The following is a 72,089-nucleotide window of genomic DNA, read 5'->3' as shown; positions in this document are numbered from 1 at the left end:
TTCCTTTTTTGTTTTTCATGGTATGCATCATCTCATGGGCAATTAGAGTATATATTATCATTCATATATATCTGTTAGGAACAAAAGCACTTTGAAATAGGAAAATAATATCATCTAGAAAATGCTTTATTTTATTAACCAAGATTTTGGAGATGATTTTATAAATAACATTACATAGACTTATAGGTCTGTAACTATTCACATTCTCTAGGTTCTTTGAGTTAGGAATCGAAGTTATGAATGTTTCATTGAAGATCCTATTCAATTTCCCCGAGTTAAAGAAAGTTCTAATTGCATTGCATACTATGTCCCCAATAATGCTAGCTCCATTATTTCTTAAAAAAGTAGGACATTTTGGCCTTGAGATCCCTCATTGAATTGAGAGACTCCTGGATTTCCTTGTTTGTTACCTCCTTATAAATCTCACTATTTTGATTGTCTGAGATGGATGAACTGATATATCTAATGAAATCATCCACCCCAGAAATATCCCCATATTTGAATCTTTTTTTCATAATATCTTACAAAAAAATTCTGGAATTGAATCCATTCACCATCCTCTTTCCTAACTTTAAAAGTTCTATTATTAATCCTTCTAATGGAGACCACTGTTGGAAAATTGTATTGTTCTTATCACTGAATTTGATCCAGTCAATCCTAGATTTTTGTGCCCAAAACAACTCTTTATGCTTAAAAATATCATCCAATTAATTTTGAAGGGGCCTTTCTAGGTTAATTTGGGCTTTATCATTTGGGTTCTCTAGGATCCTTCTTTGGATTTCACCGGTTTGGATCATGAGATTATTTTTCTTTAGAAATATATTACCAATGTTTTCTCTATTCCATCTTCTTATATTTTGAATAAAGAAATTTCTTTAAATTGGAAAGCTCTCAATCCATTTACATTCTGATTCCAAGATTAAGCCACTACATCTGCACAACTGGGACCCTCACACCAAATTGCTTCAAATCTAAAGGGTCTAGGACCCCAAGGAATTCACCAGTTGGTGTCTAAGAGAATTGGGGAATGATCAGAAGATAGGAAGGGAAGGTTCTCAAGGACTGCATCAACAAACTCCCTACTCCAAGTGTCATTTATGATGACCTAGTCTAATCTTTTCCCATGTTGATCTATTCTTCCACATGAATTGATTACCAACCATATTCAATTCTATTAGATTGCAGTCATTTTGGAGGTTATTAAAGTCCTTGGTGTGGGATGGAAGAACATGTTATCCTCCCTAGCTTCTAATTAATTGCATTTGAGCTAAAAGCATTAAAATATGTTGGATTTTAATCTCATTAGAGACTAAATCCAATGGGGTTTGATTGATAAATTATATGGAAAACACACACACACATGTCTTGAAAAATAGCTTTTTCTTTTATTAAAACCAGTTTTTAACTTGTTCCACATTGGAAAATTACAAGACTTAATTGTTTTGTGTTTTTAAATAGGAGCTTATTTACACTCTTTAGATATAAAGGGGAGAGTATGGAGGCTTGCTACCGCACAACGCGTGACACGCATGTGCGTGCGTGTGTGCGGCACAATGAGGTGCTTTAACTCACACTATGCACGGCTCGCGAAGGGCGGTTTTGACTTTTAGTGCGAGGCTGACCGTTGATGTTTTCAATGGTCACAATTCGATCAGGTGTGACCAAGAGGCACAATTCAAAGTTAACAGTCATTAACTATTAACTACCTTCTTAAAGCTATAATGTTTGAAATTGTGACTATTCAATGAGCCTTTTCTGAACAAGAACCTTTCTCTACTCCACAACTCTTTAGAAATTATTTAAGGAGCGTGAATCAAGCATTTACACACCCAAGTCTTCAACTTTGCTGGTTGCAGAATCTCGCCCAAGGCTCTGTTGTATCATGATAAAGGATTTGCCTATAACCAACAACAAACTCAATAGGATTGAGTGGGGGCAAATAACACTCTAAAGATAGTGTCTTCAAATGTGTCTTAGAGCTTCTCTTCCAAGTTTTCAGTGCCCCATTTTCCAACAAAATCACCTATTAGACACCACACTCCACTAGTGTTATCATCTATATTTTCAATCCAACCCCATACTATTTTTTGCTCATTTTTATTTGAAGGAGCATAAACAAATGAGCAGAAACAAAGATTTTCCATTAGAAAACTCGATTACAAGAGTGTGAATAATGTGATCATTTGACATGATAACATCAATATTAATCTTGTTTCTATCCCATAAGATCCATAAACCACCAAAAAAACTAATTGAGTCAACAATGAAAAACTCATTAAAAGAAGAAAATAAATTGACGATTTTTCTTGATCTGACAGGATTGACTCTAGTTTCAATAAAACAACAAATATTGGGCTTGTGAGATTGAATTAACTCACTATCCTAGAATCAGTGTTCTTTAGAAACTTGGGGTTTTTATTGTTCAATCCACCCCATAAATTTGAGTTCTGAGGTGGACTGCAGTCTACTTATCCTTAGAAACTTTATTAGTTAATTAATTACTACTAATTAGGAATGAAAATTGAGTGGATTTAAGGTGGGGGCGATACTCACCATTCCCATCTCTGATTTCTAAATCCCCATTCGCTTTTTGGTAAGTTATTTACCCAGGCAAATGCAATGGGTATGTACATTTACCCATGTTCTTTTATTTCTCAAGTAAATAAGGCAATAACCATTTTAGCCATAGAAATCCATTATTTAAAGGGACATTTTTGTCCCATTCAAGTGTTGGCAACTTCCCCCTATATGGGAAAATTATTTACCCACCTTGGGGATGGGTATGACTTTCTTGGGTAAGTGATACCTAGGAAAATAAACTTTCCCTAGTCTCCATATAAAGCTGAAAAAAGAACATGTGATTTTTGGTCAATGAAAACCAAAATCCCATTGACCAACTTTCCCCCCTCTCAAAATCCAAAAAAAGAACGCCCCCTTAATAGCTTGCCATCTTCATCCCCAACCCCAATCCAGGAGAAAATTGAACTTCCACCTACAATCTTTGATGGAGATGGCTTCTCCATCGAGGACTCAGATTCTCGAATTCCCTTTTTAATTAAAAGCTTATTTTTAGAAAAATAATTACTTAAAAGAAAGAAAAATCAGTTAGCTAATAAAAATTGGTTTAGCACTTAATTAGCGTAACTAAGAACCAACATGACATAGAAAATTGATATTTATCCAATATTTATAGTGGCATTGTTGTAATTATGAAGGACTATTTTCAAAAGTTAGAACTTTTTTCTCCAAGGGGCTACAAAATTAGGGATAAAGTAGACCATTTCCTAAACACATAAACCCGGTGTAAGTGAGATTTGATTCTAAGTCTCCACTACAACCAACAATAAACCTTACCAACCAGCTAGTTGGCCACCTTCTACCACTAAAAGAGGAGAAGACTACTTGGGTTCCTAAGAAAACTTTGTTTCAGCCCAACACATTAAAGTTCAATGCTACATATTCAGAAAATGTTGGTAAGAGGAAATTCATTAAAACATGACACTATCTTCTTTTCTTTATTTTAATATTTAACAATTTTCTATTCTTTTCTATCCCTTTATTATATTTAGCACTTTTCTAAGTTAATCTATTCAGAAATTAATTAATAATTTCCTATTTTAATTAATGAATTAAGTTAGCTAAATAAAAGTAATTAATTAAAAAACCATGCACAGGTTACGTAGGAATGGCAATGGGGTGGGGCACGACTAGGTTTTACATATTCCCATCTCCGACCTTGAACACATATACCCCGCCCTGTACCCACCCTGTATCCCACTAGAGCTGGAAATCCCCGAATTTGCCCCACCTGCCCCGACTATTGCTGGTCAAAATGGTTTCATTCACACTTTAGGTTGGACTTGAACTTGAACTTGCCTCTATCCAATTTGATTTTTTGATAAATTCTTATAAAATTCAAATATCTGTGCTTTAATTTTTAAAGGGAATGCCAATCAGCCAATGCTTTGATTTATCACATATCAAGTATGATAATTATCTTTTGATATATTTATTGTCAAAAAATATTATATATGTATGTGTATGTATATGTATATATGTACGTCAGAACGGGCTTGGGTGGAGATTAGGGTAGGTGGATAAATACCTTAATTTGTTTACCCCTGATCAAAATAGTTTTGGGTTTCCCTGAAACCCACCCTCGACTCTAGTCAATGGTCAAAAAACTTGTCCTCACCGGCGTAGGGCCCAATGGTCAGATTACCATCCCTAAGGTTAGGAACACAAAAGTTAACTAATAAATAACTGATTAAGCTTAACTAATTAAATTAAGTTAATGAAGTTAATAGTAAAAGAAGATTACTTATAAAGTGAATCTGCATGTATATGGGTTGACCGTAGTTTTTTTCTTTTTTCTTTTTTTTTTAGCTTCATGGGGCTACACAATAGGGGGTAGCCCATCCCGTTTCCCTTAACCCCACAACCCTTGGTGGTAGCGGGATTTGATCCTAGGTTTCTACTCCGACGAGTCAGAGAACCTACCAACTGAGCCGTTGTAGTTATTGAAATGGGTAAAAGTTAAACCAAAATGGGGTAATGCATGGATAGTGATAAGTTGGATTGACGTCATGTTAGTTATTAGGCGGGTCAACATGGACCCGAAATATTCTTCTTTTTTCCATATCTATACTATCTATAAAAGTACGAATAGGTGTCATTGGCTTCTTAGTTTTAATTGGACAACAAATGTTCCCTCTCTAAAGTTTGAATTTGAAAACAAGTAAAGGAATATTTGTTATTTTATATCTTCATTTAGTACTACTTATTTGATAAAAAGACACAAAAGTATTTCTTTTGTTCAATAATTGGAAAACAAGCTATAGCAAAAGTGTCATTTAAAATTTTTCATTTAATGATTTTTATACCATTATTAAAAGTGTAGAACTTTTGTTTGACTAAATTATCCAAAATTTTGAATTTGATCCTTGTCTAATTTTAAGGAGGGAAACGTAATTTGGAAAACCACTTTTCTCATCGTTCAAATTCCTTTCATTAAGTCTCATATTTAAAGCATTAACCCCCATTAACATTCATTGAATCATTTTCTTGACTAGAATACAGCCTATTTTTGAATTTAGTCCCTCTCAAATTATGAGGGCACAACATTTAATTTGAACTACTACATTTCTCCTCCTTTACTTCCCTCTCATTAAGTCTTGTCTTAGGGCTCTAACTCCCATTCTTTTATTGAATCCTATATTTAGAATATTATTTTCATAAAATAAAAAACAAATAAATTCTATCAATTAGATCTAAATCCAATACTTTTAATGATATAAATACATGTTTTTTAAAATTTACCAAAGGAAAAATCTATGATGAGGAAAAGACATGGTACTGAAAGAGTTTTGACCAATCAAAGCCCATCCATGAATTTTGATAAGTAAGACCTTATTGGCTATCACGTTTATGATTCCAATTGATTGGTCATACATTTTTCAGATATCATATCTTTTCCATATCATAGTCGAACCCTTTACCAAAAAATGAAACCATTTTTCCATCATGGTGGCGAGTAAGCAATTCAACCATCTATGTCAAGTGGAAAAATCCATGATGTCATAATTAAATAAAAACTTTTAAATATAAATACATAACAAATATAGAAAATTAGGCACATCTCTAATGTTATATATATATATATACCAATCCAAAAAAAAAAATACTTTTTATGGTGGTGGGTCAACAATTCAACCTTGTGAGCAAATGTGTCAACCCTTGATATCATAATTAAATAAAAATGGAAAAATATAAAAACACAAAAAGATTATGTAATAATATGAAATTTTGTAAATAACATTTAGGAACCCATCTAATATTTTATATTAATCATTCTGAAGAAAAATGTGATAAATAATATAATTGCTTTATTGATATTGGAAGTAAAATATAAAATTTAAAACCAACCCAAAATGAAATTGTTTTCCTGGTGGCGGGTCAACAATTCAACCTTTCATGTCATATGTGTCAACCATCGATTTCATAATTATATAAAATAATAAAAATTAAAAATGATAAAAATACAAAAAATATAAAAACCATAGAAATAACATTTGGACACATCTCTAATATTTTATATTAACCATATTAAAAATTAGACACGATAAACAAAAATTGTTTTTAACTCTTTATTGATGATATAAACAAAACACAAAATTCAAAATTAACCTAAAAGTGAAATTGTTTTCTTGTTTGTTGTTGGTAAACCAATTCAACATTTTAGGTCAAATGTGTCAGCTCATGAAATTATAATTAAATAATAAAAGTTTAAAAAGATAAAAATGCAAAAATATATAAATTATGTAGAGAACATTTGGGCAATCTCTATATTAATGAACCATAATAAGTGTGACAAATAAGAATAATTATTATTGACATAGAAATATAAAAAATTATAGAAAATGTTGGGAATATATTATATAATATTATCATCATCACAAAATTTGTCACTTGCAGAAGGTACACACATACTAGTATTTAAAAGGGGGCTTAATTAATAAGTTAACTAACTATATTGGGGTTGCATTGCACTAACCTTTTAAGACTTTTATCATCACCAACAGCCTTCATGCTGCCTATCCCACCAAACCCGTTTTCCCTTTTTATTCTACTTAATATTTGGGCTGCTATCAAGATTGATCTCTATTGACTCCTTCATTGTAGGAATGCCAAGATAGTATACTGATTCATAACTTGATATTGTCATTCCAACTTGTCTTCTCCCTACCACCAGTGGCCGTGGCAATTGGGCGGATTGGGTTGGGTTTGGATTGGGTTGAGCTTCAACCCAACCCATCTAATCCGCCAACCCATTAATGACCCAGTTATATAAAATTAAATGGGTTGGGTTCAACCCAAACCCGCTTTAATCCAATCCAACCCGCCCAAACTCATTAATCTTATATTTATGGACTTAAAAGACAAACTAACTTTCTCTTAACAAATAAATTGGTCATAGTTTGATGGTAATAATATTTACTATGTATACAAGTGGTGAAGGTTCAAATCACATTACATGCATGTTATTTTTACACAAGCGACAAAGTCATTTGACTATATTTGGATTTTGGGTTTGACCGAATCACTTAGATTCAAACCGGTCAGACCAACTTGAACTATCTAATTGGATTATCTTCAAGATAATCACATAAAGGGTGGTTGAACCGTTTAGATCTGGATCAGTTTGGTTGGATCAGACCGGACCAGTTCAAACAATGGCCGATTGACTTGGATTGGCCATATCAGGTTTGTGCATGGGTTCGGGACTGAACCGACTGACCCGAAGCAAGTCAATGTAAGTAAATCGGGTTGTTCCAGATTCGGGTTGAGCTATGTGGATATTGGTCGGGCTAGACGGTACAGACCGGGCAAAGCATGCAGACATCGAACCATCCCGCCCGGGGTCTATTTCAGATTCTTGTCGACCCGAATCGGCTTGTATCGGATCAGGCCGGGCTGTGTGAATACTGGTTGGACCGGATGACCCAAACCGGGCAAAAACTAAATTATTTAATTTAAATAAAGAAAATTAAAAAAAAAATGCTAAGGAATTTATACTTATGTCTTATGTCCATAATGGTTAACCCAATGATTATCCACAATCCAACCCAACCCAACCATTTAAATGGATGGGTTGATCATACAACCCACCAAGTAAATGGGCGGGTTAGATACTGGGTGGGTTGGGTGAAAAATTCCCACCCCTAACCACCAGATGCTACCAGAATCCGGTGACTCAATAGTGGCACCATGTCACACAGGGAGATGCTTGTTCATTTCTGAACTGCTTGATTCTTCTCCATGGGATTCTTGGTGTTCCCACCGCTTCTATGACTAGAGCCCATGTCTAACATTTGTATTTCCAATGGGCTGAAACATGATTTCTAAAGTAAAGCGAGGCTTGATCAAGTCCAAAAGTTGCTATCTCTGGAGCACCCTTCCAAATCGTGTCCAAGGTGACCACAAAGAAAACACAACATCCCAATCTTCTCATATTTCACTGAAATTACTATCTCTGCTTTATCAAGCAGTGTGACTGTGAGATCCAAGAATGACAAAGAGGTTTAGATGTGTCTATTCTTACTTGAATGTGAGTAAAATTGAACCATCGCTTTGCACCCAGTACCTTCAGGGATTGTAGGTTCATCAATCATCTTGGCCAAATGAACTACCATGATAGTTAAGTATCCCATTAATTGGGAGTTTGTATAAATGTATCTACCATCCAGACATTTGTTAATTGGAGAGGATAGGCACCTGGGGTAGTCATTGAATCACAGGACAACAAAGATTCAAATGACAATATTCAAACACAATATTTTTTACATGCATATTGTCTTGATGCCATTAATCCCCTTTGAAAGGGAATACAAATTAATACTTTAAATATTGGATTTAATGAGAGAGAATTGAAGGCAGTAAATATCTTAAAATTACATATTTTCAACTTATTTAATATTAATAATCAATTACCCTATTTGCCCTCATTTTTTTATCAATAAATCTAAATATAGAGGGGTAAATTTTGTCCTAAAAAAATTTCAGAAATATTCTTGGCATTCCATTTTCATCATTAATAAAAGTACTTACACTTCATACTTAGTTTTGTTTAGTACAATGAATATACAATATTAGATATATACCCAACTCATTTTTTTTGTATTATATATTTTATATATTTAAATTTTTATTATTTAATTATGACATTATTTATTAACCGATTTGACCACAAATGGCTGAATTTCTTACCCAACACCAGGAGGAAAGAAAATGATTTTGTTTTCAAAATATTTATTTTTATACTATTAAAATTAATGTTTTAATTTAATTAATAAAATTTAATGATGAGAAAAATATATTTTAGACATGAGATTTAATGAGAGAGAATAGGAAATTTGTTTTATTTCAATATTTCCAATTGGTCTTAAATTTTACATTCAATTTCCATCATTAATGAAAACAATTATTATTTATATCATACTTATTATTGTTTAATATGTCAAATATATGATGTTAAAAATGTTCCCAAAATTTTTAAATTTCTATATTTTTTGCATTTTATTTATTTTTGAATTTTATTATTTAATTCATTAATTATGGCAACATAGATTGACCCATTTGACCCAAAATGGTTTAATTTCTTACCACCACCTAGATGAAAACACTATTTTCTCGAGGTATATTTTAAAAGTATAAATTTTTATGTTATTAGAATTATTAATTTATTTTGTATGGATTTAATTAATAGAATTTAATGATAAGAATAAACAAAAATGTTCAATGAAGACGAATACAATTTAATACCTTAAATGTTAGATTTAATAAGAGGGAATTGTATGCATTGAATATCTTAAAATTATATCTTTTCAACTCATTTAATAAATCTAAATATAGAGGGATAAATTTTATCCTCAAAAATTTCAAAAACATTCTTAAAACAAATCAATTCGTGCTTTTTAAAGTAGTATAGATAAATATAGATATATTTAAATTTGCATGGCAAATAATTTGAGAGAGGAATTTTATGTTAACCACATGAACACAACAATAACGCATGGCTCTCTCTAACGTCAACCCATTAAGTTTTCCCATCAACATGAGATGGGCAGATTTATTGGGGTCTCAAATTGCTATGTTATGGGGACCTCAGGGCTCTGTTTGTCTTAATCCAAGCACAAGATAAGGCCAGATATATGTAACAGATCTGAGATATGATGATAGTTGGAAATATTTAAAGGGTGGGACGATGTTTTTTTTTTTTTTTCTTTTCTTTTTATCTGAGAGTGTGTGGATCTGAGGTACTCACGTTATCCCTAAATGAGTGAAGGCGAGTGATGTAAAAAGACTTAGATTGCTTTGTTTGACTTCTTTTGCTCCCAAATATGTTTCCTTTGATGTTTCAAAAATTCCCCTCCCCTCATCACTCAATAGCTGTCAATGGGTCGGTTCATGGTTTTCAAAACCAGACCGGATCGGACGGTCTGACCAGAAAAATCGGTAACTGTTCAGCCCCTGGGTCCGGTTATACTATAAATCAGTAAAGCCTTAAAATTCATTGAAAAATTCAGAAAACCATTGACCCGGGTGGTCGAACTGCTAAACCGTTCAACCCAGGCAGCAGTTCGCGGGCTACAAATTTTATTTTCGCTGATATAAATAAAATAATAAAAACAAAAATAAAATGATCCCATATCCCTGATCTCACCTCTTACGAATGTTTAGGGTTAGAACGACCCCCATTTTCGTTCTAATCCTTCCCTCATCTCAGTCCTCAAACCCAACCGGTCACCTGCGGCGGCCATCACCTACAGCATCCAACGGTGATACACAACAAATGACGGTGACCGACGACGGCAGTGAGCTTCATCTACGGCGGCCAACGTGGATTTTGCAACAGGTCCAGTGGTAACCTAAAGTGTTAACGACTTGCAGCGGCGACTGACGATTTTGCAGCAGTCGGCTACGGGATACCCAGGCTCCGGAGGCGGCAGCAGTTGGTGGCTGAGTAGGCAGTGGATTTTGGACGGTTATATTGCCATTGACACGTTGATCCAGTGGAGATTGGTGAGTCGACATTCCTATAGACATGTGCATCTTTAGATACACGCTGTGCTGGTGAGTGTTGACTACTATCCGTCGGCACTCCAGATGCCAAACATATGATAGAGTTACGGGATATGGGATACCTCGGCTCCGGAGGCGGAAGCAATTGGTGGCTGAGCAGGCGGTGGATGTTGGATGATTATGTTGCCATCGACACGTTAATCTGGTGGAGATTGGTGAGTCGACATTCCTGCAGACACTTGCATCTTCATCTTCAAATACACACTGTGCTGGTGAGTGTTGATTGCTATCCATCGTTACTCCAGAGTCCAGATGCTAGGCATATGGTAGAGTTACGGGATACGGGTCCAGTAGTAACCTCTGTGTATTTTTCTATTTTTTTTTTACAAAGTTCTGTGTTTTTATGTAGTTTTTTGGATTTTGTTTTTGTATTTTTTGCACATATATGAGTTTTATTAAATACATCCTAATTTATCTTTATTTTTTAATATTTTTTTGGTGTTTTTTCTGTACTTTTTAGAATGTTTTTATACTTTTTTGTATTTTCTATTTGCTATGTATTTTATTATTTTTGTATTTAGATAGTTTTGTTTTTCTATTTTTTCTGTTTTTTTGTGTTTTTTTCTGTATTTTTTTAGAATTTTATCTGTATTTTATTTTTATATTTTTTTTGGTAAGAGTATTATTTTTATATTTTCTATGTGTTTTGTACTGTATTATTTTTGTATTTAGATAGTTTTATTTTTTGTAATTTTCTTTATTTTTTCTGTTTTATTTAATTTTATGCTATTTTTATTATTTATCAATATACTTTTATTTTTAATTTATTTATGACATCACAGGTCGAACCATTCGACCCGGACGGTTGAACCGCTTAACCGGAAACTGGTCCCCTGACCGGTTTTGTTTCCAGTTCGTTTTTAAAAACCTTGGGTTGGTTCCATGGTTCAAAGTATCAGCAAAGGCGTATCAGTATTTAGATACACACAAAAAACAAATTTTTTTAGTTTTTTTTTTCAAAATTTAGTTTTTGAGAGTTAAAAAAGGGTATCTTTTATTTACATGTGTTTCGGGACCCAAAAGATACGATACAATATGCTCAATACAGGCCGTATAATATCGATTTTTTGAACCTTGGTCGGTTCTACTTGACCAAACCAAACCAATTGAATCGATTATGTCACTTCTGGTTCTATGATTTTTTGTCTCAATTAATAATTGAGTGGGGACTGGTTCTTGCAAGTCCGAATTGATCGATTATATACTTATTAATAATATATAAAGATCTTCCTGATTTTTCTTATATTTTATGTTAATTTAAAGGATAAAATTTAATAGATAATATATATGATAACTTTGTTTAAAAATACTTAATTTATCAACATACAAACAGTTTACTATATATATATATTATAAAAAGTGACGTTTTAGTTCTTATTACCATAGGTAATTATAGATGTGAAGTATAATTGAGTCAGACTTGATTATCGGAATGCACCTTGTCCCATTCAACCCATTGACAGTAAGGGTGTCAATGGACCGATTTTGGATTGGACCCCGTTCAGTCCAAAATCAATTTGGATGGATTGGACGGACCCACAAGACATATTTGATTGGACCTGATCCATCCGTAATAAATTTGTATTAGATTGGGTTGGATTAAGCTAATATCTAGTTCATTGATATAAGATAAGAATATAGGTGTCAATGGACCAGATTTGGGTTGAAACCAATCTAAATCAAAACGAATTTGAACAGATTGGATGGTCCAGACATTGAATCAGACCGGTTCAAAATCTTCATTGGATTGGATTGGACCTGGTCCATTTATAATGGACTCACATTGGACTGGGTCGGATTGGACCAAATCCAGTCCAATTGACACCCCTAATTGACAACACCACAATGCCTGTTACTACTTAAAACCCTGCCACAAAAGCATCGCCTAGGCATCTTGAGTTTAAAGTTGTGTTTGGTTGCAGTGCAATTTATTTGCACTAGTACAAATGCCTGAGAATGTAAATTCTTGTTTAATTTTGTTTTGAATTTTACTTTATTCTGCTTCATGTATTAATTTACTTCATTTGTAGTGCAATGAAACAAAAAATAGGTCAGAATTTACACTCAAATCATTTGCATTGTCATGATTTTCCATCAGTGCAAATTTATTTGCATTGCAACCAAACACAGCCTAAATGTTAATTTGTTTTCTTTGGTTGACATTGTTATGAATTAAAACAGTGATAAAACATTTCTACTAGAAACATAAACCAAGGGTATTGGGGGAATGCGTGTTGAATTATGTTTCCTCCATAAGCTGCTCATTTGAAAATGCAATCCAATGACCTCGCTCCGGCATCCTATGTGGTGGTGTAGACATATATTATGGTGCATCGCATACTAGCAAAGATGGATATCAAATACCCATAAATTATTCTTCTGGTTCCTTTTCTTGGTTCCATGCTTGTTGAACCATTATATCTACATTTAGATGTTAATCTATGTGCGATAATGAGCCAATCGCAGAAAAAAAAAACTATTTATTTTTAAATTTGATCCTTAGATGAGAATTGTAGTACGATGGTGCCACCAAACAGGCTTCACATCAAAACGCCTGTATTAACATTATGATATGAAATACTATAAACATTTGAGTTTAAAATGGCAATGATACCAAACACAACCCAAATATCATAGTGAAAGGACACCTTAAACATAGTCAAATATCGGGTTGGGTCAGTTTACTGGCATTTTTCCAACTGACTCAACCTGGTCAGTTTACCTAGAAATGAAATCGAAACCGACCCAGTACTAAGTAAAACTGGCCTGGTCGGTTTGAATCGGTTTGGATCAGTTTTGTGAATGATTCTCTCGGTGTGAATGGTAAGGGATTCAAGTCTAAGAAAACAAAGGCTGCATGCCTAGAAATTAAAAATGATTTGATGGATTAAAACTGATATTTTATATATAAGAAATTTTATATATAATATGTATATTTCTGAAATAAAGATAATATATATATATATATATATATATATATATATATTTCAATTTTAATATATATATCTAAGTCGGTTTGAGTCGATTCAATTTTGGTTTTCACACATGAAAACTGAAACTGAACCATCGGTTTATATTTTTTTGTAACCCGAAACCGACCAATGATAAAGAAAACCGACCAACTTGAATTGGATCGAACCAGATTGGTCAATTTAGTCAGTTTGGGTCTTATTATGAACAGCCCTAGACTAGATATCTTTACCATCTGCCAGCTAATAAGAAAGCAACCATTGGCCGGGGGAATATAATCAATTACAAATAATTGAACCACTTGGTCCTGATTCCACTTAATTGGATCAATGCAACCAATGAACATAGTTCCATCCAAGTCAACTCAATTATATTTTAGGGACATCCCTTAATCATTGCTCTCCCCCAAACAAGACTTACCGCATCACCATTGTCTGTACACTGAAAATATGTCTATCCTGTCTTTTCTTTAACTTGAAAAGACTCGGATTATTCAAATAAATATTTTTTGTCCTATTTTCGGCCATATATCAAGGTCTTGAAAATGACCCCAACTTCTCCATTATTAGGGACCTTACTCTCGCGATTTTCATGACTTCAGTTGCAGCTGCATATGCATATTATTGAATATTTACACGAATTCGAGTTTAATTCACCAAAAGATATTAAGATTCTTATAGAGAATAAAAATCCATTCAGCGACCTCATCTAACAACTTAAGCTTTTAGGTTGAACAGTTTATTTACATAGTATTAGATCTTGAATAATTCGTTAAAGTGATATTAAAGCTTATTTGATCAAATGGTCTGGTGTTAAATCCCTGTCACCCTACCATTTAGTTAGTTAAATTTCAGCACAAGGTATGAATGAGTATGTACACGATAGTCCTTTGTGTGAAGGGGCTTGTTGGAGAACAAAGTGCCTATTTGAAAGGGCTTTCAGCAAAAATTTCAGTGTTAAGAGGTGGACCCCACAGAAGAAGCCTGGATCACCTGCCAACGAAACACCTTCCAAACCTTTACCAAACATCTTATACATGGCGGGTCCCAATCTCATGGTCAGATGTGTGGTGTGAGATCATATTAATATAGGGTTGGAATGTGTTTTGTTGGCAGATCTTAACCTAAAGCTATGTTTGATAAAATTCCAAAAAGCTGACATTGACTTTTGAGCATCTTATCTGAAAGTCATGTCAGAAAATTAACGTGTAAGACAAAAACACCCTCCAATCTTTTCCAAAATTACATTATCTTGCAGTTTTAACACAAAAAATGGCATTTAAGAAACAACACTGCCAAGGTATCTATTCCTTCACTTTCTTCTTCTTTAGATCTGTTTTTTCCCTTCTTTATATTAGGTTTTTTTCTCAACTCATTACTGTGAAAATGAGATCTTTAATCAACAAACAAACAAGGTAATTTTGATAGAATGCCATGTCTGTTCTTCTCTCTCTATCTCTCTCTCTCTCTTTCCTTTCTTAGTGTTTTCACTCATGAAGCCATGAAGCTTTATAGATCACTCCACTAGAACCATTGACATGCTGGCCCAGATTCATTCTTCATAATGGATTGAAAAATATGATTGGTTTAGGCTTTTAAGCTCCTGGAAGTTGCTCTCTATCAGGATCACCCCGCTGGGACCATTGACATGGATTATCATTACCACTGCAAGTGAAAGGATGATATGAGAGAATTTATTGTTAGCACTTCTTAGGCGATGTTTGAGAGTGTTTAAGTTAAAAATAAGTGCTTATTCGAATAAACACTTATTTGCATTTGACACCTAACTTTTTCAAGTGCACTTATTTTATATTGGGCGTTTGGTAGTCTTTTTCTCTAATAAGACTTAAATAAGCATTTGTGATTATTTTGTCCTTCATTTTCTTTCAAATTTTCAAAATATACCCTTTGAAAGCACTTTTAATAAATTATTTTTATAAAAACACTTATGAAAGTACTTTTATAAAAACACTTTTATGAAATCACTTTTATGAAAACACTTTTATAAAAATCATTTTTACAAAATCACTTTTATAAAAGTAATTTTATGAAAGTACTTTACGAAAGTATTTTTACGAAAGCACTTTTATGAAAACACTTTTATGAAAACACTTACAAAATTTTAAGGTACTTTCTTAAAAGTGTTTTCGTAAAAATACTTTTACAAAAGTGGTTTTGTAAAAATGCTTTCATAAAAGTACTTTTATAAAAGTGCTTTCATAAAAATGCTTGCATAAAAGTACTTTTATAAAATTCAACTAGGGATAATTTTGGAAGAAAAAATTGAATAAGTGCTTATACAATAAACACTTCAAACAAGCTGGAAATTTGGGCTTAAAAAATACCCGTATTTTTAAAATAAGCACTTATTTCAGACTTATTTCCCAAATACCAATAAGTGCTTAATGACACAAATAAGCACTTATTTTTAAGCACTCCCAAGCATGGCCTAAGTAAAATCTTGGAAAATATGCAAATTGTAGGATCCTCAACTCGTTTATTGGAGTTGCTAGAAAGAGCTAGAAAAAGAAAAAGCTTGGGAGAAACTCACACGAATGATGTAAGATGTTTTTCTCTAAGCTTAGGTCTTAAAAAATGGATGATAAGATCAACTGCTCATAGAATTCAACCCTTTGGATTCTCTTTGTAATCTTGTTCCATGACTTCATTTGATATGCATGGTTCCATTCTTTTCTCATACAAGGGCAAGCACATAATTTTTACAATTTGCATTAGGCCTGTCAATGATACCTAAAAATCTAAGACCTGATTCGACATTCGATCCAATTATCTGGGATTTGGATGATGTAATTATATAACCAGATCAGACTCGGATGATGCAATCTTCATTCGATTAATAATCAGATTGGATTCAGATCCCATCTGATTTGATTAAAACCCAAATCTGATTATATTATAATATTTGTTACTTTAATATATAAATTTTATATAATTACATTTAAAATTATAAAAAAAACATTCGTATATTATATTATATATAATAAATTTAGTATGTTATCTTTATATTCATTTATTATATGTAAACGTTGAAAAATAAATTTTTAAAATTTTTATGGTATTTTAGAAAATTTAAAGCAGAATTGGATTAAATCCAAATCTGATCTGAGCCTATTAGGATTTGAATTTGAATCTGAGTCTTTAAATCCGATCAGATTCGGATGTAGGTTCTCAATAATCGGATCGGATGCGGATTTTGCTGCATCTAATTCGAGTCCGATCCGATTACAACCCTAATTTGCATGCATCCTGGCAACCTTTGGTGTTTGGAAGTGTGCGGAGAAATGGTGAAACTGTGAAAGTAGTGGGTTAGGGTATTTTGGCCAATTAATTTCTCTAATCAGCTTCTAAACATAGTTTTACCATGCATGACTTAGAAAGCTTTTAAGTTTTAGCAACTTATACAAATTGCTCAACCAAAGTAGCAGTTCAATCAAAATAACCTATTCAAAGACCTTACCTAACAGCTTAAGCTTTTAGGTTGAATGGTTCCTTGATAAATTCCTTTATATTTTTGGGAAATTTTTATAATTCACATAATGACATCATCACCTAAGATGCCAAATTAAAATCAAAATCAACGGTTCCAAGTGGATCAATTGGTAAAGCCTCTGGTTGGTTGTAGTACAGACTTGGGGTGGAATTCCACCTTCATCAAGGTTGGGAGGGGGGTTATGGGTTCAGGGATAAACTACCTCCCATATTTGTAGCGCCATGTTTGTATGAACTAAAATCTCTAATACCCTTCATAAAGGTATTGCCATCTCTTGAATATTGTAAGGATATTTGTAAGGTCATGTTCATCCTTTATATCTTATAACATTATTTTATCAACTTCAACTCTTCTCTAAACTTTATTAAGCTATGAGTTTAAGTTCACTTGCCTTTTAGCTTTTGCATAGAGTAAAATTCTTTGAAACCTACATTATTTGTTGCTATTGAAGTTGAAATCAGTGTTTTAAAAACTGACTTGGAAGCCAAACCATTTTTGTCTCTGTGTTGTGAGTCATTGCTTCAATCGTCTGGGTCAAGTGGGTTAGACCATACCATGTTAGCATCTATATATTTTAAATATATGTGTGCGTGTGTGTATGTGTGTGTGTGTGTGTGTGCGTGTGCGTGTGTGTTTGTGTATGTGCATTGTTGCTGCCAAGGATAGACCGGGGGCAATAGGATTGCATCTAGCCGATGCCACATGGCACCATCTTAGGCCCTGCCACATGCACCTACATCATTTACCCCACACTCTCAAGGCCGTGCGGGAGGGTCGAATGGAGACCTCGGCTTTGGCCAAAGAGAGTGCAACATCATTACAGGGAGGTGCTGGATGGCGTGTCTGGCGAGGACCTCAGCTTCGGAAGGGAGCATAATCTCAGAAGCGCGGAGGCATCGGCCTTCGACTGCTAAGGGCTTCCCTTAATCATCCTACGACAACTGCTTTGGAGTTGTCTATGCCTCTTGGGAGTGTGATGGAGGGCCAAGGGCTCAGTACAGTGTTTTATGTGGATACAAGGTGATTGTGCCCCCTAGCCATGTGCTTTTCAGGCGTCATGGTGGACCCGTGTAAAAGATAGGCGTCAGTTGATCATTGTCATAAATAGGAAAAGTGTCAGATCAATTTGCCATAGCCATGTACGAGATGGGTGTAGGCGTCAGCTGTTGATGACCGTACGTGGGACAAGTCTCGGTGTCAATTGGTGGTGACCATGCGTGAGACGGGCGCCATGTCGTGATCATATGCGCGATGGGTCTCGGCGTTGACTGGTCGTGATTGTATGTGAGATGGGCGTTGGGTGTGACCGTACGTGAGACGGGCGTCGGGTCGGCCGAGTTGAGTTGCTTCTAGTCCAGAGCCAGTGGGTGAACCGAGTGAATTGGTTAACATCATTTCACATTCCCAAGGTCGACGCCACTTGTCGAGTGTCAGTTCAGATTGTTAGGTGGTTGAGGCAGTCGTCATCATTTGCCTTCTTCATCTTGAACCTTCAGAGCCCTTAGCTGCCATCTTAGTCAATCCTTTAGACTTCAGAGACCTCATCCATTAGGTAAAATACTGCATTTTTAGCCATGTCTTACTCCGATTCTGGTCCTAAGTGCTACGATCTCCCTGACTTGTTTGGTGCCTTGTTGCCTCATCCTACTACTTCCATTGAGACTTCTAGTAGTGAGTCCGAGGGGTCACCTCAGAGGCCTGAGATCCAAGTACTAAAGGAGAGAACTACTCCTAGAGGTGTCAAGTGCGACCGACGGGGCGATGAATCTTTCCATAAAAATGTTGGCTCTATGAGGCCGGTGGGTTGCATAGCCTCCGATGCCTTGGGGTCCCCCGAGGTGTGGAGGGCGATGAGGCTCAAGAGCTTGATAGCCGATGCCACGGTCTGAGGGGTGACTATAATGCACTATCCACGCTCTGACATGGATAGCGAACTTAGCATAGAGCATGTAAAGGCTCTTGCTAAGTTGTACCATATTCTGAAGGGTTATCAGCTTAGAGTCCCCGATACCGGTAATCGGCCTTGGCGGCCAGAGGAGGGGAAGGTGTGCGTCCACGAGTGTTAGTGCCCAATTTTTGCTTGGTCCCTTCTTTAATCCATCTCCTACATTCTAGATGCCCGATCAGACCACACCAATCACTTTAAAACATGCCTAAACCCTAAGAAACCAAATTTTATCCCAAATGCCCATAAATCCACCGTTAAATCTACTTGATTCACTTTTGATGGTATTGATTATGCCACATCACCATACCTGATCCCCGATCAAAATCCATTACGTGAAACAAAATCCTCAAACAACCAATCACGCAAAAATTCCAACTCCAAATTCTTGGATTTAGCCAATCATCCATCAGAGATCCCATTTCGACGCACATAACACTACGACGCTCCTCGAACCTAGTACTCGTGATCTGTACACACCTAACATGATCAAACCCTTCCAACAGCCTCATAATCTCAATCCATGCCTACCCACTGAATTTCATTCCAAAATTCCCTTGTTTGACCCTTCATCAAACAAAGATTCTATTTCAACAAATATTATTGATCTGAACTTTTCAGCCACATATCTCAATCTTCCCAACCCTGTTTGTCTGATCAGACCTCACCACTGTGTTCAGAGACCCAAAAAACTCCAACACACCAAATTTCATTACTAGATTCATCCATTTGACCTTTAAAATAGAGAGATACCTTTTTGAGACGCACCCGATTGAACCGCCACATCACCAGCCCAACCTAGGATCTTAAGTGGGTGGGGACTGACGTCAGATCCTTAATTAACCCCATTAAAACACCTGGACTAGTGATGTTGAGCCTAATAGGCTTAAAAACCCAAAATGCCAAATAAACCCCTACTTAAAATCAAGAAAAGACAAAATAGCATTTAAAAGTTTTTCAAATTTATGTTTTTTGCCACTGTCAGCCCCAAATACGGGGCTGCAACATCTAGCACGCTCCAATCCCTCATTGGATGCACAAAACCCATGAGAAACCACCCAAAACTGAGAAGATTTGTTGCACAAAGAAGTAAGGGTCAACTGCAAGCCCTTTCTCTCAAAACCCTTGCCCATTTCTGTGAAAAAACTCTACTAAGCTACAAACACTGTAGCTAGACGAGTTTCAAACCCATCTCCCTTCATTTTCTCTATAAATAGAGGCTCAGCTTGAGCTTGCAAAGGGGGGAGAACTTTCCAACTTCCGTAACACACCCAGCTTGCTGGAAATCTCGATATCCTTGTAGCCAAGCTCAAGCCTCATCCTCTGTTTTCCAGCCTCAACATTAGAAATGCCCAGCCTAGCTCCTGCCTTGTTCAAGTTTCATTTGAAGTTCTTTCGGCTGCTGGAAAGCTTCTTTTAAGGTCATGCACGAGAGTTAAGCCTCTTATTCCATCATCTCTTTGCTTTTAGTTTAGTTTCAGGTTGCTCAAAGCTCTGAAATCTTGAGAAATCTGCATTGCCATCTTCCTCCGGATTGAGAAAGAGAAGTAGAGAGGCGAGGGTCTTAGGTAAACTAGTACGTAAGACCCAGTAACATCACCTCAAATCAAATATGGACGAAGTTGGGAACATTTTCACCAGATTTCAGGAGCTTTGGACAATCTCGTTAGTACATGTTTCTACCTGAATTTGAGCCTAAATTACTCCCGTAGTGGGCTGCAATAGAAATTTGGAGAGAGGGGTGCCTAACACCTTCCCTCTCCCAATCCTTTGAACCCTAAGCCTTTCGGTTCAGTGCCTTTGCTTGGCAGAGAACGAAGTCGCTATCAAGGCCAGTAAATCGTTTTTCAAACTCGAAAGTGAGGGCCCATTTTCTCTAAAAAATGGGTGGCGACTCCTACTACTTTGGACCGACTATGAGCTTCCCGGAGCCCATAGCTGGCAACTCCACTAGGGAATTTTAAGGACCTTTGCTAGGAGATGTTTTGGCTCAAGTTCTTGCTCAATTGTCGTATGCTTTAAAGTTTCGTTTGTTATTTTTTTTCTTTCGTTGGCGATTGAAAATCACACCTCAAGAAGGCTGGGCACGATAACCCTTCTCTGCGTGGCTTAAAACCACGTTTTAACACTCTTTGGCGTGGGTAATCTCCTCCTTGTACGCTCAAAACCATCATTGGGCTAAATCATGGCTGAAACTTCACACAGAACCATACCTTTATCGCAACCTAGTTCAGTCTCATTGCAACTTCATCGTGACCCAGGACCTCGTCGCAACCCAACTTCATCACAACCTCATCGCAGCCCAACTCCATCACAACCCAACTCCACCGCAACCCAACTTCATCGCAACCTCATCGCATCCTCATTGTAGCCCAAAGCTCGCAACCACATCGCAACCCAACTTCGCCACAACCTCATTGCAAATTAGAACATACTCAACGCACCTCCTTCCCGCTCATCGCACCTAAACCACACTCATCTACCCTTTTCGCACCCTGTTATCACATTGCACCCCTGTCGTAGCACACTAAGTGTCTACTACGACCAGCCTTTGGTATAGCAAAAAAAAATCATACAGTTTTCGGATGTCAGGCCCCAAATGTTTTTTCCCCTTTTTTGTTTTTTTTTTTATGGGTTTTTTTCCTTCCTTCCTCTTCTTTTCCTTTTGTGGTCACCGGGAGACTTCCTTTCTCTATAACTGAATGTGTTTCGCTTAGTTGTGGGTAGTAGTAAGTTGTTTTTGTTCCTTGCTCTACTCTTTTCTCCTCTTTGTTTAGTTAAAACGCATCAAGAGAACTTAGCTTCTATTAGGTCCCCAAATGTGGTCACCGGGAGACTTCTAGGATTGCTTGAAAACTTAAACATGAGGCTGCATTCTCCCCTTATTTTTTTTAGTTTTGTTGCTTTCCCATTCAATTTTCTTGCATGCTTGAACACTCACAATCACACACACTCTCATGTAAATAAAATTAGAATCCTATTTCACTTGTTAGAGGAAGGGTAGTAGGTGTGTGCCCTTGGATTTTGGTCCTTAAAGGCTCCACCAAAACCATCAAACTAGCCACCAACCAAAGAAGCCCATTTGTCAATGGTGGAGGTTTAAAGGCTAACAACGTTTTTGGAACCTTAAAGTCTAGAACTCCCCCAACAACTTCATGCATTGCACCTAGAGTACCCATACATAAGAGCCTTATATGGAAGTAGGATAGAAGGACCTTAGCATGATTAGGGCTAGGACACTAAGAGTGTTGCACTATGTGGTTGCTATCAATGGAAGTATGATCAAAATAAACTTTAAATCCCTTAAAAGAAAAAGCTTAATCTCAAAAAAAGGAAAAAAACCATCAAAGTACCCTTTAAACTGTCAATGTTACACTCAATTTCTTTAAAAAACCATTTTCTGTCAATGCAGGAAAACTAGACTAAAAATAAAATTACATTTATTACCATCTAAGATAACAATAATAATGACAAGTGTCTGATTTTCTATTGAGTTATAGGTCAGACCTACAGAAGCCAAGTAACCATGCTTCAAAGACATAGTAACAAAGAAAATTCCAAGAAAGACTAATGCCAAAGCTAGTGGAAGGGACTACAAAAAGAAATATAAAAGTCTAGTGTTGAAGTATGACACATTAAGAGAGAGAAAGAGATTAATATTGCCATAAAAAAAAGGGAGAAAGCACAAGAATGTGATAAACATTTAGCAAAATTTTTTAAAATACCTTTATGTTTTCAGACATTTGACTAAATCCTCTTACTGTTAACATCCGTTAACAAAAAGATGAAAAAGACCTTTTACCCATCATTCTCAGATATTCCACTTTGGCTTCAATTTTGAACATGCCCAGAGATTGCATTCGCCGGTCTTTAGCGCCACTTGTTTAAGTGCTTCTCAGACTGATATTGACCGCCATCGTCTATATGTTCTCGCTCATCAGTCTGGTCGCCGAGTGGCACCCATGGCCTCATAAACAAATTAGCAGCAACACTACTGCTCTCGAGTTCGGATGCTTGAAGAAGTAGGAGGGCTCGTCGTCCACTTGTTGTATCACATGGGCCCCGTGCTTCCCAATCTGCTCTATCCTTCCCTGTGTTGTGGAGGAGCACACACAAGATCCCATTTGGGAGGGAGTTGTAGAAGCAACAACTGGAAGAAGAAGAAAAAGGAATTGCGTCTTCTCGGCCGATTGAGAAAGTCTGGAATACGGGGAGCATTTGAGGTAGTTGTTGTAGACGTTGCAGTTGCAAGGGCCAAGGAGGGCCTAATGTTGTGTACGGGCAATGACCTCGCTTTTATCATTTGAACCGCCTCACATTTTAGTAGAGAAGAGGAAAAGCTGAACCACGTACAATAGGGGTGATATATGGGGCTATTGGTGGGGAAGAGCAGATGCAGTGGGAGAAGACGCAGGAGAAAGGTGCCCAGGAGGAGAAGATTTTTGTTTTTGTGAGGCTGAGGCCACTAAATGCAAAGGAGATTACAAGACATTATGTGTCCGGTTGGGAATTCATTAACAATAACGCCATTATTTGCAGGAACAATCTTGCCAAGCGATCCATATATCCGGTTGCCTGTATATTTGACAAAGTATTTCGGTGTGATTGCTCCACTAAGGAGGCTAACGAGTTAGGAGCCAAGGAAGTTGTTCCACTAAGGAGGTTTACAAGTTAGGAGTCAAGGAAGTTGCTCTTTTCAAATGAGCATCTGAAGTTTGTTTTGTTTGCTCTTGTGCATCAGAACTTCTGATCATATCACGGATTTTCTTTTTTTTTTATTTTTTGTAAGCAATAACACTGAGAGACTTTTCAAAAATGGCTTTGCTGGGTTGTGAATTTTCCTCCGACGCCACATCACAACTTCACAACCACAACCCGGGCTCGTGAGTTTTCCTCCATGAGCAGAAATTTGGAGACTCTAAATCATGAAAAAGGAGCAATTGGGTTCCTGATCTAGAAGTTCTCTGAATTTTTTTCTAATGTATTAAGCAGACATGAAAAAAGAGTGATTGCATTCCCGATCTGGAAGTTCTCTGAACTGACGTTCAGTTTTTTCTAATGTATTAAGTAGAGGGTCTTTGGGCGGAGATCACATTCATCTCTAAGGAAGCTAGAGATGTCTAAAATAGAGCCTTGGAAGCAGTGCCTTGAGAGGTGTCCTCTGAAACAATAGTTTATAGTTCAAGAAGAGAGGATTCTCTCTTCATCATTATCTATATTTTTTCCTTTATTTTTCAACCTAAGATATTATTTTCTTAGTAGTTATTTCCGTTAATTTTAAGTTTTTAACCTCATGAGCTTGGGTTGCACCAACTTCTTCGTCTGGTTTTGAATGATTACAACTCTGGTTTTGTGTTTTATCTACTTAATACATTAGAAAAAATGAATGCTACAATCCAGAGAATTTCTAGATCAGGAACACAATTACATTGGGAACTTTCAAATGAGACAAAGATAGAGTAGGAGTTAAAGTCAAAGTCGGAGAGGAAGACGGACATAGAATCAGAGACAGTGATGAGGGGGAGATGGGGTCCGAGTTGGAGTCAGAGTCGGAGATGGGGTCGGAGTTGGATTTGAAGTCGAAGACGGAGACGATGACGGAGATGCACTACTTACGCATCAATGGCTTCCACTGTTGGATCCAAGAGAGCTTGGAGCCGGGACATGATTTGCAAGGTTCAAAACCGACGTCAATCTAGTGTTGACGGAGACGGTCGAAGGAAGATAGAGAGAGGTCCGAGGAGGAAGGGGACAAGAGTAACATTGGGTTTTAAAAAATTTTAATCGATCATGTGGTGTCACTTGTGTACAGGTTTTGATGAAATATTAACAGATGCTAACGGTAAGGGTAGAACTAGACAATTGTCAAAAACAGTAAGGGTAGCATTTCAAACAGTAAGGATACACTTAATCAGTTAGCTAAACCATAAGGATAGTTTAAGAAATCTACCTAAAATTAATAACCCTAGTCAAGACATTTTTTTCTTCTTTTTAGCATCCAACAGCAACAACCAATGAAAAACATGACACCTACAATACAAGCCTAAACTGATAAATTTCTAAAGCTCCTTGAAATTGATCTCAAAGAGGAGAAAAGAAACCTACTTTTCATTAATAAGATCTTTGAAAAAATTTTATCTGTAAATACAAAGTTTGTCTTGTGATTAGTAATTATTTATCAGTAACACTAATGAATAAAATCTCTGCTTTACATAGTTTCAAATGGCACAAAATGTCAAAATATTAAGTAGTGTTGCACAAGAAACTTCTTGAGTTATAAAGTAATTGATGGTTAAGAAATGATTATACAATTACAATCTTATGAGATGTTTACACATGGGTTTTTAATCCATGCAACAGTTGAAATTGGCACCAATAGACAGTTTTCAATTCTGGGTGTAGTTTTATGTCTAAGGCATAAATAGGCTAAATATCTTTCCTTAAACAAATCTAGAGTAAAATCAAATAAAAACTTTTTCCCATTGAAAAGAACATGACAAGCAATGTAAATCTTTATGGTTAGTAAGTGAAGGCACTTATAAATCTTATAAAAAGAGTTGTATTCTAAGAAGATACATGTAATGATAGAGACACATGTTTGTACCAATTGTTGGGGTATAAATGAAAAAAAAATAGACCAAAAACTTTTAAACCATTTATAATTAGGTATTTTGCCCATAGCTTGTTAAAAAACATAATTAATTACTAGAGTCAATAATTGATTCATTAGATACAAAATATTTTCAAATGTATGAAACAAGTATTCAATGGGTATATGTGATTGGACTAATAGTTTGAACCCTATTTCAATCATATGGCAATAATACTATAGTTAAATAATTGTAAAGAAAGTGTATGGGGATAAGAGAACGAAGTTGATTTTTAGCCATTCCATTAATGTCACGTATTCATGGCTCACAATTTTGATACCGATGAACATTTTGTTATGAAAAATAGAAAAATATATAGAAAAAATGTAATGCTAATTTCTCTAAGATAATTAAAATTTTTTAAAAAAGAAAATTGATAACCATATAAAAGCATGAAATTTGTTTTTTTTTAGTGATTACTCGTCTTTACCCCTGTAAGGGTCATAATTCAAATTTCTCTGGCATAATACAACACTTTTCTAGCAACATTAATAAATCTTCTCAAAGGTAGTGAGAGTTGATAATGAGGTTTGAAACCGCATCTCATCTAAGGCTACCTAGTTTATGTGCCAACCAAACCACCACTCAATTGGTTGGAGTTTGTTAATTAAACTTCAAGAATTGTTAAAATAAATATAATTATACATTTGAGAATCACAAAACTATAAAAATTAACATTATATACAAAAAAGAGAAAATTAAGATATTTAAATTGGATAAATCTTAAATCATTTAATTCATTGTCATCAATGAAACATGTTTTCAAATTCAAGAGTTAGACAATATGCATATAAGAATATGAATAGTCAAATACAATTTTTCTTTTCTATTATCTTAAACTCTTCTTACTCAATACTACATAAAATACTATCAAGGTATATCAATATTATCTTAATTATTAGCAATGACAATAATATTGTGCATAAATATAATTATAATATTAATTGTACCTAACTCATTATATTATTGAATATATATATATATATATATATATATATATTCATTAACATATTTATATCATTCTCATTAGCCATTAGTCATTATACTTTTATTAATGGACATTACACTATTAGTGTAATATCAACTTTGTGATTTTATTGATGTCAATTGTGTATATTTATATGAACCATATTATCTACATCCATAAAATTAAAAAAAAAAATTCTAAATGCCCTAACATAATCCCTATGTGATAGGTCATATTTTCCATATGATTCATATCTATAATATAATTATATCAGCGTTCCATTTTATATAATTTATATCTAAGGTAATATGATAAAATAAAAAATAAATATGAAGCATTTCCTTGGCCACTAATATTAAGGTAAACCTTCATTTATTTCTACATTATAAATCTTATTTCACCATATGGTTGGGAATAGTTATATTGGGGGAATTGACACCAATATAAGGGGCTATTGTATAATAGATAGGGATGTTGGAAGTAAAATTTTGAGATATAGGTTTTAGTGAAATTTCTTTTAATATTAATTTATTCTAAATTTTTTATTAATCATTTATTCTTTTTTATCTATCATCTTTTTATCACTATAATCAAATCATTAATAATTCTCTTATTTAAAGATTTCACTATATCTCTAAAAAAATATAATACATTTCAAACTACTAATTATTACTATAATCAATTTTAAATAATTGGTTTTAGATGACACATCATCACACATTTTATATTGTGAATGTACAGTGCATTCTAAAGTTCTGAGATTTGATATGCATATATTTTCTTAAAATATTTAAAATTAAATATATTTATGAATGTTTCAAAGTATGGTGGGTTTTGAATTATAAGACTTTGGTATAGTTCAAATCTCACAATACATTTACTTTCAAATCTTAATGTAATTCAACTTGGAATGTTTCACGTTATAAAAGAATGCAACTTTTTTATAATGTATTCTAGAACCAAGCAAAATAAGTCATAATCAATGTTCAAAATATAAAAAACTCATAGCGTATTAAAAAACAATTTTAATATGCATATCAAGATGCGTATGCATATTGAAAAAATGCATATATATATAATTGAATATGATAATGGATATACATGAAAACACTATAATAATTCAATATAACATAATACAATTCAACACAAAATATTAATGTCTAATAATTAAAAAAAACATTTAATAACAAAAGTGTAAAACATATCTTCGTTAATGATAATGTCCGCTAATAACATATGCAATATAATTAAAAAAATTAATAAATAGATACTAAAATAATAAAAAATTAAAAAATTCATTATTTGATAAATTATTTACTTATATATCTAAAGTCAAGTAATAGCAATCAATACTTTAATAGATAAGGAGTTTCTTATAGGTTCATAAATACTTATATTTACATTGTGTTAGTCTCTAATCAAAAAGCGATATCCACCCCAACTTATTCTATTAGAATATGCCCTTATTTGATTTCACTTCTAAAAAGTATTTCTTTTAACAAGTACTTTTAAGAACTAGGACCACCCATTAAGTGTTTTTATATGTTTATTAAAAAAGTTGGAAAGTACTTTTTGTTACAAAAAGTACTTAAAAAAGTGGCCTGAAGTTGACTTTTTTTCAATACCTCTTGGAAAAGTACTTCTTCCAATAGAATGGGACGAACCAGTCTCTAGTATTTTTTAATATCCAAAATACCCCCGCCCGAGGGTTTTACCTCCCTCTCCTTTTATTTGAACGAAAACCATGTAGCAGTACGCCCAGTTACAGGTCCACTGGCGATGATCGACGATGAAGAAAAATGCCAACAAACCTATCATTTCGCCATTTTCTTACATTTTATGAAGTTTTTCTTCATATTAAGCCATTTTCACGGGTTTTTTAAACTTGAAACTCCCCTGTTTGATGTGTTCGTAAATCTGCAATTTAGAAGAGTTTAACAGAAACAATCTCACCATCCAACCAAGGAGGTTAGTTTGCCCAACTCCTCCCCTCCATGTTTGGTGTTTTTTATTGAGGTTGGATGAATATTTGGTTGCATTTTGAGTGAAGTGGAGGCTAAAATTGTCATTTGTGTCAATATAAGCATTTATGGGAAAAGTAGTTTACCAAACATCTCCACCCCAATAAGTGCTTAAAAACATAATAAGTGATTTGGCAAGTGGGTCACCAAATAGCCTTAAGTGGCTGTTAAAATAAGTATTTCTAAGAAGTATTTGTGCATAACAACCACTTAGCGCTTGTTTGGTTCCATTTACGTTTGTCAAATAAATGTTGCCACCTCAGTGCCACCTCAAGTTTTGGCACAATAAATGTTTATTGTCATCGAAACAACTGTTTGGTGGAAGCATTTAATGAAAACACAAAAAAACGTTTTCGGCGTTTATTTTTATCGATTTTTGTGAAATTAGCTGTCGATGCTTATTTCTCGCTCCCTCCGACAGTTGTGCGTTTTATGAAACACTACGGTGACATGGCTCCTACGTGTCAACTAACATGGCGCATTTAGGTTTTGATTTGGTGCAACCCAGATCTACCATCCCAATATGTTTTGTTTCTCTCATCGATGACCTAAGTTCTAACCACAAACTAGAGAGAGGAGTTTTTGCCGCCCGTAGAGGAGGAAACCCTAGCGACGATCGGAGGAGTGACACCGAAGGGAGGAGCAATTGACGCCGTTCTTCGTTGGCATTGTGTCTTGTATTCCCTGACCTTCGATTCCATTTGTGAATGATTTATTTGATTTTTCTCTCTGTTTTCTCCTAACATTTGGTTTTCCCTAACCTTCGGCAAAGTCTCTACTTTTTCTCTCTGTTTTCTTTGAGCCCATAGAGAGAGTTTCTCGTATCTACAACAATCAAATGCGAAGTAGAGGGTATGTTTTAATCTCTAAGATCTATGGTTAATTTTAATGTTCGTCCGTTATTATCTTGTGCTATGTTTCGCAAATATAATATCCAATGAACATCTTTGAGTTCATGGTAGTTCTTTTCAAGATCGAAATGGAAAACCACAATGAAAATGTCACATTGAAATATCCATATCATTGTTTCTTGAAGCATGCCACCAAACAACATGAAATGGAAAAACATTTATTATTGCTGAGGTGTAAAGAGGCATTTCTTGAAATGCCTAAAATAAACTTAATCAAACAACAAAAAGAAAAATGTTTAAAATAGGCGTTTATTAGATAAACGTTTTTCTAATAAACGCCCATCCAATAAACATAAACGGAACCAAACGCATACTTAATCATCAAATAGGGACTATGACATTATGTATATTTGCTTCCAATGCTCAAATTGCTTCTTATTTTAATATTATTGATAACAAAGTTGAGCCTATTACTATTATCCATATCTTTCACTAAGATCACCAAAAGGCTAAGAATTCATTATAGTTCTAAGAGTTATATTTGTACGGCCTATGTCATGTGACTCATATTTATATTGAGTAAAGTTGTAGACATAATCAGAAATTGAATTCAAACTTATACTACTTAATATATGCATCATCTCATTATTACCCATTAATCTTCCATAACTTCGGTTTCATTCATATAGTCTTCCAAACCATAAGAACCATAACTAGAACAAACCATTAATTACATATCGTTACAAATAAGGCAATATTACTCTTAAATAAATGATATTGAATCATTCATTAATAGTATATATTTAACAAAAGCACAACTAGCATCATATTGATTATAACCATCAACTTTAACATAACCACCTTTATTATATTTATAACCAATATATGTAATAATTCCACCACCATCATTATCACCAAATTCATCACTATTACCAGCTTCATTATTGTTAATCTATTCTTTAATCCAATTATCAACATTTATCCCAATTTGATTAACAATATAGAGATCAAGTCTTTAGAAGAAACCATTTGTGATAATACCCTTTATTGTTATTTTACAAATATAGGGATTAGAAGAAATCATATATTAACCACCATTTAGCTAAAAAATAAAAAATACATATTTAATATAAATATAAAATGCATAACATTAAAAAATAAATTGTTGACATTTAATATTAAAAAATAAAAGAATTAAGAATATATTAAAATTTTAATTACTTGATAGGAAAAGAAGCTTGATGCTCTTGTTGACAAGGATATGAAAAACAACTACGACCCAATCGAACTTGGGGAAATGACTAAAGTGGCTCTCTTATGCACTTAGTACCTTCCAGGATACAGACCGAAGATGTCTAAAGTTGTTCGAATGCTCGAAGGTGATGGGCTTGCAGAGGGATGGGAAGTTTCCTGGAGAGCTGAAGCAACTAAATTTAAACCCCATGAATTTTCCTTGTTAGAACGGTACTCTGATCTCACAGATGACTCTTCCTTACTTGTTGAAGCAATGGAGTTCTCAGGCCCAAAGTGAATTACTTTGAAAAAGAAGAAATAAGACAGAACAGAAAGACAAAGAATTAGAGGTGTCAATTGGACTGGATTTGGCCCAACCCAATCCAGTCCAATGTGATTCCACTTATAAATGGACTGGACCCAATCCAGTCAAAATCCAATACAATCCATTAAAATGTAAATAGACTGGATTGGATCCAATCCAAACCAAATGAAATATCAAAAATTATATAAAAAAACTGAATATATAAAAAATTACAAAAATATATTAAAATGAAGAAAATCGGAAAATTACAAAAATATACCCTTTCGACATTGAAAAAGCACTTTTGTAATAGAAGTGCTTTTACAAAAGTACTTTTGAATAAATTCATCAAAAAAAAGTACTTTGGTATAAGTGCTTTTGTAAAAGTACTTTTGTAGAAGTGCTTTTATAAAAGTACTTTTATAAATGTACTTTCATAGAAGTGCTTTTATAAAAGTACTTTTGTAGAAGTGCTTTTATAAAAGTACTTTTGTAGAAGTGCTTTTATAAAAGTACTTTCATATAAGTGCTTTTATAAAAGTACTTCCATAAAAGTGCTTTCGTAAAAGTACTTCCGTAAAAGTGTTTTTATAAAAACTAAAAAGTACTTCTGTAAGTTTTTTTGTAAAAGTACTTTTGTATGTGCTTTCGTAAAAGTACTTTTGTAAAAGTGCTTTTTATAAAACTGCTTCTGTAAAAGTGCTTTCATAAAAGTACTTTTCATAAAATTACTTTTATAAAAGTGCTTTCGTAAAAGTACTTTCATAAAAGTGATTTTATGCCAGCTTCAGTTCTGATTGGTTTCAAATTGGACAAGGGTTCGGCTTCATGATCAGATTATTAGAAATTTGGTTTATGTCCAATTCAGACCAATAAGAATACGGACCAATGTATTTTGGATTGGCCCAATCCAATAATTATAACAGACTGTCCAAATCCGATTTAATAAGGTTTGGATCAGATTCAATCCAATCCAGAGGCTGTTCAAAAGAATCAGGCCTCCATCAAAAGAGTTTTGTTGTATAGTAATATTAGTATATCAGATCTCTGAAAGGTTATGATGTTAATTCCCGAAACCTGGCTGTACAGAATTTGATTTTGAGATATTGACATTAATTGTAAGGTGCATTCCGTGTCCTCCTCCCAGTTGAGTGAAAGAATCTTGATTGGGGGATGTCCATTTAGGGTCATGAGGTTGCAGGAATAATGTTCTTGACAATGGTTTTTCTTTTGTTTTCTTGAAATTCTAATAAAAGACAGATATAAAAGAGACATTATAAATTTATAATTATGGGTATGGATTGGAGAGTGTACTTTGTACCTTATAACATGAATTCCATTTCCATCTTCAAGTGTTGTTAATTCCCATTACAGTTTAAACGTAATTATCTATATTCAGTACTTCTCACTCTAATCATATTGGACTTTGATAATTAGTCAGAAGGCTTTCCATTCTCATACTTTTGACACCTGGTAACCCACATGGGATCTAATCTTTCAATTTTTTTCTTGCAATGCAAGAGCCTATACTGAGAAGAAACTCAGCCATTGTGAGCTGAAGATCCAGACTGCCTAAAGTCGGCCATTGTTTTTTTTTTTTTTTTTTGATGAATCTAAACTCAGCCATTGTTCTATGATAGATGGTTTGGGTAGGCAAGGTAAAGTTGACGATACTTACAGATTGTTTGAGAGAATGGTTACCGGCTTCTGGAGGAAATGAAGACAAAGGGTGACCAACCCACAGTGGTTACATATGGATCATCCATTCATGGGCTTTCCAAGACCGACAGGCTTGATGAAGCATACATGCTCTTTGAAGAAGCAAAACCAATAGTAGGCATAAATGTAGTAATGTATAGCAGTCTTATTGATGGTTTTGGAAAGGTTGGTAGAATAGATGAGGCATATCTTATCATGGAAGAGTTGATCCACAAGGGATTGACACCTAATGTGTACACATGGAACTACCTTCTTGATGCCTTAGTGAAGACAGGAAATTAATGAAACCCTTGTCTTCTTTCAGTCCATGAAAGACCTTTGTTGCTTTTTAATTGGTAAAGCCCATGGCACCCCAAATGCCATCACTTAAAACATTATCATAAATGTGTGCACAGAAAGCCAAACCTCTGTTGCTTTCAAACCCCAAATGCCATCACTTATAAACAAGGTTCAAAAAATCAACACGTATTGGCCCGTATCGGGAGCTTCCCGATACGCCCCTACAGAAGGTGTATCGGGGTTTTGACCGGTTCAGAGGGTGGATGGACCAGACCTTAAACCAGCCCCTCTGAACTGGATTTGAAAAAAAAAAAAAAAAACTAAAAAAAAACAACCAATACTGGTCGAGCGTATCAGGCATATTGATATTTTGAACCTTGCTTACAACAAGCTTTTACTTTTTAGGTACTTGTGGATGGAAAGAGAAAATTGATGCAGGAAGAAAAAAGTAGCTACTGTATTCTTTGCAAGTTACAAGTTGTCTTTTATAAGAACTTTAGGTGTTTAGGAATGAATAAGGAGTTCTATTTTTATCTGTTTTAGTTTATTAGAAGTTCTATAGGTTGTCAAGTGGGTGTTGATTTGTTGTTGTTTTTCTATTTAATCTAAATACCTTAGTTATATTATGAATAATTTTAACTTGTTTGCAGACAGCTGATTCTCTAGAGTTATTTGCCCTGTTTTAAAGTTTAGTTGTAATTAGTAAGGGTGCAACTCAGGTTGGCTTGTCATCCATGGCAGCTCCATTGCCTCCATGTTCTATACTCAGTCCCCACCACAAACCAGTAGTAGAATTCTTGACCTAGCTTGTCTTGAATTTCAAGAAATAGAATGGTAAGATAATGAAAAAATAAAGTGAGAGAGGAGAGGAAGAAGAAGAATAGGAAAGAGGAGAGAAAAAAATCGGCGATGATTTACCTCTTAATCACTGTCATCGGAGTTTCAGTTCTGACCAGTATTTCAAACTTCAGCTGCCAAAGGAGGGAGTGATGGAGAGAGAGAGAGAGAGAGGAGTGGGGGTTAGAAAGTTGGAATCGGATAGAGAAAGGTTTGAGGGGTTTTTTTTGTCATTTTGGTTTTTCCTTATATTAAATAGCGGGAATTGGATTCCGATTCCGGGGGGGTGGGTCGGGAATGACTGTTCCCTCAAATGGGGGATTACCATTCCACCCAGAATGGGAATTGGATTCCGATTCCGCCCAACCAAACACTTGGACCATTCCGATTCCAATTCTGGGCCCCTATTCCTGCGAACCAAATGGACTCTCAATTTAATTAATAAAGATAATATAAGTTTTAAACTATATATTATTATTATTGAAAATCAGGTTTTTAAAGGACATGTTTCCTTTTTTTTTTTTTGAAGGGGGAGAGTAAAGAAAGAACAGGTTCCATGGGTAAACCCTGGAACCAACCCCAGAACTGCCAAGGCCAGAACCAACCTTCACAGGGTAAGTTCTGGTTCCAAAAACCTGGAACTGACCCCTACAAGGTAGGTTCCAGGTTCTGCTATGGAACCAAACCAAACTGACCCATGCTCACCCCTAGGGGAAAGGATACATGTTCAGCAAAGAATTAATTAAATGGAGCTTATTGGTATTTTGGTTGCCTCTAAGGATAGCCACAAAACCAGAACTGACATAATCGGTTTGGTCTGTCAGGTAGACCTTAACCCATTGACATCCCTAAGTTAGACATACTTAGGAGCACTGGGAGAAATTGGATTTTCTCACTAAATATGGCACACGGACAATTTTTTCACATAAAAAGAACAGTATTTAAAAGATATACATTTCTCTTCTTAAAACCGTCTTCACTGTAAAGATTAATACAGCAGAAAAAAAAAGTAAACCTGCATTAGATGGAAACCCCAGAGTGGAGGGAGGGTGTTCAGATAATGCTTGCCTTTCAACTATGGATGTCTATTACCTAGTGTTGAGTCATCACCTATTACCATCTCAACCAACAAATAGCACTCTTATAGCAATTTGTTAATCGGGACAAAACCACAGAACCAGAACTGAACATGCAGTTACATTTTCTGTTTTTTTTTTTTGACAAAAATGTACACTGTTGCTTTTCTCAGTTAAAAGAAAAATTTATGTAGAAAAATAATTTCTTAAGTATTTAAACATGCAACAGTACAACAATATGATATATTTGTAATTTTGTACACTAGGGAGAAAAGAAAATCATCCTCCTATTCTTTCCGATTTCTAGAATTTGAATTAGTACAAATATGAAAATCTTATGCAAGTGGTAAAGATAAATCATCCTACTTATTTCTCTTCTATGAGCTTATCCAAGGCTGTATTTGGTTTGAAAGAAAAGGTAGGGAAAAGTGTAAATTTCCCTACCTTTCCCTGCCTTTTCTTTCAAACCAAATACAGCCTAAAGGATACATGTTTACATAATGAGTACAAAACCTTGGGAGAAACTGGGAATCAGGTTGCATCCTTTTTTATGTGACCTGTAACACTTGTAGACTACTCTTGACCTTGGCATGGAGCAAGTCTTTCTAGGGTACCCTAAGAATGAAAGGATCAAAATAACACAGGAATAACAGTTAGTACCAGCCCATAGTGGGAGCACAAGTGACATCATCAAATGATGGACTTCAGTCTTAAAACAAGCCAAGATGAATGAAGTGTTAAGCATCATGATGAATGATAAGAGCAGTTAAACAAAAGAATGAAAAGATGTCACCTCTCTACTATAGTGGCAACAAGACTTGGTGCTATCATTTAATCCCGATGGAATTCCTTCAAGTCAGCATCAATTTCATTCCCTTGATTCTTTAAGGGAAGATAATGGCTATAACATTGGGTTTATCAATATAATACATTCAGATTGAGCAAAAGGTCAGGAGTTAATGCAAATTTGCGATTAAGTTACCCCTCCATCTTTGTTACCGGATCTTTTGCAGACAAAGTAGTATGCAGAGTCCAAATATTCCTAATATCAGTGAGATTCTTCACAGTATTGATGAACTAGGGACATTTTTGAACATCAAATAATGTCTCTGATATTATGCTTCCCCCTTCCACCCCTCCTCACAGTATTGATGAACTAGGAGAAAGTGGAAATCTAGGGATTGACACTTTCAGATGTCCATATTTGTGTTTATGACGGCATTGTAGACTTATAATGTCATATTAATAAAAAAAATCTTCTGCAGAGATGGTGCAACAGATGCATGCACAATTTCTCTGTCTTGATTATACTTCTCTTTCCTCTCTTCTTCCTCTTCTGAAAAATATCTTCTACCAGTTGTGTCAAGTAAACTAGGTAATATACGATACTTAACAATTCATCCACAGTTCATCCTACCTCTTTTTTTTTTTTTTGATAAAACGGAAGGGGCTACTCAAGTTGGGGGTATAGCACCCAAGGATTAAAGTATCGGTATCAGGTATCGTATCGGACCACTTGGATACGGATATGGGTACACTTTGGAAATGCTAGATACGGACAAAAATATGAATATGCCAAAAAATGCATATAAATTCCATAAATGTATTAATAACATTATTTTTAAGATCAAAATAGCCATAATTAATATATAAATGCATAAAAAATGTATATTCTAAAGGTATATGTGAAGAAATATACTACAATTAATATAGTGGGATGCATACAAATCATAAAATTTTATTGATAATCTATCAATCAAGAATCATGGAACATATTATATATATTTTTTACAAATTAATACATGCACAAAGTTATTATTATGTTATTTTCTATTGAATTTCAAGGCACAAAACATATACAACTATTATATGTGAATTATTATATCAATTATTTTATAGCGGGATGCATAGAAATCATACAATTTTATTGATCATGTATCAATCAAGAATCTTGGAACATATTATATATTTTCTTTACAAATTAATACATGCATAAAGCTATCATTATGTTATTTTCTACTGAATTTCAAGGCACAAAACATATGCAACTATTATATGTGAATTATTATGCTAATTATTTTCTATTTTACTATTTTTAATTTTTAATATTAACCCAAAGTCAACTAAAAACTAGTTCTCAAATGTTTAGTTAACAATATTTTTATTTTTGTAAACAATAAACACGTTATTATAAAATGTAATTAAAATACCAATTAAAATTTTATAAAAATATATAATATTAACTTAAAATATATCAAATATATTAAATTTTCTAAGATACACATCATATGCAAATTCATAATTTTTAACTACTAAAATATTTTTATCTCCATAAATTTTGAGATAAAAAAAAAATCATTGTTTGATATAAACGTAGATTAATGGATTTGACAAATTCAATAATTATTCGATTATTAATTTAATTCAAACTAAAATATTAATTAATAATTTATAAAATTTTAAGATACATATCATGTTCAAATTTATAAATATTAAGTACTAAAATAATTATTCTATTATTACTATCTTTATTCGTATAAATTTCTTTAGATTAAAGTACATCATCTCTTCAAGGATTTCTCCTCAGCGGACTTAATTAGAAATTGGAGTGTTATAGCTATATCCTCGCCTTCCTCCCCTGTGGTACAAGATTGTTAGGTACCACCGCCTCAGTTCAAGATGAAGCTAAACTTTGATGGAAGCTCCTTGGGCAATCTAGGTCCGTCGAGAGTTGGAAACGAGGAAGGAAAAGTCTTGAACCTCTACTCGGGCCCAATTGGGGTGGGAGACTCATTAAGTGCAGAAGTAATGGCCTTACTTCAAGGTTTGAAATTGGCAAAACAATGGGGCATGCAGCAATTAGAAGTGGAAGGATACTCCAAGTTGGTAATAGGGTGGATGCAAACTGGAAACCTGGGAGTGTGGTCTCTTAGACAGCCTCTAAGAAAGATTATTAGCTTAGCAAGGGAGACTGGGGTGCACTTTAATTGGGTAAGAAGGTCAGAAAATGGAATGGCTGACACTTCAGCTAAGCAAGGAGTTACTAGGGAGGCTTTGTTCTGGGCCTGTTTGTAAGTTTTTGATTTTCTTTTTCCATCCTTTTTGTGGGTGGTAAGCCTGTAATCTTTTTAATTATCTAAGGAAAGTTATCGTTTCCTATAAAAAAAATGTGGATTTAAGAAATTTATTCTATAGTTTATAAATAATAGTTTTTTTTTGGAAAAGGTAAAGTAATATTTATTGAGAATGAAATACACACAAGAGGCTGAGATCAGTCCCAGAACAGGCTGACTGGTCTATTCAACAATTACACAAGCCATCAAGACAAAGAAAATAATACATCTGACACATTACAGTTTCTAAAATCTGCCACCACAAACAACCAAGAAATCAGCTTGCCCACTAACTTCTGGGTTAAGTCCTCCAGACTTAAAAACTTGTTACTAAACACCCTTCTATTCCCCTCGGTCCAGATACACCAAATTACAGCACTTGGAATCATCTTCCATAAAGTCTTCTTTTTCTTGCTCAAGCCCAAAATATGCCAGCAACATAACAGCTCTTTTACCGACCTTGGCATCACACAACAAACATTCAAGGAGTTGAGAAAGTGGTTCCACAACTGAGCAAAAAACGGGCAGTGGATACACAAATGATCAGAAGATTCAGCACTGCACCCACATAAGCTGCAAGACAGGTCCGAAATCTGAAATCCCCTGCTCACGAGGTTCACCTTGGAAAGGCATTTATTAAGAGCCATAGTCCAAACTAGGAAGCTGGCTTTAGTTTTGAATATCATTTTTTTATTTTGTTGGAATTGTTAAACACAAACGTATGTTATTAGTCCGCATTAAATGTGGACACTAGAATTGAGAAAATATTATTTTATTTCATTTACTTTCATAAGGTGAAAGGTGGCCTAGTGGATTAACACTGGTTGATTTGCGTTCGAATCATTTCAGTCGCATTTTTTACAAATAAACACGCGAGAAATACATCAATTTGTATCGTCCCATATCGATGTGTATTAGTTGATACAACACAATACGGACCGATACAAATGTGTATCGCTCCGATTAGGGTTGTTCACAAACAATGCCAAACTGACCAAACCGGCCCAACCCAACCTGATTTGGTCAGTTTTTCATCACCACCGGTCGGTTTCGGGTTGTGAAGAGGAACAAACTGATAATTCGGTTCGATTTCGATTTTCATGTGTGAAAACCAAAACTGAACCAAACCGAACCGAGTTAGTTAGCTTCTGATTTCCTAGTTTGTCCCTAATTAGGTAATCCCTATGATTTAAGCTTTATTAGTGATGTTCAGTTCAGCTTATGGATGAAATGATGTTCGGTAACTTAGTTACAAGTTTAAGATTTTTTAGCAGCCATGGTGGGAGAGATTTTACTAGACTGCTATTGTTACTGTAGCTGAATCATTCAGCCCATCACAAGCCCATTGGTCTTATGAGTATCTATGAATGCCAAATGGCAAATGCAGCCTTAATCATGGTGTGTAATGGGCCAAAAATCAAACTTGAACTGAAACTTGTAGTTTTGGAACGCATAGGACCAAGTCGCATTGAATCCAATGATAAACCGACCGATTAAACCGATAAACCGACCCAAACCGACCCTTCATGTTTGGGTCGGTTTTGCTTAATGGCAGGTTGGTTTCGGTTTGCTCTTTAAGTAACCCAACCAGGTCAGGTTGGTTGAACAAAACCTATTAAACCAACCCGTGAACAGCCCTAGCTCTGATACGCACGATTCAGGGGATACGGGTTTAGTCGTAGCGTATCACATATCCCCTCTGGCCAATACTGATGCAATATGCCCCGTATCGGACGTATCATATCGATATTTAAATCCTTGGTAGCACCCCCCCTCCCGTCTCAACTTTTTATCCCCTTCTCATATTTCAATTCTTATCATTTCTTAACTACAAAATAAAAACAAAGAAAAGAAAAAAGAAGAAAATCAGGAAGAGGTGGAAGAAAGCAAGAAACTAGAAGAAGAATATCCAGAGTTTGTCCAACCTCAGGTGATGTAAGATCTCAAGATAGTACATTTTATCTTTTGAGGAAGAACCAAGTCATTTATCAAAAAGAAAAAGGAAGAACCAAGTTAGTCCCAACTCCTGAAGAGTAACAGTACTTGTCTTTGGTTTGTCACTTTCTGAGCATCCTCTTCTCATGTAAATAGATAAAATAGGGCTCCTACTCCTATGAATGCTCTAGTTTAAACAAGTGAACATGGCTGCAAAGCATTGGGCCCTTGGTAGTTCTTATCGACATTATTAACAAGCTGGCAAGACATCTTTTTCTAAGTAAAGACTACATTGTGAAGCAGAAAACTGAGTCTAATCAATTTAAGGGCTAATCAAAATTTGAATGAGCACCAGCCTGAAGGCCCAAATCTGAAGTGATGAAAATGCTAACTCAGGCCAACCCGAGTTGCATTCCTACTAACCATAAAACATCTACAAGCCAGTTAGGCGGATCACCAATCCAAGGAATAAAGAAGGTTTCTTACTGAAGGAACTTAGGATTTAGTTATTATTTACTGTCTGCCATCAGTTCACATTTGACAAGAGGAGAAAAGATGAAAGGTGATAAATACATCTGGACCCTGCATAAACATCGTATCATTTGGGTTCCCAAATTGACCAGCATCATGTTATCTCTTGCCAAAAGCAGGTTTTAGGAAATTGCTCACTGACTGGAGATTGGTTTCCATTGAAATTTGTTACTTTTTTTATTTGCCCACCTTCCCAATAGAGACTACCTTTCCCTCTGCATAGTTCTATTTCTTTAATCTTTTATTATTATGAATAGAAAAGGGGCTAACCAGAATCTATGGAGAAGAAATAAAATGCAGTGGTAGAAGCATAATTTACTTCTGTATTGCCATTTCTACAATGAGATAACTGGTCAAAAATAGAAAAGTCCAACAACTTTACTATGATTATATATTTCTTATTTGCAAAAAAAAAAAAAAAAAAACAGTTAAGCATCAATAATCAGATCCATTCTCATTTTATCCCAAAAATTCAATACTTATGGACCCTCTAAAGTTGCAGAAAAACAAATACAAGAAATAATTTCCTAACCCAAAGTTCTTTTTCTTTTTTAAGACAGTAACTGTGAATTTCATTAATGGAGAAAGTGAGTAGAAATTGAGAATACAGTCATAGAGAGATAAACCCTCTTATCTCTCTCCCATAAACTCTTTATTTTGGATTACAACTGTGCCCAAAAATGTTGATCTCTCCCCACCCGTTGTTTGGCTAAAGAATCAGCCAAGGAATTAGCACTTCTAACCAAATGCAACCTCACTTCCATGTCTTAATCCAAAGTTCTTCCTCAATAACAAAATTATTACCCAATAAATATAAAGATGCAATCGTTAAGAACTCAATTTTATGCATAAATACCTTCATCTCCATTCCATAAATGTTCAAAAAAAATTAAAGAAAAATAGTAACAATACATAAACATATCAAAACAACATATAGGTAGAGCTATTAAGAGAGCATAATAAAGATGAGCTATGAATTTGCTTTAAAAGCTAAACAAATTAAACTCAAACCTACCATACAGCAGTTTGGTAAAAACCTAAGCTATGAGAAATTGGATATTCAATCCCAGATTTTAAACATGAAATGGAATCAAAGTAGAAATGGTACCTGAATCTGCAAGTGGTGGGTTTTTTCATCAGTCAAATATGGCTCTATGATGTTCTTGCTTTTGAAATGATTCTTCCATACTGCAACAATAAAGCAATTTAATGATGGAGCCCTGGGATTGCAATGGGTTCTTTCTTCAATTGAACTCCTCAAACCTTAATTTCAAGTAGGTTTTGCAGCAAAACAACAAATATTAACATTTGAATTGGACTGGATTCTTAACAAATCCAATCGTTAGTATAGATCCAATCGGATCCAATAAGAAAATGGATTTACCAAGTGTGATCCTTGGATTAAATCCAAATCCGATCCATTGACAGCCCTGCAATTTTTTGAATTTGATCAGGTTTCAAGTTTTTTCTTCCAACCCTATGACAATAGATCTTGTCCTTCACATCCTTCCTCTCATACGCCCTCTTAAACTTCTTTTATGGGCCTGCCACATGTAGATCGTCTTTCAAGTGCGAGAAAACCTTGGTTACACGAATCAAATGAGATTTTTTTATCCTTTTTGTCTTCTTGTTAGAATGGTACTTTAACCTCTTCTCCTAGAGTCTCCACAGTCTTCACCATAACTCTTCAAACCCTTTTTAAATCCTTACCCGGGTCACCCTCACTATTTTGACAAACCTGGAAACTGTCATCAAGGTAAAACTCTTCTCCTGCAAAACTGTTCTAATTTTTCCCCCACAACTGTTCCAATGCAATTCTCAAATTGTTTTTTTCCTAAAGATGAAATGAACCTCTTCACAATTGTTCTAGTCCAATTGTCTATTGATTGGACCACTATGGAGTTATTTAGCACAAGCTGAGTGTCTCGTATAGACAAGGAGAAGGCTGAAAACCAAGTCAGCCATATTAATGAGGAAAGCCTGATAACTTGACAGAGGAACAATATTCATGTATCTGACTCCAAATAGTTAGGATAGGGCTTAGTTGAGTTGTTAAAACTATTTCAAAACTGTCAAAGTCAGGTAGCTCAAGGGCATCAGTTGATATACTATATTCACAAATAATGTACGACAAAGGATCCAAATTGTAAGAGAAAATCTTTCTCCTCATATAGAGAGTGTTCTCATATAGTCTACTACAAGAACTGTATGATGTTCGAACTGAGTAATTTGAAATTCAATATCATTCAACCAGTTTCATTATCATTTTATCTTACCTACATGGAATCAGGTCCATAAATCATTTCCTACACTTCACTCTCTCCAGGGCTACATCTATTGACAACTAAGGAAATTGATAAAATTTTGCAGTACTTGTATATATGAAGGTGACCCCATATAGTTGGTATGAGGCTTAGATGATGATGATGTACATGTCCACCATAATAAGTTGTCTATCTAACTAGGGTATAATTAAGTTATATTTTCTTGGACAGTTACTCAACACTACAAATACTATGACAGAGATGGCAACCACCTGTATGCTACTTAAAATATGTATTAAAGTTGGTTTCATTGGTGTAGGTGGTGCAGAGAGTACATAATCTAGGATGTAATCAAACTGGTTAAATGCCCTTAATTTGATGCTACAAATATGAAGTCATCTTAAACATCAATCCCAGATTCCGAATACTGATAATCAGGGTGACATCCAAAGAAAAATATAAATCCTATATCTGGTTAACTACAGTATCTTCAAACAAAATTAGCATTGAAATTGTAATCAGATAAAGAAATCACTATAGATGAATTCGACAAAAAAGAATTCATTGCCATATATCACCTATTCTGTAGTTATAAATTGTTCAATAGCAACTAGTAATTTCCTCACAATACAAATACAAGAAGAAAAATCCAAAAGCCATGACTTATACAAGGAGAAAGAAATACAAAAATATCACAACTAACTAAGCATTAAAGAAACATAATCTCCAGGATATCCGTATAACAGTAAATTAGGGAACCATAAGATACCAATGAATTGTCAACAATTGACATACTGCGACAAGCGAGCTGCCATGTTAGAAACTTGAGTCTGCATCTGTGTAGCCCTAAGCTTTGAAGAAGTAGCACGGTAGAAGAACTGCTCACGCGATAGCGACCTGATGCTCCTTAGGTACTGGTCAAAGGGAATTGACCCTTCCTGAACCGCTTTATCCAATGAATAAATGGCATCCTCTATAGACAAATCTGATGCACTGCATTCGAGCATCTGCTTCGACAGAGCATCAATAGGCTCAAAAACATCATCTATATCCACTTTCCCTATGTTCGCCGTCTTCGACTCGTTCTCCCTCAACCATGCCTCCAAAATATCCGAATTCATCAGAACCATCTGCAATTGCTGCTCTAAACCTTCCTTCTCATCCTGCATCTCCCTCAACCCTTTGGAAAGCTGATCCTCCCTCTGCCGCAAAACCGCCTGGGCACTAAAAAGCCCATCCATCTCGGTCTCTCTATTCTTCCTCAACCCATCGATATCGGCATGTAAGTTACTCAAAAGCTTGTCAATTGCATTTCTCCGGAAAACCTCCGATGGGTCTTCCGTATGATGCCGATGGTGCTGAGGCGATGGCGGGAGCCTCCCACCGTAGGGAGACAATGAAGAGTAAACCCTGGGCGGAATCCCAGGACGAGCTGAGGCCGACGAAGACGCCGAGATCACAGAAGAATTGTCAGGAGGGGTACAGATAGGGTTTGCCGGAGGTGGCGCTGGTCTTTGGCGGGTATAAAGAGGGGGGTCGCGACCGAAGGTAAGACTGAGATTTCGGACCAAATCGACGAGATTGGAACTTGGGTAGATCCAATTCTGGAGATAAGGGAGGGAGACGAGACCGGAGGGATTAACATGGGGGTGGGGGCGCTTGATGATCATGTCCCGAGTTGGAGCGACGTACGCGCAGGGGGGCTGGCGAGGGTAAGACTCCATGAGCCAGATGACGACAGGGATGTTGTACATGACCTCCTGATAGAACATGGGGATGGTGCCTTCGGCTTGGAGGAGATTTACAGTTCGGCCGTCGTTATGAGTGAAGGTGGCCGTCTTGGGCTGGAGGCTGGGGTAGGTGTTGACGAGGGAGAGGAGTTGTTGTCGGATTAGCCATTTGACGTCTTCGGTGTAGGGCAAAGCCGATGGACCTCGCTGGGAGAGGACGCTGCTTAGGAATTGCTGGGTGAATTGGGTATTCTGCGCTGCTGCTCCGGCCATTGCAGATAACCACCGATCGGTTTCTTCTTATTTGTGCTTGGCAGAGGAGAAGATCTTCCGTTCCTGGTCGCCGGAGAGAAACAGCAACGGAGAATTATTGCCGAGGAGCTTTGTTTATTTTTCTCTGCTGAGACGAAAGTCACGAAGAGAGGAGATTTTGCGTTCGAGGAAAAGCCTTCATCAAGGCCTCAAGGGCAGGGAGTTTCCTCTTGGGATGGATTTCCGTGTGATAGGATTGGAATGAGGAGCGTATTTGGGTCGGGTCGACCACAACGCGGTGGGAGTAGGGCTGAATCCCGGGGTAGGATTCGGTTTCGGTTTGGTAAACTCCGAAGAGGGATTATAAAGGTCGCGTTTGCTTTCACAGAAAAACAACAGAAAGTTGAGGGAAAGCTCTTAGCAAATTCCTAAGAATTTATCTCAACTTTCTGTCTTATTTTCTGCCAAACCAAACATACTAAGGTTTTCCTTCTGGGTAAAATCAACCTCCCCCACCCCCCCAAACGCGGAATGAGGTTTTCAACAAATAATGAAACCTCCCCCTAGTTTTGTCTTGAACCTTTGAACATTTCTTGTTCTGTTGTTAGCTTTGATAGAATGGGAGAAATATGAAGAATGTATTTATGGGGGTTTTTGATGTTTGAAATCTAATATAAAAATGTCTTAGGTGGGGATGTGGGGTGAGTTACCTAGCAAGGTTTAAAGTAGGGGTGATCATGGTCCGGGTTGAGCTGAGCTTGGCACATGTAATAAGGGCTATAGGTTGGGCTTGGGCCTGGCCCAGTCCGGGTTATGATTTGTTGTTTCTCTCTTGTTTTAATACTTGGAAATATTTTAATCTTAGTTGATCTACATTTCTCATGTTAAAAATCACACTTTTTTCGGTAATACGAGTAGATCTATGAATTTTTTATGAAGAAAATTGGAAAAATATAAAATAAAAAAAAGAAAATTGGAAAATGTCTCTTTTTTTATTTACATGTAAGGACTTCATATGTTAGAAATCTATGGATGATCTATCATATCCATATAACATTTGAAATTTCTTGTATAATATATTTTTTGAAATTTTCGAAATTAAATAATAAATATTAATTATTTACATTTTCTAATGATTTGTTCATAAATATTGAATATATTATAGTTCTATGGATGATATATCAAATCCACAGACCATTTGATTCTTCCTCAAATATTTTTTGATTATTTTATAATTTTTGGAATTAAAAATAAATAATAATTAAATACACTTTTATGACATACCCATAAGGATTGAATATATTGTAGATCTATGGATGATCCATCATATTGATAGATCATTTGAAATTTGTTCCTCAATTAGTATTTTGTTATTATTTTATTATTTTTAGAATAAAAAATATATTAATTAATTATATTCTTGTGATATACCCATAAAGATTGAATATATTATACATCTATGGATGATCTACAATATCCATAGATCATTTGATATTTCTTCTTCAATTATTATTTTTCTTATTATTTTATAATATTTGGAATTAAAAAATTAATAATAATTAATTATATAATGATATACCCATAAGGATTGAATATATTGCAAATATATAGCCGATCTATCATATACATAGATCATTTGAAATTTCTTCCTTAAATATTATTTTTTTATTATTTTATAATGTTTGGAATTAAATACAATAAATAATAATTAATTATATTTTTTATCATCTACCCATGAGGATTGAATATATTGTAGATATATGGATCAACTATCATATCCCTAAATCATTTGAAATTTCTTCCTCAAATATTATTGTTTTATTTTATAATTTTTAGAATTAAAAATAGATAGTAATTATTTAAATAATAAATAATAATTACTTATATTTTCACTTAGATGTTGTGCCATTGATAATGCCTACTTTATGATTGGAATGTTGGATATGATACATATATTATACAATTAGACTTTTCCCATCCCTTAAAAGTTAAAAGTTAAGAATTATAATTAAGCATAGGGTTTTTTATTGAAAATTTGAAAATTAGATATAAAAATTACATAAAAAAGAAATTAATATATTCTATGATATGATCATAAGAATCATACAATTGTATAATTTTATAATTTCTATTTAATTAAAAAATGGAAATAGATATACCCATAAATCCAATACAATTTTATGTCAACAATTAATTTTAAAATATGTATTTACTATAAAAATATTTTTAAATAACCATTTCAATGCCAAAAGACTTACCCACTTTTGTTCTTGTGAGTTGTGAATGAATTATGGTTTTGAAGTATTAATGAATTATAATAGTTTATAAATGTGATAATTTGTAAATTATGACTAGGAATGAATATGATAGTTTGTTATTATTTATCACATTTGAATATGAATATGATAATTTTGAATTATGATTTTGAAATGTTTATGAATGAATATGACAATTTATGTTAAATAAATATGATTGTAAATTTATTTCTAATTTATATTTATAGTTGACTTATGAATTATGGTAGTTAAATTAATCAAATCACTTGAAAGTCTTGGTCTCTTCATCTCTTGGATATTTAGAATTTCATTTTTTGAATCTCTCGTATGACACTAATTAAAAGGGAAGAACTAAATATTAGATGAAGTGGTATCAAAGTAAATAATAGGGTAAATTACAAAGACCCCCTTGTATTATAGAATTACTGACAAAGACCCCCCTATACTTTAATTTGCGATAAAGACCCCTTGAACTTTTGTGTTGCGAGAAATGACTGAAGACGTTAAATTACCAAAATACCCCACTAAACTTTCTCTATTTTCTTTTTCTAGCCATTCTCCCTTAAAACCTAAGGCTGCATTTGTTTGAGGTGTAAATTCAAATTTTACACCATGGAAAAAATGAACCGATTTGATCGGTGGAAATTAAAACCGGTTGATTTTGAAAGTATACACCTACCTTGTTTAGTCATCAAGGTGTAAATTCCATGAAATGGTGCAGAGGAGGAGCAGACGATCTACAGAGGAGGAGGGAAGCAGGGGAAGATCGTGCATAGCTGGCCTTCAACCTTATGAAGTCTGCAATCCCTTCGATCAAAGCCTTAGCTCCGGGCTGGCCGTTTCCATCCCACTACCTGACGTGCATTACCTCATGGTACAAAATTCCAGTAATCTCCCTATTTACGTCGCTGTTGTAAACCTCAACGTAGGTGGCATTCATGTGGATTTCGTTATTTATCGCATACGCTGGCACACCGCGTTCATCCCGTCGGCCATTGTCTCCACGAACATGCTGACGCTTTGCACACTCTTCCTCTCAACTTCGCTTGTTTGCCAGAAGGTTTGCCAAATGAATTCTAAGGAAGATTTCAGTCTCTCTCTACTGTACTCGACGCCGATCTGGGTGTCAAACCAGGTTCCACCAGTGGTTCCAGAAAGCGTAGTTAAAGGCTTGATATTCTACGGCAGCATTCAATCCTTGCAGGGCTGAAAGGCCGATCAGATAATACAGGAAGAAGAGCGTCTGGTAATGGAAAGCCATCGGTTTGTTGCTCTACAAGCAAATGTGTTGAGCTCACTGCTCAGATTATTATGGTTATATAGAGAGTAGCCACACCCTGAGGAAGCACAAAGAGAAGCTACCGATTATGAAAGGTATTCCCCTATTATGGGTCCTCTCCAGCTCTCCCTTCCGAGGTGGGTTCAGATCTACCACTGCAATTGGTTGCAGCCGTGGTGACGGAAAGAGAAAAAAAGGGGGGAAGAAGAAGAGAGAGAGAGAGAGAAGGAGAAGAAAGAGAAGAAGAAAGAGCGGTTTTCTTTACATCGATAATTTCCATGTATATATTACACCGATTTTCAGTGTAAAATTACATGTTTACCAAACACATGTAAAATCGAACCAAGGTGTAACGTTTATCCTGGTTCAATTTTCCACCCCAAACAAACATAGCCTAAATGACCCAAAAATACGGAAAAAAAATCTTATTTTCTTTGGTGAGAACCATAATTAACCAACCAAATGAAGTTTTGAATTTGTTAAACATTTGCAGCGGATTCGCCCCTTGCATCTAGTAGAACACTAAGCTTTTCCATTGCATGATTGAATGATTGAAAGAATGCAATCTAGCTTGCTGTGAACATGTTCACGTATGGCTTGATGTTGGCATTGAGAGTGGGATTGAAAGGTGAAGTTATTGTCAAACTTGTTTGGCGTCATTACAACCTTCGTGGCCGATTGTCGACTTATCAGTTTCAACGTTTCCTTCTTTGCCCGAGGTTCTTTGAATCCCTTCTTTGCAAATCGTTGTCCTTCCAAAACTCTGACTCTCTTTACCTTAAACACCTATTTCCTTCTTTTGCTTCACAAATTTCGAGTTTCATCCATGTTTCTAGTTCTTGAATTGACGCATCCCCATCACCTTTCGGTGAGATACACGCCATTGTGCATGGATCCGATGTTTGCCAGGAAAACCACCGCTCTCCTTCATTGAATCCAAACTGAGAGCAACAATGGTAGAAGTATGCCAATAATAAAATTGAACAATGATACAAGATATTGGTTAGATTGTATTGTAACACATGATGGGAAGAAATTGCCATGTTGGACTTTGCTGAATCTATCATCATTCAAACAAAAAATTGGAATTGATGTTTATGACAAACTGATTGTTACAGGAATTGGTGAAGCTCAATTTTTTGAAGACTTGTATGATTTCTACTTGAAATTGTTGGGAGGGAAGCGGATGGAGGCCGGCGATGCTCCCCAGTCGGATGTGGAATGGTGAAAGCCGATCCGCCACTCGGCTCGGGGAGCGGACCGATGCGGATTGCGGCGGCGCCCCAAGCCCGGGTTGTTGCGTTAGCAAGGCAGCTCATCATGATGCATGGGAAGACTGTAATTGTTACAGGCTTGGAAGCCTTGGATGGTGACTACTTGAGAAGAGAGTTTTGGCTTTGTGCTTGACATTATTCCTCTTGCTGATTCTGTAACTAAGCTAATTGCTCGATGTGAGCTCTGTGGCAAGCGTGCCTTCTTCACCTTAAGGAAGACAGGAGACAAAAATAGAACTGATTGGAGGGGCTGATGTCTATATGCTAGTTTGTCAACAACACTATGCCAATGAACTAAAAAGAGGAAAAACCATAAGTTCAACTATCAAACCCTCAGCTCCGCTACACCCTTTATTCGCTACTTCACTCTAAATAACACTAACACACAATCTCTCTTGTGGGGCATGGGTGGAGTAGGGGCGGGTTGGGGAGATGATTGAGACTTGCTTCCTCAGGAGAAGGATGGAAAAATAAGGAGAGATGGAGAGGAAGTAGATCTGCTTCGTTTGTGGAAAATGGGAGGAAAAAAGCAGAGCAAGTAAGGAAGTAGATCTGTGGAGAATGGGAGGAGAAAAACAGAGAAAGTGATTTTCATAGTAAATCAGAGAAGGGTATTTTAGGTATTTAAAAACTTTAAATAGTTAAATGAGAATCTTTTTCGAAGTTAACTGATGGAACGCTAGTGGAGGGGGGTCTTTATCTAACGGTTAAAGTTCAGGGGGCTTTGTTGCAAAAAAAAAAGTGTAGGGGGTCTTTGTCACTAACCCCATAGTACAGGGGGTCCTTATAATTTACCCTAAATAATAATAGACTCCATATTAAATGAAATTTTTGTGGGCAAATTATGAAAGGTGATGGTATAACCTATCTAAAAGAATAACAAAAGAAATTTCCAAAGCAATAAAAGAACATCTCAAAGAATAACAAAGAAACAAAAATAATGTTAGAAAGAACATTGAGGCCTAGAAGGGATGATAATGAGGAAGAAGAAGAAAAAATGCCTCAATATGTTAATAGTGATGATAATGATGATGATTGCATATCAAAGAGAATTTAGTATGGGAAAGATATGCATTACGAGTCTCTTATTAGGAATAAAAACAACTAGCACTCAAAGAAAACAGACCTATACCATATCTATAAATGCAAAAAATCGTAGTTATAGGTCTATAGCTAAAACTAACCTATAACTACGGTTTATGCCCGTGGCTAAACCCTAATGTAATAATTATATATGCATTCTTAGCTACGGTTTTCAAGTTATTTGTAGCTATAAATTTAACTTTGTAGCTATAGTTGTAAAAAAATTGTAGCTAAATGTCACTTTGTAGTTACGACTTTGAAATGTCCGTAGTTACATAATTTGGATTTATAGCTAGAGTCTTGAGATCCATAGCTAAAAATATGAATCTATGGCTACAAGTTTAGGTTACCCGTAACAAAAAGAAGAAACTTGTAGCTATGGTTTAAATAGTTAGTAGCAAAAGAACATCAATCTATAGCTATGGTTTTTAATTGTCCGTAGCAAAAAAAATAAACCTATAACTATGGTTTAAGTTGATTGTAGCTAAAAATAAACCTATAAATACGATTTGGTTTATAGCTAGATCCTGAAATTTGTCCATTATTTTTTTGAAGCCTTTTTTCCTATATCAAATACAAGCACAATTAATTTCATTCATAATATAAGATTGAACTTGAATGTAAAATTTCATTAAAAGATTATATAATAAAAGTTTAATTATATCTCAATGTGCTTTAATACATTAATCTGTTTAAAATCTATTACAAATTCAAGGTTCTTAAATACATGAAATTCAACAAAAAAACTTGACATGTAAAATTTGTTCAAATTTGTCTCCATCAACACGTGTGAAGTATCCTCCTTTACAATGTCAACCTATAAGAAAAATATAGAAAATAAGTTAGAAGTCACAATTTTGGAGATATAAAATCATGTATGAACACTTAATTATTAACTATGCAATATAAATCATGTATGGTAGTGCAAATAGGTTAAGTACAAGTTCTGGTTTCTTTTGTCTTAGGTTTTACTTTTTTTTTGTTTGTTTGGGAATAGCAAAATTGAAAGTAAAATGATAAAGCCCACTTTGTTTCAAATAAAATCAAAGTAAGAGGAATGTGTTTTTTAAGGAGTCATGGAAAGTAAAATGATATTACGCCCAATTTATATTAGAGAGAATGTGGTTCAAATTGATAAAATACAACACCAGCACGTCAATGGATTAGTAATTATTAGTCGGTTACAAATTTTATTAGTAGATTAATAATTATTAGTCGGTTACCAATTTTATTAGAAGATTAGTAATTGTTAATCAGTTACCGAATTTTGTATTAGTAGTCGGTTACCGAATTTGTGTTAGTGAATTAGTAACTGTTAAGTCAGTTACCAAATTAAATATTAGTGGAATTAAAATGTTTTAATTAGTTGATCCTCATGTATGCCTATATAAGGCAAACAAGTTCATCAGTTGTAGTGTCCAGTTTTCAAATAGAAAAATAGCTTGGTTGTTGTTTAATTTGTGCCTTCTTCTCTGTTCGTAAGATTCTTTGTGAGTGTCTCTAGTTATTGTTCTTTGTTGTATTTCATCAATTTCATCAATCTGGTATCAGAGCCAGGTTGGTCATGGACATCATATTTGGTAAGCCTTTTCTCTTGACAAGATGAGCGATCTTCAAGTCATTGGCAGAATAAAAAAGCTCAACAATGAGAACTACAATACTTGGTCTACATGTATGATGTCTTACATGCAATGCCAAGATTTGTGGGAGGTTGTCAACGGAAACGAAGTTACGCAACCGGAAGCAGAGGATGCAAATGGTACATTGCGGAAGTGGAAGATAAAAGCGGGTAAGGCAATGTTCGCTTTAAAGACCACGGTCGAAAAAGATGTGCTAGAACATATCTGGGATGCCAAAACTCCCAAAGAAGCTTGGGATACGCTTGCCATGCTGTTCTCAAAGAAGAACGACACAAGGCTTCACCTTTTAGAGAGCGAACTTTTGTCGTTAGCACAATGCGACATGTCGATTGCTCAGTATTTTCACAAGGTGAAGTCACTATGCCGTGAAATTTCCGAGTTGGATCCGAAAGCTCCAATCGGCGAAACCAGGATAAAAAGAATAATTATCCATGGTTTGAGACCCGAATACAGGGGCTTTGTTGATGCAGTACAGGGATGGCAAAATCAGCCATCACTTGTTGAGTTCGAAAATTTGCTTGCTGGACAAGAAGCACTAGCTAAGCAAATGGGAGGAATCTCGCTAAAGGGTGAGGAGGAAGCACTCTATGTTAATAAAAGCAGGAGGAACTCCAAGCAGCATACATTTGGAGGGTCTAAGAAGAATGATGACAAGGCAAGAAGTCATCAAGGCGAAGGAAGTGCTTGTATAGGGGGAGCTTCAAAGAATCATGGCAATGGCAGAAAATTTGAAGGAAAATGCTACAATTGCAAGAAGAATGGTCACATGGCGAAAGCTTGTTGGTCAAAGAAAAAGCCGGTGGAGAGTAACACGGCTACCTCCAAAAGCGAAGAAGAGTGGGATGCTGAGGCATTATTTGCAGCAGAAGAGGAGGAGTTAGCTCTTACAGCAACTATTTCTGAACATATTGACTATGAGAAAGATTGGATCATCGACTCGGGATGCTCAAATCATATGACAGGTGATAAAGAAAAGTTGTAGAAGTTGTCAGAGTACAAGGGAAGCTGAGTTGTGGTGACAGCCAATAACTCAAAGTTGCCAATAGCTCACATCGGTAATATAACAGTTTCTCCCCAAAATAGTGCTAATAAGGTGCAGCTTCAAAATGTTTATCATGTTCCAAGTATGAAGAAAAATCTGCTTTCAGTATCACAACTAACATCTTTTGGCCATTTTGTTCTATTTGGTCCGCAAGATGTCAAGGTTTATCGTGACCTTGAGGTTATAAAAGAGCCAGTGATGAAGGGGCGAAGATTAAAATCAATCTATGTGATGTCTGCAGAAACTGCATATGTAGACAAGACAAGAAAAAATGAGACGACTGACTTATGGCACATGCGGTTAGGTCACATTAACTACTCCAAGCTAAATGTGATGATGAAGAGATCAATGCTGAAAGGTCTTCCCCAACTTGAAGTAAATGCAGACACAGTCTGCGCAGGGTGCCAATATGGTAAAGCGCATCAGTTGCCATATGAAGAGTCAAAATTTAAAGCAAATGAACCATTAGAGTTAATACACTCTGATGTGTTTGGACCCATCAAGCAAGCCTCTAATGGTGGGATGAAGTACATGGTGACCTTTGTTGATGATTTCTCAAGGTATGTGTGGGTTTACTTCATGAAACAAAAATCTGAAACTCTCTCAAAGTTTAATGAGTTCAGGAAAGTAGCGGTAGCAGAAGTTGGCAAAAGAATTCGTTGTCTACACACCGACAGCGGAGGAGAGTATACCTCAGGGGAGTTTAGTGATTTTCTTCGGGAGCACCAAATACACCATTAGTTCACATGTCCTAATACTCCACAGGAAAATGGAGTAGCAGAAAGGAAGAACAAGCACTTGGCAGAAATATGTTGAAGTATGCTTCATGCGAAGAATGTTCTAAGACAATTTTGGGTAGAAGCAAAGAAGACTACAGCCTTCGTAATCAACAGACTTCCTCAACAAAGGTTATGCTTTCTTTCACCTTTTGAAAAGTTGTGGAATGTAAAACGTACAGTTAGCTATTTTCGAGTTTTTGGCTGTATTTGCTATGTTTTTGTACCTGATCATTTACATAGCAAGATGGACAAGAAAGCTGTTAAGTGCATTTTTGTAGGATATGACAATCAAAGAAAAGGATGGAGGTGCTGTGATCCTACAACTGGAAAGTGCTACACGTCTCGGGATGTGGTGTTTGATGAAGCATCTTCATGGTGGTCCTTAGAAAAGGAGATACTGCCAAACTCTGATATTATTAAAGATGAGCTACAATCTGCTCAAATCCAGCTGAGTTTAGGAAAGTCTGAAGATGCAGATGATGGTAGCAATGTCCAGCAAGACATAGCTCAAAGTTCTTGGCAAACTGGAGTTTATGATCAATCAGGCAAAGAAGCTGAGCCTATTGAAGCAGAAGCACCAACTCCTCTCAGAAGATCTACAAGAGCTAGAAAGCCAAATCCCAAATATGCCAACACCGCTATAATAGAAGAAGTAGCTGCAAAAGAACCAGAGACATTTGAGAAAGCATTTCAAAATCCGGAGTGGAATAAAGCTATGGATGAGGAGATCGCTGCATTAGAACGAAATCAGACTTGGGAGCTCATGCCAAAACCTAAAGATGTGAAGCCTATCTCTTGCAAGTGGGTGTATAAGGTAAAGCGTCGCATAGATGGATCAATCGAGAGGCACAAGGCTCGCTTGGTAGCTCGGGGGTTTTCTCAACAATATGGACTAGACTATGATGAAACGTTTAGTCCAGTTGCAACTGTACGAGTTCTACTTGCACTTGCAGCTAACAAAGATTGGAATTTGTGGCAGTCAGATGTGAAGAATGCATTCTTGCATGGGGAGTTAGATCGGGAAATCTACATGGTTCAACCGATGGGCTTTCAGAGTCAAGATCATCCTAAATTTGTGTGTAAGCTATAGAATGTGCTTTATGGACTAAAGCAAGCATCGAGAGCTTGGTATGGCAAAATTGCTGAATTTCTGACTCACTGTGGTTATTCAGTGGCACCTGCAGATTCTAGCTTGTTTGTCAAAGCGAATGGTAGGAAGCTAGCTATTGTGCTAGTATATGTGGATGATTTAATTATAACAGAAGATTGTGAAGAAGAAATTCTCCAAACAAAAGAGAATCTATCAGTTCGGTTTCAGATGAAAGAACTTGGTCAGCTCAAACACTTTCTTGGTCTAGAGATTGATCGCATTCAAGGAGGAATATTTCTCTGCCAACAAAAATATTCCAGAGATTTATTGAAGAAGTTTGGAATGCTTGAGTGCAAACCAATTTCGACTCCAATAGAGCCAAACGCCAAAATGTGTGCCCATGAAGGGAGAGATCTGGAAGATGTAACGATGTATCGACAGTTGGTGGGTAGTTTGATTTATTTAACTTTAACCAGACCTGATGTTTCTTATGTAGTTGGTATGATGAGCCGGTACATGCAAAATCCAAAGAAGCCTCACTTAGAAGCAGTTCGGCGAATTTTAAGATATGTGAAGAGTACGCCTAGCTATGGCATTCTGTATAAGAAAAGTGAGAATTGCAAACTAGCTGGTTATTGTGACGCGGACTATGCAGGTGATCATGATACCCAACGCTCAACAACTGGGTATGTCTTTATGCTTGGGTCTGGAGCAATTTCTTGGTGCAGTAAAAGACAGCCAACTGTATCTCTATCAACAACAGAAGCAGAATATCGAGCTGCAGCAATGGCAGCTCAAGAATGCACTTGGCTTATACAATTGTTGAAGGACTTGCGTCAATCAACAGATTATGCAGTTACTTTGTATTGCGACAATCAGTCGGCAATACGTTTGGCGGAGAATCCAATTTTTCATGCAAGAACTAAACATGTGGAGGTGCACCACCACTTTATCAGGGAAAAAATTCTGCAAGAAGAAATTGTATTCGAACATGTTAAGACAGAAAACCAAGTTGCTGATTTGTTCACAAAAGGCTTAGGTGACAACAAGTTTGAAAGTTTCTGCATGCAACTCGGGATGATAGAAAGAATCAAAGCTGGTGTTGAGGGGGAGTGATAAAATACAACACCAACACGTCAATGGATTAGTAATTGTTAGTCAGTTACAAATTTTATTAGTAGATTAATAATTATTAGTCAGTTACCAATTTTATTAGTAGATTAGTAATTGTTAATCAGTTACCGAATTTTGTATTAGTAGTCGGTTACCGAATTTGTGTTAGTGAATTAGTAACTGTTAAGTTAGTTACCAAATTAAATATTAGTGGAATTAAAATGTTTTAATTAGTTGATCATCATGTATGCCTATATAAGGCAAACAAGTTCATCAGTTGTAGTGTCCAGTTTTCAAATAAAAAAATAGCTTGGTTGCTGTTTAATTTGTGCCTTCTTCTCTGTTCGTGAGATTCTTTGTGAGTGTTTCTAGTTATTTTTCTTTGTTGTATTTCACCAATTTCATCACAAATCTTTCATCACTTTGCAAAATTTGTACTACCAATAGGTGCAAATGAGGCAAAAAATGCAAATTCTACAAACAAAGGTATGCGAATTTGAATCGGGTGAAAAATATTGCATCTAATTGCAAATAAATGAGGCTGAGGAACTTCTTTGCTACTGATCAATTCAACAAAGCCTTTTTCCAACTATATGGGGCCAGGTGTAAATCCCCATTGGTCACCATTCTGAGTATTCTTACAAAGAGCAATGACCCAGTTGTTAAGATGGTTATTCAACATTCCTCCCTTTTAGGAGGTGAACTTCAGACCAATAGATGTGAATGCTCTCTATGTAGTGAATGTCAGTGGGCCTAAACATGTACCTTGCCACCATTAACCCACTAATTGGGTCTAACATATGACACCCCACCCCTACGGAGGCCAAACTTCCATCACATATAGCAAAATAATTACTCTAACAAAAATCAATATTGCCTTCATATGTTCTAGCGGGCTTTTCTTGGCTTATCAAATTCATAATACTATTGATTTGGTGGTTAATCTGGCTTCTAATCACATGGGGCAAACCAATCTGTATCAAATCTTATACATTAGATGTAGGTTGGAATTTGGATATTGAATACCATTAATAAATTAAATTTAAAAACAATTAGAATATTACATATTACTAATCTATTCTATATACTTGGAACGCAGTTGCCTACAACTACATTAGCTTATTATGATTTCCAACCCCGTTAGAATTTTGTAGTTTTTCTTTTCAAATTTTAAAATAAAAAATTAAATAATAAAATATAGGGCCTTTTAAACTCACATAGAGCCAATTCAATTCCCTTTTTATTGGGAAAAGTTGGAATTGGGCATCTTACCCATCTCTTCTAGTGAAATGAATTGTGAATAAAATGACTTGAAAAATGCCTCTATAAGCTATGACACACCACATGAAAAATTGAAACTAAATTGATAGATACATAATAATTTTATGTAGATAGAGGAATATTATCAGATCAAGCCGTGTCAGATCAGATTGGAGTGGATCCTTGTTTGATCCACTTAAAATCAAATCAAATTTGGATCCCCAAATATCATTTGCAGTCTCATGGAGAAGTCAGGAGTCCACCCCAAGAAGCAATTTAATCTAATAGCTGGGACTTCGTATGTTATACCCCTATTAAGTTGGAAAAGGTGTTCAATTAATTTGATTGCAGAACTTACAGAGGCTATCCCCATGCTCAGTTTACTATATTCCAAGGTCTGCAAATTCTTCAGCTTATTGTCTTGCCAAATATGGCCTTCTAGTTAACCAACAACAGACTTGGTCCTTGTGTCCTACATTTTTACAAGCTTATTGTATTGACAAAAGATTGTAATTAAGCATGCTATTTTAATGAAATGCCAAGTTAGGATTCCAAAAGAAATTATAGAAGCCAGGCTCTGCACACCTCTTATGAACAAATGCAATTCTGGGCGTAGTTGAATTGAATCTAGAATAATACATTAGACTAACAACCCAATCACACAAAATGATTTCCAGGGTGCTTTAGAACCACTTCTAAACAACTTATCTTGGTGTTATGCTATAATTCATATTCTAAAATGAACTCAACAGGAATCTTGTTCCAAAAATACAAGAAAGTTCATTGTATTGCTCTCCTCACTTGTTAACTTAATTGAAGCATCCTTTTGTACAAAGGTGAAACATTTTTTTATAATACCAATGAAAATAATAACGATAAGTGGACCCAACACTTGGTAGGTTTCTAAAGCCCTGTCTTGAGTCGCTATTTAAAAGCATCTCCTGTAAAGTATAATTTCTTAATTGCATTTTACATAGCATCCAAAGAGTGCCTTAATGGAAATGTGGGAAACTGGCTAGGGCTGCATCTTACTATCTTAGGTCTCAACCTTTATACTATTCTAATAATTGAAGGAAATTTGATTTAATAAGATACCCATTAATTAAGGGAAAGGACTAAAGGGTGGACAATGAAAGAGGTTAGTTGGTTAGGTTAAGCTAGGTACTAAGTAATAATGGAAAGAGAAAAGTTTAGAATGATAATAGCTTTCATTGCTTCATCCTCTCCGGTCACCACCACTACCCCTCTCTCAACTACCTCTAAATTTTGTCAGATTCATAAGACATCCATTGATCAATAAATATCACTGTCTTTTATGTGTAGTTGAGGTTGTCCGTCTGTCTATGATTCATTTTCATCAAAAAAGTGAGTGCCCAAATGTTATTCTGATGTTGTTTTTCACTATTCGGTCCTTTATAGGTGCTAAGTGATGTTTTGAAGAGGTGGGGACGGTGAGGCTAAATGTTAGCTGTTAGGTAGGATAGGGATCCTTTATAAGTCCTTTATTGTGATGCAACGGTTCTTTGCCACTAGATAGATCTTTTCAGACCTTTGTTGAGATTTAGAGCACATCATGGTTCAAAAACTTGAAGCTATCAAGGGTGGAAGAGGCTACCACTTCAATCAAAAACCAGAAATCAGTCTATGTTTCATTGATTTTAGGTGGAATTCAATTAGAAATCAGTCTATGCTTCTCAATAAGTGGCTCATCACTAGAATTTGACCAAGCTTCAATCGAATTGGCTACCTCTCCTTCTGATTGGTTTATTTTTGTTTTCTCATTCTTCTAGATTTTAGAAATAATCTCTCAACTTTTTGTCCACTTCTTCGTTGGTCTTTGTTTGTCAAGAATATACTACTATTGCTATGTATGATTATATGTTGGGCCAACCTAGGAAAGAAGTAAAACCAGAGGATAAATGTACAATTGTATGCCACCAAACACTATTTTAGAAATGAATAGGTAGTAGTAATAGGTAGGGTGGAAGTAGGTAAACCAATAAATTTCACTAAAGAAACCTTATGTTTTATTGCTATTACTCTATGATCACTGACCACATAGACTTGGCGTTTATGATGTCTTATACCAACAAGAAATGAAATTATAAGCATTTATGTTACTAAATTATTTTTCCCAACTGACTTGCATCAAACAAATGTTTTTCTTATTTTTTAATGAGCACCAAACAAATCCTACATGTTTTATTTTCCAAATTGAGATCCTTATATCTATTGTTGGGTTACCAACTGATATTTGTCTATTCTTGGCACTATGTTACTTGGGTCTTTCTAACACTCCCCTAAACCTACAACGATACACAAAGCCACAATTTTAAATTTAAAGAAACATAATTCAAATGGTGACAAGGACTCTCTCATTTAACCCTAGAGTACTTGAAAATAGTAATCAAATTTTTTATTAGAAGATAGTCTTCTTGGGATTTAGCCTATGTTGTGATAAATTGGTAATACACATATATAAGAGCATGCATTCTATATATAAATGGATTATAATAGTGCTATGGTTTTAAGTAACCATATATGTCCTTGCTTTTTCTTTCCATTAAAGCGAAAATGTACAATTCCTTGGTTTAAGAGAGAGAGAGATTTTATTCAATCTAATCGAGTTAACCAACAAAATGTTACCCTATGACCATTGATAATGCAATTTAATATCTCACAAGATACAAGTGGCTAACAATTGGAACCTTGATCGACCTATCTAGGCCTATAATGGTACAACCCAACCCCAAAGACCTAAACCAATCCAACCTACATGGGATCTGAGTCTGATTTTTGAATCCCCATTATACATGCTTCTTATGTATGTAATGATTTTATATAGGTCCTAAAGTTTGAGAAGAGACAGTTCTCCTAATAAAAACAAGGAAGTTTGAGAAACATGGCAAAAGAATTAATAGAATATTTTTCTTCAAATTACCAAGATATAAATTTATCTAACAATAATAAAAATATAGTAAAATTGATTTTATTAATAGTCAAGGTTAACAGGCTAAGTCCCCAAACTCTCAACTATAACCCCATTTATTTCTTCCCAAACTCTAAGTCCCCACCAATCATCTAAAACCTTAATTCCCCAAAAATAAACTAATCATCTTTAAAATCTAAATCCCAACTTCTAGAATACCCCAACAAATTGTGAAGGTCCTCCAAATCATTCAAAAAATCATTCTAACCCTCTCCCCAAACCAACACCCTTTCAAGACCATCCGTCCACCCTTGCCAAATTATACAAAATATCTCTAAAGATTCCTCACAATTACAAAATATTCTTTTGATGACCAAACCCAAAAACTCAAATAAATCTCACCATCAGATTCTTCATGTCTCAAAATACACATAGATTAAATCTCATATTAAAATTTGGTCATTTATCCCCAGTTGAACATGGTAAAGTTTCATAAAATAACTTTTATGGAAAATGATATTAGTATTTGTATAAAAATAGGAGGGAGAGGTTTCCTCAAAATGGTACAAATGAACGCCAAAAGCAAAATCCATCCTCATTGTACCAGTTCTAACAAAGCTCAGACTTGGCCACCCAAGTGACAACCTCACATGATACCCCCGGCTAAAGAATTACCCATCGACAATCTTCAACTTTTTTCCTTTTTTCTGTAATAGTATTTAATTTTAATCTTTTAAAAAGAATTATCCCTGATTAATAATTGGTCCATTTTGAGATCTTTCATACAACAAATTAAGGTTTGAATGATTCTCTCCCAAAAGCGATTGGAGACTTACAAACAATGAAGTTGAAGAGAGATTGAGTAAGTAAAACAAACCTGAGCCAATGAAGTTGTACACCTTTGGCAGTTCTTGCATCTAAAGAAACACTTTTGTCATAAACATTTTGTATCTTTACGATGAGAGAGATAAAGAGTGAGAGAAGAGCCAATGCAATTGTTACTATAGCAGCACTTGAACCAACTAATGGTTTGTTGGCAAAGACACTTTAGCGTAAACGAATGATTTGTGGTATATCTCAATTGAAAGAAAAGATGAGGGTTTTGTGAGTATAGCAAGCAAATAAGAAATGAAGATTGAAGAAAGAGAAAGAGAAAGATAGAAGATAATTTTGTTAAACGAAGTAAATAGAAAAAGCGTGCAAAGAGTGGTTTTGGGGGCAGGAGGGAAAGAGAAAATAATACAATACTTTAGGCATTCGAATTATTACCGGTTAAATCCATGATGTTATAGTTATGGATGGTTATATCCGTAGTTATAACCATTAATAACTTTTAAATAATATCAACAAAAGGTCTTTAGCGACAGACAAAATGACCGTAGCCGCAAGTTAATATGTATTTATATAGTTTCTAGCCATGGATAATTAAAACCCATGGCTATAAAATTGCTTTTAGTCATAGACAAAGGACTATAGCTACAGAAACTTGATGTTTGAGGCAATATCCCATGTTTTAGTCATGGTTTTTTATGTCCATAGCTATAGTATTATGGCTATAGACCCATTTTCTTGTAGTGTAGAAAGATTACATAGCACTAGGGCCCAATTTAGAAGATCACAACATCAAGATGAGGGTTTTTCATCACAATCGCGAGTAAAAGTGTTTTTTCCAAAAAAAAAAAAAAGAAAAAGCATTTAATATAGAAGAAATGAACATGTATTTGTATAAAGACAAAGATGTTGGGTAAAAGAAAATTAAAAAGTGTTTATGACATGGGATTTGGACACGATACTTGAAAGGATATTTCATTTTTTTTTTTTATATAACCATATCCTCCAAATGCAGCAACTTCTCCTTATTATAAAATTATGATAAATGAAAATAGTAAAGATAAGAAAATGTGTACAAGGGCTTATACCTCATGAGATTATCGGGATGTTCTTAAATAAGGAAGTTGAAGAATAAATAAGTTATTTCAGATTTGTTTTTTAACAACCTAAAACATATAGATTCACTATTATGTATGATAGTTAGACATGACCAATTAGATTGTCCATAACCAATTTTATGGTATATTGTAATAGAGAAACAATGTTTCATAAATCTATTAATGCATGTAATGATAATATAATACACAATATTTGTTTAAATTGATGAATATAGTGGTTAATGAAGTTGGTACAGAAAATGTTATTCAAATTGTGGCTAATAATGAAAATATTTATAAAGTAGTTGAAAAAATGTTAAAATAAAAATAAAACATTTATGTTGACACCATGTGTAGCTCATTACATTGATTTAATGTTAGAAGATATTACTAAAGTTTTTATGATGTGTAAGGTCACTAAAAGGGCAACAATGATTATCAATTTTATTTATAACTACTCAATTGTTCTCAATTTGATGAGGAATTTTACAAATAATAGAGAATTACCACGTCCAAGGCCAATTCAATTTGGAATTCATTATATTGATTTTGAAAGTTTTAACTCTTAAAAGGCAACATTGAAACATAAGATTGATTCAGATGAGTCCTATCACAAGAAAAAAAAAAAAAAAAAAAAAGAGAGAAAAGAAGTTGAACAAACTATTAATAATAATAAATTTTATAATTTATTCAATTATATGCTTTAATGACTACGCCTCTTGTGAAAATGTTTCATATAATTGATGGTAAAAAATAGAGCAACAATAGGAATTGTATATGAAGCACTGGACAAAGTTCAAAAGATAATTAAAAAAAAATCTTAATTCAAATAAGCACATAATAGACTAATAGACAAGAGATGAAATTCACAACTCTTCATCATTTATATAAAGTAGGTATTTTTTTACATTATGTAATTGTATTATTAACTCTCAATATTTATGCTAATTGCTAAATGAATATTTAAGATTTCAATTAATAATGTTATTTTCTTTGAATTTTAGCATATTATTTAAATCCAACATTCCAATGTGATCATGATCTTGGTGTTGATGATGATTTATTATTATCCATGAAAAAAAAAACCATTACAAGGTTGGAGTCAGATGAAATTAAAGTTGCCTTTGCCTTATAAAAAGTAAAAAATTAATTGTGTAAATTAGGGGTGCTCAAGTTCAGTTGATAACCGAAAATCGAACCGAATCAAATCGAATAAGGTAGTTTGATTTGGTTATTTCGGATATTGGTTCAAATCGGTTTTTGTTTCTAAAAATTTGGTTTTTGGTTTCGGTTTAATTTGGTTGAGCTTTTCAATCGAATTGAACCGAAAATCAAATTAGTGGTTGAATTTAATTAAGTATATTAAATATATAATAGTTTATTCAATAGTTTATACTTATTAATTAATAATTATTATCTTTTTCAACAGGTAATAATCAATTCACAATTCCCCATTGTGCTTTGGGAGGTTGGGCCTATTCCAACTTTTAATCAATAATAGTTAATTAAATAGCCTAGAGGTCCTAAAAAACAGAGTATTAAAGTTTAGACAAATTATTAATTATTCATTAATTGTTTGTGAATAATAAGTGTAGTTGCTTTAATAATTAGTAATTCAAATATTCATTAAATGACCATATTTGCATTAATTATTCATTAAAACCTAGATTAAAGATTAATATCTAGTTGTTTATTAATCATTGAAACCAAACCAAACTGAGTTGAAATTGATTAGGGTTGGTTCGGTTTTAAATTGTAATCCGGTTTGGTTCAATTGGGAGAGATGGTCAAACCGAATAGTCGATTAGATCTTCAGTTCTATCCGAATCGACCAATTGTACACCCCTAGTGTATATATTTGATCAGATGATTATTAATATTTGTTATTTTGATTAAGAAAAAACTATTTCATAAGGCATTAGGTGGATTTGCAAATTCAGTGGCTATTAAAACAAGAATAAGAATTTTTTACCTGTGATCATGACCAAAGAAGTCATCCAAATAAGTTTTGAACACATGAATCCATTAAAAAAATGAGGTTAGTAGGAATATATCTATACTGTTCTTAGTGTTTACCCAATCAATCATATCTCCCATATGGTTTGCTACCTTGCCAAAGTCCAGAGCTCTCTGACCTGTAATTAGTTCAAGGTGGAGAATCCCAAACCCAAACACATCTGTTTCCTCTGAGAACTGGCCTGTGGAGAGATACTCAAGGGCTATATGCCCCACAGTTCCCCTCACAGCTGTGGTGACATGTGAATCCCTGTAATCCAAAAGCTTTGCCATCCCAAAATCCCCTACTACAACCTCATAGTAGTCATCAAGTAATATGTTGGCAGCCTTCACATCCCTGTGAATTACCTACCTTTGGATCACACTGCTCATGAAGGTATAATAGACCCCTTGCAGCCCCCAAGGCTATTCTCTTCCTGGTAGCCCAATCCAATGCTAGCTTTCCTGTAAAAGGAAAACAGCCTTAAGATACAATGTAATTATGGTATCCAGAATTCAATTAGATATCAAAGAAGAGAAATTTTTAAATATTGAAGATTTCTTCACCTTTGAGACGGGTGGCCACACTCCCATTGGACATGTAAGGGTAAACAAGAAGCCTCTCTGTGGCTGTCAAACAAAACCCATAGATCTGCGCAGATTGCGGTGTAATGCTAGGCTTATCTTCTCAACGTTGTCCGAAATTGAATCTCCCCTCTTATGGCATTTCCATCCCTGAGCCTCTTTATAGCCACGATGGTCCCATCTTGGAGACACCCTTTGTAGGCAATCCTAAAGCCACCCTTTCCAAGTATATTTTTGCTGTTGAAGTTGTTTGTCGCAATGTGAAGCTCCCTGAATTGTAACCTCTTCAAGTTTCCAAGGCAAACTTCCTCATAATGTTGCTCTGAAATTTTGGAAGAGATTGAACATTTGTAAGATGAGAGGACTAGCCAGTTCATATTACTAGTTATGCTAAAATTATTTCAGTTTTTCTTTACTAGCCATTAATATCAAAGAATATCCATCGGTTGTGCTTTTGCCTCCACCAAAGAAATCCCAATCCAAGAATAAGCTGACAGACGCAGCCTAGGCTTGACCCTAAAGCAAGGGCCACTTTGTGACTTCTTGGTCTTCCTGAAGGTTGGGCACGTAGAGAAGTATAGAGAATTAGAGGTCATGACAGTTAAAGGATGGATAAGCAGAATTGTTTTGACCCTTAAACTGCCTGCGTTTCAAATTCATATCTATTATAAGCTTTACTTCTGCATACTCAAAGACTTGCCATGCTTCTACTGTCAAAGCCTTCATTTATGCTTTAATGATCTTTGGCTGATGCCTGATGGAGAGGCCCCCTACTTGATGCAAGAGAGTCGCGGCAAAATGTACCCAAGAGGACAGGAACAAATATATTGTTTATTCCCCTAAAATCGCAAAGAAGATGTAGGAAAAACTACTGCAAAAGCATCATATAACCACAAGAAAATTCAGAATAGGAACTTTGACCTGCATTGCTCGATTAGAAACCCCAATCAAGGACAACGGGTAGCTCACGATTTTAAACCCCATCTCCTCAAGTTCAACAGGATTTCCACCTCTTTCAAGGGGTAGCTCACGAATTTACAGATTCATTGTAGATGGATGGGTGTATTTGTAGTTTTTTCTTTAGCATTCACCTAAAATATAGGCATAGATTCTAACCCAACTTAGTTTTAGTTTTTTAGGTGATGTACTCGGTCTAAATTGGATTGGTTTTATTTGTTCTGGATTCTTTCTCTAAGAAAATCTAAATAATTCTAGTTTTTTTTTTTCAAATTTTGAAACATATAATCAGATGAACATCTGTTTGGAAGTTTTTATTTCATCTACAAGTAGTGTTGTATTGATACCGTGATAAACAGCATGCTCTTGGTTGGATCAATTTGATCCTCTTTGGAATCGGAAGCCCAAAAAGAAGTACCAAATCTGAAAAGAAGAAAAGGCCTAAAAAAGTGTTCTAGCCTCATTCCCATCTCACAAGAGGTTACTTATTGTATGATTAATGGGTTGCAAATGAACTTGAATGGGATGACTTAATGAATGGGTTGCTTCTTGTATCAATAAATCCCCATGTTCTTGAGTAATTCTTATTTGGATGGATGTGCTTTCACATTTGTTTTTATTTAAACCTAATGTGTTCAATATTATTATACAGAGATGACACACGTCTTTCAATTTTGATTGTTTTGGTTAATATGTGGTATTGCATTGTATTAATGTATTTCAAAATTAGAAGTAAGTAAATATGAAAGGAGGATGAAAGGGATTGAATATATAAGCAGGCTCACTAGAGAGAATGATGTGTACTGCATGAGTGAGCTTCGAATGGATGGATATGAGCACTTTTGATATGTTGTGTGGAATGGGCTGTAAATTTAGTTGGTGTCTCCTAGTTGAATTGAAGTTGCATAGAGTGTTGCTTAAAAACCCTGAACCAATTATCGATGACAAATGGAAATGCTTTAAGGTATTATAATTTGATTATTGCACTGATTTCTATCATTTCATTTTGTATATATATACACACAATTTCTTTTGTAGCGTAGAATTGTCTTGGGGCTTTAGACGGTACAACCATACAATGATTCATGTGTCTGTTCTTGTCGAGGACAAACCAAGGTATCAAACAAGAAAGGCAATATATTGCCACCAATGTGTTATATGTATGTTCACCTGACATGCAATTTATTTGTGTTACCTGGTTGCACGTGACAGTCATGTGCTTCGAGATGCAATTTTTAGGCCTAATGGATTAAAAGTCCCTCAAGGTAAATGAATTTGTTAGTATTGATGAGTTAAATAAATCTTAGCATACAATTTCTTTTGACAATTGAAGGATGTGCAACAACCATATGCCGTACTAATCAATGGGTTTATTGTCTTGTACATAATTTGATGAGAAAAATGACTATAGATCCCATGGAGAATGAAGTTAGCCAGAATGATGTTGATCAAGTGGAATACATTATTACTATTATCCCTACTAATCAATGGGCCAATTTTAAGAATACCTTAGCTCAACAAATGTTTTACAATTGGAGATCTAGAGCTAGAGTCTAGCTGTGTTATTGTGTTCTATATTTGAGTTGTTTGCTTGTTTAATTATGTGCTTTCTTTTTAATTTGACATGTTCACATGTTTTATTCTCATTTTCTTTTGAAGTTTATGAATTGTTACTTTTTAGTTGATGAAAGAACAAGCGTAAAATTGTTGTAATTTTTGTAAAATTGTTTGCTTCTCAAGTATTTTCATGCATTTCTCTGATTTTTTTTTTTTGCAAAATGCTTGATATTTTCATGCATTTTTCTCGCATTCCTCAGTCCGTTAGAAGTCCTTCAGTCGCTTAGGGACTTTGAAGAAGGGCAAGAACCGGTCCATGGATTTGGACATAAACCTACTGAGGGCGGCTACTCTACCGGTGAGTCGTTGCAGTTCTTTGTGAGATTGGGGTGATTGCATGTCGATGATGGCCTGTATTTTTTTTGGGTTGGCTTCAATCCCCCTCATGTCACCAAGAACCCAAGGAATTTACCGGAGCCGATCCCAAAAGCACATTTGGTTGGGTTTAGCTTCATCTTATACTTCCTAAGGGTGTCAAAGACTTCTTTTAGGTCGGCAAGGTGCTGCTCGACTTTCTTGCTCTTTACAAGCATGTCGTCGATGTACACTTCCACGTTTCGGCCGAGCTAATCCTTGAATACCTCATTCACCAGCCGTTGATAGGTAGTGTTGGCGTTCTCGAGGCCAAAGGGCATCACCTTGTACTAGTATAGGCCGCAGTTGGTGATGAAAGCCATTTTCTCCTAGTCATCAAGATGCATTTGAATCTGGTTGTATCCTGAGAAGGCATCCATGAAGCTCAGGAGTTTGTGGCCTGTTGTTGTGTTGACGAGCTAATCGATCCTCGGTAGAGGGAAGGTGTCTTTAGGGCAAGCTTTGTTCAGGTCAATGAAGTTGATGCATATCCTCCACTTCCCATTGGCTTTCTTCACCATCACCACGTTGGCCAGCCAGTTGGGGTATTTGACTTCCCGAATGAAGCTGGCGTCAAGCAACTTCTACACTTCGTCTACGATCACTTGCCACCATTCCGTTGCGAAGCTCCTCTTCTTCTACTTGATAGGTTGGTAGTGAGGGTCGGCGTTCAGGCGATGCGTGATGACTTTGGGGTCAATCTCCGGCATATCTATCACCGACTAGGCGAACATGTCGGCATGAATCCTCAGTAGTTGTACAAGCTCTTCTCAGGGGCGGTCATCTAGGAGAGAGCCAACCTGGACTATCTTCTCGGTGTCTTCTTCGTTGAGTGGCACCTGGATGAGGTCTTCGACAAGTTGACCGCGCTATGTTCTTACCTCGTCCCGCAGATCATAGGCTTCGGCCATCAACATTTTGGCAGTTGGGCGTTGTCCTCGACAGGAGAGCAAGTAATATTACCATGCAGTTCTTTGGTCCCCATGTGCCACACCTACGCTGTATTCGGTGGGGAACTTCATGGCGAGGTGGAATGTGGACACCATAGCCTGTAGAGCATTAAGGGTCGGCCTGCCGAGGATAGCATTGTAAGACGAGGGTCAGCGAACCACAATGAAGTCCACCATGCTTGTCGCAGTAATGTCGCCATCTCCGATCAGAAGGGGAAAGATTATCCTTTCAATGGGCAAGAGGGACTCCCTACAGAAGCCCAATAGGGGAGTGTTGGCAGGAGTGAGGTGCTCTTCGTCTATGTTGAGCTTCTTGAATGTGTCCTTGAAGATTACATCAGCGAAGCTACCCATATCAACCATAATCCGCCGCATCTCAAAGTTGGCAACCTCGGCTATGATTACTAAGGCGTCATCGTACGGGATTTCAACTCCCTGGAGGTCATCGTTGGTGAAGGTGATAGACTGGTCGTGTTTCTTCTTGTGCCCCCGTTGTCGATTTCGCATAGCCTTGCATACTTCTTATGCCCCGATCTACTCTCTCCTCCTGCGGCGATTCCTCCTGATATGATGTGGATCACACCTACATAAGGCTAGCCGAGGTTTTCAATTGCTTCTGGCTTGCTGTAAACTATGCCCAGAACTGGGCCTCCAGCTGACTCCATGATGCAATGGAGCACAGGGGGAGTGAGGAGTATCAGGTCAAGGCTAGACCCTTGAGTGTGGCCACGAGAGTCTTGCACATTAGGCCCTCAGAAGATCCATGCAGCATCAATTGAGCTTTCAAGGCCTCGACGTGGTCGATAGGGTTAATGTTCACATCATATTTGTCGAGCTGAAGTGCCCATCATCCTACGAGAGGCACCTCGTCCAAGATCTCTTGGATGAACAATGGTTCTCAGACAAGCAGAGCAGTGCGTTGCACGGGCTGATCTATGGTCGGCGCCGTGCTCCTCTGAACTTAACTGCGCTCCAACTCTTCTAGGCATTATCGGAGTTCCCAGATTTTGGCATCCCTATGGTTTGGAGCCACGGTGTGCGTTGCCCTTTATTTCTTAGGGCACGCAAGGCGGTCTTTCACGGAGCTGGATTCAGTGACGGAGACCACGCAAGGCAGCGTCCGTCTATCGACCCTTTCTTTGGCGGGGATCTACGTGGTTTGGTGCGTCCTACTGTGGTTGCCTGACACGCTTTGGGGTCCTCGAGGTGAGGATCATCCTTCGTACGCATCAGGGCATGAGGCGGGACGACTCTATTGGGCAGTGCCACAGATCCTAGGTTTTGCATCATCTCAAAGATCTTGTCGACCTTCTCTTGCATCACTTGGAATTGCACGGGATCAACTAGGGTTGGGTTTTGTTGAGTCTCTTGGTGTGGAGAATTGTGACGGCGAGATTCCCAAGATGGAGATCGGCCTGTTGATCGCTCAGAATGGTTTCTCAGCATCTTGATCATGTTCTTGATTGCGTAGTGAGAGAGATTTCGGGAAGGCTTTTTGTGCGTTTTCCACAGATGGTGCCAATCTGATGCTACTCAATCCGAGGTGGTGCACGAACTGAGGAGAGCAACTAGATAGTCCTTGCCAGTAGGGCGAAGCCAAGGTGGAAGGACAAAACTGCACTTCAAGACCTATGATCAAGAGAGATGTCGGAGACCCGAGGAGATATCCCCGGGTAGGTACTCTGACGCTCAAGTCAGTAGGAGGTGACAGGAGGTCGGGCTGAGCAATGAGTGTGTTGGGCCGAACAAGGGGAAAGTATGGGTGCTAGAAGTTTGATCCCTTACCTCGAGCATGGAATACCATTTTGTAGCCGAAGATCCGTGTCTTGATCGGATTGGACTTCCGATGTTGTCAGGATGAGGTTAGCCACCGAGGTATTCGGGATAGAGTCATATTCCCCAATGGAGTCGTCTTCCTCACTCCTTTTTATCCGTAGTTATGCTCATCCGAGTGACATGTAACTGATGTGGCCGAAAGGATAAGATGGGGGGCCACAGTAATAGTGTAGCCCGGCCTAGGTCACGCAGTCAACACAAGGCACAGGGCTGGTTGAGCTATGCCGATGTGGCCAGGCTGATCGAGCGATGGCTGGATGGCCATTTGTCTCTCAGGACCAGCTCAGCCACGACCCAAACAAGAAGATTTCCTAGAAAGTCCAAACCTCAAATATGCTAAAATGATAAAGATGTAAAGTTACTGTAAAAGGAAAGTTTTTAGGAAAAAAACCCAATTTTTTTAAAGGCCAAAATGATAGATTTTTGGGCTTGAAAACTACAAATGAATCCATTCGATTGATGTACATAGTGTTCGCTAAGAGATCGCTTTAAACGTATTATATGTCGAAATGGATGTCGTGATTTTAGTATTTCTATTGGCCTCTCTTTTCTTAAGGCTAAGAGATCGCTTTAAACGTATTATATGTCGAAACGTATTTTAGTATTATTTTCAAAATCGGACCGGACTGGACGGTCGGACCAGAAAAACTGAGAATCTGTTAGGTGATCAGTTCCGTTTTTTACCAAAACCAAATTTTTGCCAAAAAACGTTGATTTAGTTAGCAAACCGCTGACCTAAGCAGTTGAATCATTCGAACCATTTAACGGTTTTGACTGTTTTTTATTTTTTTTATTTTTTTGTTAGAATGGGCCAACCATTCGGTTTGAATAATCGGATCATTAGACCGGAGAACCAGACCCTTGACCGGTTCGTTCTCCAGGTCAGTTTTAAAACCCTTGGTAAATACATACAAAATGCAAGGTTTTGCACTCACCATATTTGTATTTCTACTCCTCCCAAGTTGAGCCTTAAGAAAAAGCGCGATTTGAGTATGTTTTGTTGTTGTTTCACTTGTTTAAATTTTATAATTACCAAAGTACCCTTCTATAGGTTTTATATTTCAAAATATAAAATGATATATTTTTACATTTAAAAATACTCAATTCGTTATTATCTACGCCTCATTATAATAGGGGTGTAGGTTTCATCATTGCATTGAGAAGCTTAAGCATTCAGAGAGATTCCATCCACCTCACCTCAAGGTGGGTATTTTGGTAATTTAATGCATCACTTAACAACAGCGGAGGTATTTATTGCAAATGAAAGTTCAGAG

At 35.6% G+C, this 72,089-nt stretch overlaps 1 protein-coding gene and 2 pseudogenes across 9 annotated transcripts; 1 reads left to right on the top strand and 2 right to left on the bottom strand.

The window, feature by feature from the left end:
- Positions 1 to 35,188: 35,188 nt before the first annotated feature.
- LOC104601457 (protein ELC-like) lies at positions 35,189 to 45,154 on the bottom strand. 9 transcript variants are annotated; one of them, XR_735875.3, is made up of 3 exons: positions 43,616 to 45,152; positions 41,691 to 41,770; positions 35,189 to 35,618 (listed from the first exon to the last, which is right to left on the bottom strand). XR_735875.3 is itself a non-coding variant. In XM_088898479.1 (3 exons), exons 1-2 carry the CDS (start codon positions 44,847 to 44,849, stop codon positions 41,719 to 41,721), a joined length of 1,260 nt encoding a protein of 419 aa, XP_088754605.1. In that variant the 5' UTR covers positions 44,850 to 45,154; the 3' UTR covers positions 35,189 to 35,618; positions 41,691 to 41,718. The 9 variants fall into 9 exon arrangements, 5 of the variants coding, with proteins under 5 accessions (XP_088754605.1, XP_088754604.1, XP_088754606.1 ...); XM_088898479.1 differs by having other exon boundaries at positions 43,642 to 45,154; XR_002022885.2 differs by lacking the exon at positions 35,189 to 35,618 and adding an exon at positions 38,213 to 38,736.
- Positions 45,155 to 47,975: 2,821 nt separating this feature from the next.
- LOC104601515 (thymidine kinase a-like) lies at positions 47,976 to 50,029 on the top strand (annotated as a pseudogene).
- Positions 50,030 to 64,457: 14,428 nt separating this feature from the next.
- On the bottom strand, positions 64,458 to 69,486 carry LOC109114951 (protein CLAVATA3 INSENSITIVE RECEPTOR KINASE 6-like; annotated as a pseudogene).
- Between the last annotated feature and the right edge of the window lie 2,603 nt (positions 69,487 to 72,089).

Source organism: Nelumbo nucifera, chromosome 2, assembly GCF_055504915.1.
Source record: "Nelumbo nucifera cultivar China Antique chromosome 2, China Antique-T2T, whole genome shotgun sequence".
Classification (NCBI taxonomy): Eukaryota; Viridiplantae; Streptophyta; class Magnoliopsida; order Proteales; family Nelumbonaceae; genus Nelumbo; species Nelumbo nucifera.
Note: the sequence above shows the minus strand (reverse complement) of the source record. Positions and strands in the feature narration are given on the sequence as shown.

Bases quoted from the DNA above. Each gene is read 5' to 3' on its own strand.
- LOC104601457 (XM_088898479.1), bottom strand. From the start codon at position 44,849: ATGGCCGGAGCAGCAGCGCAGAATACCCAATTCACCCAGCAATTCCTA. The intron at 41,771-43,641 runs GTATGTCAATTG...TTATTGTTGCAG, and splicing joins ATGGCAGCTCGCTTGTCGCA to TATGGAAGAATCATTTCAAA.